General features: G+C 53.0%; 1 protein-coding gene across 1 annotated transcript; it reads left to right on the top strand.

Moving 5' to 3' along the window:
- The first annotated feature begins 12,106 nt into the window (after nt 1–12,106).
- Nucleotides 12,107–67,696, top strand: LOC144935606 (uncharacterized). The gene is made up of 8 exons (XM_078862431.1): nt 12,107–12,357; nt 18,538–18,639; nt 46,593–46,675; nt 47,441–47,581; nt 49,060–59,476; nt 60,204–60,280; nt 61,380–61,520; nt 61,733–67,696. Exons 1-8 carry the CDS (start codon nt 12,159–12,161, stop codon nt 61,886–61,888), a joined length of 11,316 nt encoding a protein of 3,771 aa, XP_078718557.1. The 5' UTR covers nt 12,107–12,158; the 3' UTR covers nt 61,889–67,696.
- The last annotated feature ends 4,306 nt before the right edge of the window (nt 67,697–72,002 follow it).

Raw genomic sequence — 72,002 nt, 5'->3', positions numbered from 1 at the left:
GTGGCAGTAGCAATAGCGTCATCGCCACCACCACCAGCTGTGTAGCAACACAAACGTCATTCGCAACATCGACATGAGCAGCAGCAGTAGAATCAGCTGTTGTGGCAATGTCAGCTGCCAGGTGAAGGTTGCCAAGGAGGACTCCGGCCAACGGGAAGATTGTCGGGTTGGCAAGGGCTCTTCTAAGGGGTTCGTAACACGAGGGGCATCGTCATGATCAGTATCATCTTGGTCATCATCTTCATCATCAACTTCATTATCATCCTCATCACCATCTTCATAATCAACTTCATTATCAACTTCATCATCATCATCATCATCTCCAACTAGTAAGGGTTCCGATCAACGAGTCAATTAAATTACTCGACACTCTGGTAACAAACAAAGGTTTAGCCAAAGATATCCCAAGACTTGCTGAACACTGCCTAAATAACACCTACTTCTCGTGGCAAGGTGACTTCTATAAACAAAAGGAAGGAGCAGCAATGGCCTCTCCTCTGTCTCATGTGAAAGCGAATTTGTACATGGAAGATTTAGAAACAAACGCAATAGCTTCAAGCACACTAAAACCATCTGCTTGGTTTAGATATGTGGATGACACATTGGTGTCTCACCTCGCAAAACCCATCAATTCAGTTCACCATGGAAGTGGAAGCTGACAGACCTCTACCATTTCTGGATATTCTGCTCGGACGGGGTAGAAATGGTAAAATGACACACAGTGTTTACCGAAAGAAAACGCATACTGACGCCGATTTGAATGCAGAGTCACACCATCACTCCGCACAGAAATCTGCTCTTATCAAGACGCTCATTCATCGAGCTAAGAAAGCGTCAGATGGTGACAGTCTGAGAAGTGAAATTCAACATGTTAAAGCGCTGCAAATGAACGGTTACAATGATGCATAAATCAACAGAGCATTGAATGCCAAAACCAAATCAAATAACACGAGCATTGAAACTGCCCAAGTAATTAAAACGATCAAAATACCGTACACATTCTGGGAGTAATTGATAAACTAACCAGACGTTTGGAAAAACAAAATATCCGAGTCAGATTTGGCACGGTACATAAAATACAGAAATTAATATCTGGTACGAAATATGTATTACCGAAGCTATCAACAGAAGGTGCGTACAGGATGAACTGCACGTGTGGTAAATGTTATGTTGGGCAAACAGGACGAATGATTAGCACGAGACTAAAAGAACATCAGAGAAATATAAAATTCCTCCAAATACAACTGTCAGCAGTAGCAGAACATGCGTGCCAACAAGGACACTCAATTGATTTTGATAATGTTAAAGTTCTGTGCAAAACTAGCTACTACTGGCCAAGGCTAATTAGATAATCTATTGAAATTGAAATAAATAAAAAATAACTTTAACCGTTTGGATAGCTAGCGCCTTAGTGCTGCGTGGAAGCGAATAATCAAATAAAACATTATTTAAATGCATGCCTATGAAGGGCAGTGTACTTCAATAGGGATTAACGTTGGTACGGTAATTTAATATACACAATAGACAGGAAGGACAAGTTGAAAGGGCTCGCATAATGCATCATGTACGTTGCCTCTGTAACCCCCCCCCCACGTGGCGCAAGAGCGCAGTAGCGTGGTCACCACACCTACCACTCTATATAAGGAACGAAACAGGTGGACTTCTCCACAAATCTGGCTGTCGCCTGATGAAGCTAGTGGTACTTACTGGCGAAACGTCGTACTCAGATTGTAAATGTTGTGGCTTGGCTCTCCAACACACCGGTGTGCTGTACTAGTGACGAATTGGCCACGTTCTGTTTACGTGACAACCCTTACTAGTTGGCTGTGTCGGGTGGTGGCGGGTTTTAACGACACATTTATATATTTGCACGATCTAACCCCAAAAAATCTCTATTAGGGATCATCATCTTCATGATCATCTTCAACATCATCTTCATCATCATCTTCATTATCATCTTCAACATTATCTTCATTACATCATGTGACCTCCTTTGCCAGTACCAAAATATGAGAATAGGTGTGGACCAATCAATTTCAAAGACAATGCATATATTATCAGAGTATGTTTTTTTGTTTGAATTCTGACCACAAACATTGTGGTTAATGCAGACATGATTCCTTGTAAAAGGTTTCAGTTTGGTGTTTTAATATCTTAACACAGCTGTTTTGTTGCCAGGAAACAGGGGAAAAACCTCTTCTCATTATCTTCATTATCGTCTTCATGATCATCAACTTCATCATCATCTTCATCATCATCAGCTAAACCAGAGCCCGGCAACCAAGATAACAAGTACATTGATTTTTGGTTCGAATTCGGTTAAACAAAAACTAACCCCCTCAATTGGCCGCTTGGGCACAAGCGCTTCCACGTCCATCGCCCACCCTTTTGGCCTCGCCCCCCCTCCCTCCCGATACGTTCCTTTCATTGGCTACCATAGTCTGATGAGCTCCCCCCTCCCTCTCCCTCCCCCCTCAACTCGCTTTTAAGGGATTACATCTTGAATCATTGCCTCACTTGATACAGCTAATCTGGCTGTGACGGTCCCACCTGATGACGGAGACTTGTGTTGCCTCCGAAACGTCGTGATTTTTGTTTTTATTTTATTTTACTTTCTACGTGACTTTACCGAAAAAAACCTAAGAAGATGACTTCAAGAGCCGCAATGCCACGTGAAGCCGAGACGGCGGCGTCCTTAATAAGCGACGTCGCGCAGTGGTCCGTCCGTCAAAGACCCGCCGCATGCGGCTCCGGATCGGCAGGTCGCCTGCCGACCTCTGCGCTCAAACTTTGAAGTCTCCACGCTCACAGTGGCGGCGCGCGAGTTGGCCGTGGATCCCCGTGTTTAGAACAAATCAAAACTTTCAGATTCTTTGGGTCTTTCGGTAAAAGTCACGTAGATCGAGAATAGGTTCCCCCCCCCGCCCATTTTTTCTGGCAACTAAACAGCTGTTTTAAGATGTTAAAACACCAAACTGAAACCTTTTACAAGGAATCATGTCTGCATTCACCACGATACTTGTGGTCAGAATGCAAACACAACGTACTCTGATAGTATATGCATTGTCCTTAAAACTGATTGGTCCACACCAGAGACAGCTTTCTTTTGAGCTTAGTCTCAAACGGTGTTAGACCAGAGGACACCAAAAGGCGTTCAGCACAAAGACAACGCACTATCAGAGTAATGAGAGCTCGGGGTGAGCAGCTACATATTGGGACCTCCTTTGCCAGTACCAAATATGAGAAGAGGTTTTACCCTTTTTTCTGGCAACAAAACAGCTGTCAAGATGTTCAAACACCAAACTGAAACCGTTTTCAACCTATCCACGTGACTTTTACTGAAAGACCCAAATAATATCAACTCCTGCAGTCACGAAAGCTTATAGTCAAGATTAAAATCACACTTTAGTGATGTCGCTGCCGCTGCTGCTGCTGCGTTGGCAGTGGTGCACAAACAACAACAACCACAACAACCAACAACAACAACCAACAGCAACTCCACGCAAACTCGTGAATTTCAACACCGTGCGTCTGTGTGTGTGGCCTTAAGATACAAAAATAAACACATCTCAGACTCTGCGTTCATCCTGGAGGAATCCGATGAGCTGTGAAGGTCACCACACGCCATGGCCGTTCAAGCCGCCACCCCAAACGGGCTTTGCCCCGCTGTTCTACCCGCCCCGGGACTCTCTGGGACCCATGACTCGGCGCAACCGGCTCCGTGACTCCGCCGTGGCTCACGCGGCTGATGGGGCCACCCCCGTGGCTTGGAGCGGGAGGGAAGCGAGGGGATGGGCGGGGTAGTAGGGGCAATTCATCCGTGGGGTATTCAGATCTCTCCGCCCCCACTCCAACCCCGCCCCCCTAGATTTTCCACTGCCCCACTCCACCCATCCACCCAGAGCCACACCACCCCCCACGTTTAACTCCTTTTCGTCCTCTGCGCGTGTCGCTGTCTCGGGAGTTCTGTTTACAGTGGAGGGAGCGGTGGCGCAGCGGTTAGCGGCGCTGCTCGACAGCGCGACGCCTTTGAGGACCCCGAGATTGAGTCCCCGCTCACGGCCAATAACATCGGTGGCAGCGGTCATCTGAGCCGGTATCATGGCCTCCCGCTAGGTCGACTCAGCCTCAAACAAGTACCCGGTGTGGTGTGAAAAAATATGAGCAGTGGGGATACAAAGGCGGTCGTGCGTCGTGTTGGCCATGCCACCTCTTTATGCGCCGTACCGGCCTTTATAGGTGTTACTCGCCAAGAGCACTTGCCCCAACAGTCTGTTGAAGACTATACGGGGGAGTTTTGTCTTTGTATTTAGTGATGCCATGGTCAATCCACCGCTGGATGAAGACCTCCCCAAGCCGTAAGCTGCCTCGCACGATGCTGCGATGATGTAAGAACCCGCCCGACGTGCACGATCTCGTGTCGGGGGGAGGGGGGAGCGGTGGCGCAATGGTTAGCGCACTGCACTACGAAACCAGCCAACCTGGGTTTAGTTTTGACTGAAAACTTTCGTGTCTGCAGGAATTCATATTCGTGGTTCTGTCGGTAAAGTCACGGAGATAGAAAATAAAATAAAAATTATAGGTAATATAATTTAATACAATTATCTCCGCCTGATGAAGACCGCTTGTGTTGCGACCGAAACGCCGTGGGTTTTTTTTAGTTTTAATTATTTACAAGTTATTATTTTTATTTAAATATTTTTTATTTAATTTTATTATCTGTCATTTTTATTTTAGTTTCTATCTACGTGACTTTACCGAAAGAACCAAGAATATGAAAACCTTGGCTAAGATTCCTAGCAGTGGCTACCCACCCCCACTCCGCGCGCTTCAGATACTCGCGATGACCAGCTTTGGTAAAGTATGGTCAAACAGCTCCCCTCCCGAACCGCCCCACGACCGGGGGAGACCATCCAGCAGTGGATTGACACCGCAAGTCCACGACCTCACGAGCTCGTAGCCAATTACCTGGTGGTGGTGCTGCTGCTGCTGCTGCTACCGCTGCATCGGCAGTGGCACGCAAGCAAAGCCAACAACAACCAAGCCAACAACAACCAAGCCAACAACAACCAAGCCAACAACAACCAAGCCAACAACAACCAAGACAACAACAACCAAGCCAACACATTCGGCAATAGCCCCGCGTGGCCTTAGAAGGAAAGACAAATACAAACATAGATCTATCAGAATGTTATTTATTTATACTGGAGGAATCCGATGAGCTATGAAGCTCTTTCTCACAGATGTCCAGTCGGGGCGCGTAAGAACGTTACACCAACAAGCACGATACAAAGTAAAACATGACAGTCGTGCACAGTACAAGAAATGTAAACAAATCACCCAAACGCATGCAAATGAAAACGAAACCATCCCCATCCTACCAGGATGGCGACGTTTCGGGCAATGGTCCGCCTTCAAGGGACCATCGCTAATCCTGGCCCGTGTCTGACCCTCCACGCACTCGCGTCCCCGTGGGGCAGTGCTGATCCCTCGCTGCTGTGGATGTGCCTCCGTTCGAGAGCGCTCAACGCGAGCCTTGCCAACCCCGTCGGTGGAGTAGAGAAGGTCGCAGCTTTCAGAGACTCTCTACTGCTGCTGATGATGATGATGCTGCTGATGATGCTGATGATGCTGCTGCTGATGATGATGAGACACGCGCTCCTCCCTTCCGTCGTTAGGACGCCACTGAAGGAGCCGTGCGCTTCAAAATCGTCCACATGGCCCAGACTCACTCTTCTTAAAGAACCGCCTTCTTAATGGTGTTGTGTTCAGTTTGATGTCCTTCCGCGAAACCCACGATTGTAGCGCGGCTGGCCGCTTACGCTGCGCGAGGAGTTCAGCCTCCATACAGATCGATCGCTAACAAGGGAGGCGATCCGCGTACTCCTTCACGCGTCCCACGCAACACGTTGACGACGACAAATATGGAAAGTCTTTTTGCTATGCCCATCCCATCAGATCAGCCGCCACGGTCCGGATTCTGTGAGTGCATCATTTCAGCAGCATTGATTTCAGGACAAGCGAAATGATTTCGACATTGAGCGTCTCGTCAGCAGAGTCAGATTCCCTTGAGTGAATGCAGAACTGCCGATCTTCCTGGCAAGGACTGGCTTCGACATTCAGGGTCTCATCAGCAAAGTCAGATTCGCTTGAGTCAATGCTGAACTGCCGATGTTACTGACAATGACTAGTTTCAACATTCAGTGTGTCATCAGCAAAGTCAGGCTCGCTTGAGTCAATGCGGAACTGCCGATGTTACTGGCAAGGTCCCTCAATGTCATTTGCCACTACGATCGCCAGTTCAACAGCATCGATTGATTCAACTAAGCTCGTCTCCCGTGATGAAACACTGAAAGTCGAAACCGGTTCAGGGCTTCCTGCTTAAACGAACGCCGTTTGCAATGGATCACAGAGACGGAGCGCCTTGTGTAATGTACGTCTGGTCACATAGATTAATGGACGTGAGCTGATGTGTTTGTTTAACGCGGGATATCGTCGCGTCTGCGTCTTCACGGTAAAGTAGACCTCTGCGATTTCCACCCCATCAGGCAAATAGGAATCACGAAACTCAATCACCCCCCCCTCCTCCTCCCACCCCCAGCCCCCACTTCCTGCCGCCCCCGCCCTGGTTACCCCCCACCACCACTGCCCCCCACTCCTCTCCCACCCCGCCACTGCCAACTCAGCTTTGCCAGTCGCTGCCAATTCGCCGGAGCTAAGGCCGGAATTACACAACAACAACAACAACTTAAAATCAACAACAACAACAACACAGGTGCTGGCCAAAAAACTCCACCCCCCCCCCCCAAAAAAAAGGTGGTGATGATGGTGGTGATGATGGTGGTGGTGATGATGATGGTGATTAGGATGATGGTGGTGATGATGATGGTGGTGATGATGGTGGTGATTATGATGATGGTGGTGATGATGGTGGTGATTATGATGATGGTGGTGATGATGGTGGTGATGATGGTGGTGGTGGTGATGATGGTGGGTGGTGATGATGGTGGGTGGTGATGATGGTGGTGATGATGGTGGTGATGATGGTGGTGGTGGTGATGGTGGTGATTATGATGATGGTGGTGATGATGATGGTGGTGATGATGATGGTGGTGATGATGGTGGTGATTATGGTGATGGTAGTGGTGATGATGGTGGTGATTTTGATGATGGTGGTGATGATAGTTGTGATTATGATGATGGTGGTGATTATGATGATGGTGGTGATGATGGTGGTGGTGATGATGATGGTGGTGATGATGGTGATGATTGTGATGATGATGGTGGTGATGATGGTGGTGATAGTGATTATGATGATGGTGGTGATTATGATGATGGTGGTGATTATGATGATGGTGGTCATGATGGTGGTGATGATAGTGGTGATTATGATGATGGTGGTAATGATGGTGGTGATGATGGTAGTGATTATGATGATGGTGGTGATGATGATGGTGGTGACGATGGTGGTGATTATGATGATGGTGGTGATTATGGTGGTGATTATGATGATGGTGGTGATGATGGTGGTGATTATGATGATAGTGGTGATGATGGTGGTGATGATGGTGGTGGTGGTGATGATGATGATGGTGGTGATGATGGTGATGATTATGATGATGGTGGTGATGATGGTGGTGATGGTGATTATGATGATGGTGGTGATGATGGTGGTGATTATTATGATGGTGGTGATGATGATGGTGGTGATGATGATGGTGGTGATGATGGTGGTGATGATGGTGGTGATTATGATGATGGTGATGATGATGGTGGTGGTGATTATGATGATGGTGGTGACGATGGTGGTGATTATGATGATGGTGGTGACGATAGTGGTGATAATGGTGATGGTGGTGATAATGGTGATGGTCGTGATTATGATGATGGTGGTGATTATGATGATGGTGGTGGTGATGATGATGATGGCGGTGATGATGGTGATGGGTGCATGGAATTCCAGAGTGGAGCCGTGCGAGGGAAGAGGTGAGGTGACCTGCAGTGTGGTGAGTAGGTGGGTGGGTGAGTGGGTGGGTGAGGAGTGAATATGTGAGTGGGTGAGTGGGTGAATGACTATTCAAAATAAAGGTCTTTGGGTTAGATCGCGTTCGTATAAATGTGTCGTAACCCTCCACCACCCGACACAGCCAGTAAGGCTTGTCACGTAAACAAAGCGCCAATTAGTTACTACTTCGACCCACCGGTTTGTTGGAGAGCAAATCCACAACATTTACAATTTGACTACGACGTTTTGCTGGTAATTACATCCAGCATCATCGGGTGATGGTGGAGGGTGACGACGCATTTATACCTTCGCGATCTAACCCGAAAACCCTTATAATTATGAATAATATTTGGTCGCGAAAGCCTTCGCGTGAAACTAAATGACGATGTTGTCGCAGTGGTAAGAAACGGTGGCGCAGTGATTAGCTCACTGCACGACGAAACGGCCACCCGAGTTCGATTCCCACTCACAGACAGGCCAATATATAAACCAGTCCTGGGCCTCCCCTAGGTCGACTTCGCCTCAAATGAGTACCCCTGGTGCGGTGTGTAAACATCAGCATTGGGAGAGACAAAGGCAGCAGGGCATGTTTACATCCACACCACCTCCTCGATTGCCGTCCCGGCTTTAATAGGCGATTGCTAACAGCACTTGCACCAATAGTCTGTTAAAGACTACAGGGGGGATGTTGTTGTTGTTGTTGTGACCTGGAGAGTGAGAGGGGGGGAGAGAGGACGACTCGGAGGCGCCAGGGGGAGGAACCGCAGAGGAGTGGAAAGTCTGCAGCAGACAGCCGGTGGTGAGGAGCCGGCACTACCGACACGTGAGCCTTATAGCGGCACCCCGCGGAGCCATAGTACCCCGGCTCACGCATAATGTCCGTGATGCAGTCATTTGGTGGTCGGCGATGCGGCAATCGACTCATCTCGACGAGCTGTACACAATGCACCACCACGGTGCGTACCGCGAGTGTTCAGGGTTTCGGCGCAATCGTCCTCGCTGAGTTTCGACATCGCGGAGTGGCACTGATAGCGGATTGATTGGTACCCCAGTCGCGGAGTTAAGTAACAACCCTGGGAAAAATAGTGTCCCAGAAAAGAATACTTAATTGCCGCGAACATTTAGTATTATTTGGTACTCTGGGGTACCGCCATAAGGATTAATTGCCCAAGCTCTGCGATCCTCTACATATGACGGTGTTATTTGCCAATGAATGCGTGTTTATACATGTGTAGTGACTGGCTCAGAGACACTAAGAGTAGGAGGCACTCTGTTTATTAACACGGCCTTAACAATTCACACTTCATAACTACGGATCCCAGTCAGGACAGCTGCTAGACTGCCTGACTGGCGACGCCGAGATGGTGAAGACGGAGACGACGGTGAAGACCTCAGCAGCAGCACGACGGAGATCCCCCCACTCCACACGACAGCCCCGAGCTCCCCTCCCGGGGCCCCTCTTATACTGTCAGCATGGCCTGGCTCCGCCCCCGACCATACCCCCCTTCTGGAACCTACTAGCGGGTTCTCGGTGTGCACCTTCCGTGACCCTTCCCCGACATCCCTCTCTGGTCTATCACGTGACCTGCTGTCAGCCAGGGCTGCTGTAGCTGCAGATCCCCTTCCCTGCCAGCAGCCAGCGCTATCCTGCTACGTGACCGATTCTATGTCACTACACATGTCTGAGGAAATCGGAGCACCGGGAGAAAACCCACGCGTGCGACTGGGCAACACTCGATCCCGTCATACAAATGGAAAAGCATTCGCCTGGCCAACCAGGATAAGGCTTCTCCTCGACTCTCACTTACGAGTAGTGAATAATGGAACAGATGGAGATTGGTCCACACATGTCTGCCGTGCCGCCTTCTCGCGGCCGAGACGCGGTGCGGCTCCTCATCAACGCCCACAGGAAGGGGGAGATTCACATCACTCGCGCGGTGATCCACCAACCCTCGCTGCTGCTTCCACAGCGCTGAATTACAGACAACCACGTACAGCAGCGCAGCCATCGCCACCACAACCACCGCCACCACCGCCACCACCACCGCCACCACTACCGCCACCACCACCGTCACCACCACCACCACCGCCACCACCACCGCCACCACTACTATCACCACCACCGCCACCACCACCGCCACCACCACCGCCACCACTACTATCACCACCACCGCCACCATCATTACTAACGCCACCACCACCGCCACCACTACCGCTACCACCACCGCCACCATCACCACCACCGCCACCACCACCGCCACCACTACCATCACCACCACCGCCACCATCATTCCTAACGCCACCACCACCGCCACCACTACCGCAACCACCACCGCCACCACTACCATCACCACCACCGCCACCACCACCGCCACCATCATTACTAACGCCACCACCACCGCCACCACTACCGCCACCACCACCGTCACCACTACTATCACCACCACCGCTACCACCACCGCCACCATCATTACTAACGCCACCACCACCGTCACCACCACCGCCACCACCACCGCCACCACCGTCACCACCAGCACCGTCCAGCTGTCGCATGGTCTGGCGGATTGGTTCACAGCAACGCATTCGCTGCACATGCAGCGCCTTGATTTAACACGAGGCGGTCAGTGACGACTCGACAGGAACGTCTGGCAGCTGTTGGGATACCCAAATCGCCTCGTCTCATTCGCGGTGCATGAGTGTGCGTCCTGTTGTAGCGGCGGTGAGTGACTGGGTGGGTACTAAATCAGTGGTGGGGAGCGGTGGTGTAGCGGTTAGTGCGCTTGCGCTACGAACCCGGCAGCGAAGATTATCCGGACCGGTATTGGGACTCGGCTAAGTCTACTCAGCCGCAAATGAGTTCCCGGTGCGGTGTGTAAATTTGACCACTGGGGAGACAAAGGCGGCCGGGCGTGGTGCTGGCCGCCCACCCGCTCGTGTGACCGTGTTGGAGTCCGCATGTGCTCGCTAACAGCACTTGCCCCAACGGCCTGTGTAGGCTATAGGGGAGATCTTTGTCTTTGTTCATGTGTCCACGCTTACAAAGACAAAGATCCCCCGTATAGCCTTCAAGAGACTCCTGGGGGCAAGTTCTGTTAGCGAGCAACACCGAGCCCGGCCGTCTTTGTCTCCCCAGTGCTGACGTTTACACACCACACCGGGGGGGGGGGGTACACATTTGAGGCTGAGTCGACCGAGGGGAGGCCCGGGACCGCTTCAACGTATAGCTCTCGCTCACAACCCAGGGCCTCATCGATGACATGGGCAGGTTTTGTGGCCGTGACTCGGCCGGCTGTTTGCATGGGCGCGTCCTGGCCTGGAGGAGAAATTCAGGCCGACTGTTTGTAGAACCAGATGTGAACTCAGCAGGCCAGGATAGAGTCTCATGTTGCAAGATATGTGGTGTTGCTGCTGCGTTGGCAGTAGTGGCGCAAAAGCACAATTAACAACAACTCAACACATTCGTCAATAACAACACCGTGGCCTTTGAAAGGAGTATATAATAGGTGACGTTTTGGACCATGCCAGAGAGCCAACGCTCTACTCACTTAACACACACTCACAAACAACCTACACTCAATCACGGCAGTCGCCGTTCGACAGTGACGTCACCACAACTCTTTGTGCCAGGCTAGGTGCACGTTTCGGCCACATGCAATGTGGAAGGCTTGCCGCTCGCAGGAGGTCACGAGACAGACCCCCAGGCGTTATGGTTTAAGTGCTGTGCCAAGCTAGGTGCACGTTGAGGCCACCGTCACGTGAAGTGTGGAAGACGTTTTGCTGCTGGAAGGAAGAGGTCACGTGACAGACCCCAGGTGTTCTGGGTTGACTCACTGTGGATGACTGACGGATACTCAATCACACTCAGGCACACACTCGCGTACACGCCTATTCACTGTTACACACAGACACATTACACAAATTCATATTTTATTTCAATAACCCAGGAAGAGCAATTCCAATATTTAAAAAAAAAATCCTCGTCTCTCTCTCAATCTCCCCCCCCCTCTCTCGCCCGTCTCGCGTCTCGCGCTCCGCCCCCCGCGCCCCGCGCGATTGGCCGCGGGAGTGCGGCAGCGCCGCGCATAAAGAGCGGCGCTCCCACCGCGCATCCCCCAAAAAACAACTCATCCCCGTCGCGCGGACACTCGCCGGCATGGACGTGGCAGGGAGCGCTCTGAAAGCGCCCTGGTGCCCTCCGGGCCCCGAGGCAGGCGCCCGTCCCTCACCGCTGGGCCTCTCACCCCGCGAGGCTTCGTCCCCGTCCGGCTCGCCGCGTCACGCCCTGCTCGTGGTGCTGGGCGAACTCGCCAGCGAGAGTCAAGTGCGGGCCGCGGTGGCGGACGTGGAGAGAGGTGAGAGAGGGCTGTTCGCGAGTGGTGACCGCTTCTACCGTGTCCCCCCCTCCCCGCACCGCTGCCCCCGGGGCTGCCAAGATACTCCTCTTCTCCCCCCTCGTCTTCTGCTGAGTTCTTTACTCTCTCTCTCTCTCCCTCTCTCTCTCTCGCTATCTCGCTCCCGTGTTCGCCGCGTTCCTTGGCCGCTGCTTTGTGTGGCGGCAAGTCTCTGCCTGCTGGTGTCTCGCAGTCTCACCTCTGCCTCTCTCTCTCTCCCTCTTCCCTGGTCAACTTTAATTCTCATCGTGACCTCTCTCTCTCTGTTCCCCTCCACGCTACCCCCACTTATCTCCCATATCCCATGCGCTCCATTCGCACCTCAAATCCGTTCCACTCTCTCCTCTCTTGTCTAGCCTCATCTCCCCTCTTCTATACCCCCCCCCCCACCCTTCCACCCGCACCTCTTCCACGTCTCTTCCCGTCCCCTCTCCCCACTCATCCCGTCGTTTCTCCTCTTTTCTCTCTCCTTTGCTGCTCTCTCCCATCGATTCCTCTTCCGTCATCACCTCGTCTCCCACTCTCACTCGCTTTAACACAGAACTGCATCTCCCACCTCTGATCTCCTCATCTCACCCTTCTACTCTCACCCCCCCCCCAACTCACCCCCTTCTCTCTCCTCTTTCTCCATCGCGTGATTCCACGGGGCATCGCCTTGAAACAAAAGCGTATCCCATGGCGCTGCGCGCGAACGCATCCTGTCCCGTGGAGCAAAGGGCGTAGCCGCTGTCCGTGGTGCTGAATCGATCGTTCGTCCGCCCTCCCAGCGGCAGAGAGGCTAACGCAGCGGTCGCCGACGCGGATTGGGGTCTCGACGACTCGTATCTTCAGCCACGCGATGGCTCAATCGTGAACTGAAACTCAGGCACACCGGACCGAGGGAACGTTGGGCAATGCCAGTGATGGTTGGCTACGTACCGTGCGAAAGAAGTTCAACATGCATACATTCATACTACATCGGCTGTGTTAACTGTCCCCAAAGGAGCAGATTGACTATACATTCATACTCTTAGTATGAATGTATACATTGGCTCAAATAGTAGCGAGAACAAAGGCAAAGATCCACCGTATAGCCCTAAACAGATTGTTGGGGCAAGTGTGATGTTAGCGAGCATCTCTGAAGGCCGTTTGCGGCACTCGAGGGGGACGGGTGGGTGACCAATCACCACGCCCTGACGCTTTTGTCTTTTGTCTCCCGAGTGTTGATGTTTTACACACCGCACCAGGTCGTCATTTGAGGCTGAGTCGACCAAGAGGAGGCTCAGAACCGATTCAGATAATCATTACTGCTGCTAGTGGCCGTGAACAGGAATCGAAGTCGGGTCGCCGGGTTCGTAGCGCAGTAGGTTAACCATTGCGCTACCGCTCCCCATACGCACATACAAAGACAAAGATCCGCGTATAACCTTAACAGACTGTTGGAGCAAGTGCTGTTAGCGAGCACCTATGAAAGCCAGCACGGAACAAGAGGAGGGGAGCGGGGGGGGTGGCAGGACCACGCCCGTCCGCCTTTGTCTCCCTAGTGGCGATATTTACACAACACACCAGGTACTCACTTAAGGCTGAGTCGACCTAGAGGAGGCCCAGGATCGGTTCAGATAATCGCCACCGGTGTTGGAAGTGAGCGTGAATCGACCTCGGGGTGGCCGGGTTCACACACACACACAGAGAGACGGACGTGCACACAGCGCTCGACCCACGTGTCTGTCTGCAGGTTATTTTCATCCCGCAAAATCCTCTTAGTGGCCGGATTACAAATGAGAAAGCTTCAGCACTGCGCGTCGCACCGCCCACCCCGCCTTGGTCTCGCCGCGCCATCGCCGTCATCATCTTGGCGATGGCCTTTACACAAGACAACAACGTTGCATAATTTAATTTTGAATGTAAATCAGTCTTTTTTTTCATGATAATTTTGTCGTATTTATCATTGACGGGGTTTTATCTGGCACGCGATAGCTGCTGTTAGTGGAACTATTCACGTGGCAATTTACACAACTGGTCATCAGAAAATATATATTTTTTAAGAATGCTATCCTCCCAGGTCCACTCTGTCTCTCTTCTGGCCTCTCTATATTATCTGCTATAACGACGTTTCGGCCATTGCCCGAAACGTCGCCTCTAATATGTATTGATTTCTCTTTTAACCCAACAGTGCTATTGACGAATGTGTTGAGTGTTTCATTTTTTGTCCACTGGGAGAGTCACCGAAGGAGCCGCGAAGCTCGTGCCGTGGCCCACGTGAAGCCAACGGCGCAGGGAACAACGTGGAGCCAGTCTGCGACTTTGGGGGACCCCTCGGCACAGCTCACGCGGTCGTGCCATCAGTTGGCATCGGCCGACGTTTCTCTGGGTTCCGCGCGCTTCAGTAACAATCAACGATTGAGCCCTCGCGTGGCTGAATAAATGAGACAATCGAGGTCGCAATCTGCACCGGAGACCGCTGCGTTAGCCTCGCCGCTGCTGGCGGGGCGGGCGGGACGATTCAGCACCACGGAGAGCGGCTACGCCCTTTGCTGCACGGGCAGGAGGCGCTCACGAGCAGCGCCATGCGGCTCGCGTGTTTTGTGTCAAGACGATGCCCCGCGGAACCACACGATGAGAGAGAGAGAGGAGAGAGAGAGAGGAGAGAGAGAGAGAGAGAAGGGGATGGAGGGGAGACGAGGGGGAGAGTAGAAGAGGAAGATGATGAGATTGGAGGTGATAAAACGCACTTCTATGTTAAAGCGAGTGAGAGACGAGGTGATGATGGAGGTGAGAGGTGGGGGGAGAAAAGAGGGAAGTGAGGGAAAGGGACGTGGAAGAGGTGCCAGTGGAAGGGAGGAGAGAAGATGGGAGACGAGGGGAGAGATGGGGTCTCGATAAGACACCGAGGCCCCAATCTCCATCAGCGACCGCTGCGTTAGCCTCGCTGCTGCTGGGGGGGGTGGACGAATGATCGATTCGGCACCACGAACAGCGGCTACGCCCTTTCCTGCACGGGCAGGATGCGCTTTCGCACAGCGCCATGGAGATTCCTGCGAGCGAACAATGACAGCGTTCGTGTCACGAGTCGCCGCATCGTCCAACGCGCTGCATTTTTCGTTTGGTCTTCGTCCAACGTTTCCGTGACGTCCGTTCATCATCGTCATCAGCCGGATCGAATCATCCATCAGTGCATCGATCTCTCTATGCGAGTCTCTGGGTCTCTGTGTGAGTATACGTAGCTCTGTGAGTCTCTATGTCAGCCTATGGGTCTCTACGTGAGCCGGCCAGGGTCTCTATGAGAGTCTTTGGATTTCTGCGTGAGTCTGCGGGTCTTTGGGTGAGTATGTTGATCTCTGTGTGAGTGTGTGTGTGGTCTCTATGGGTGTCGCGGTAGTGTAGCGGTGAGCGCGCTGTGCAACGAACCCGGCGACCCGAGTTCGATTTTCGCTCACGACCAACACCTGTCACGATGAACCGCTCCTGGGCCTCCCCTAGGTCGACTCAGCCTCAAATGAGAACCTGGTGCAGTGTGTAAACATTGCCACTGGGGAGACAAAGGCGGCCGGGCGTGGTGTTGGCCACCCACCCTCTCGTGTACAGTGCCGGCCTTCATAGGTGCTGCTCGCTAACAGCATTTGCCATAACAGTCTGTTAAGGCTACACGGGGATCTTTATCGTTGGCCTCTATGAGAGTCTATGGACCTCTCCGTGACGCTGCGGGTGTCTGTGTGAGTCCGTAGGTTACGTCGCCGATTAGTGCCCGACACTTGCTCTCTGCAGGATGTTGCCACGCGTCCTGCCTGTGAAGGCCCCAGTTGAATCGCAATGGCTTTGCTGACTCTTCGCTCGTGGCTGCCAACTCAACACACGGGAGACGCTCCTCCCTCCACCCATCTGTCTCCTTCCATGTACATGCACAAAAATAAATAAAAGTGTTGTATCTTAGGCATCCCATCAGCCTCCACGGACCTTCTGGGAATGACATCGTAGCGGCGGTATTGGTGTAACAACATTCACCGGTTTAACGTCTGGCAGTTGATCAGGATCGGTTCGAGCTAACGTCTGACTCTGCTGCTGATCGAGGCGGGAGAGAATGAGAGAGAGAGAGAGAGGACAGAGATGGGAGGAGAGGGGACTGCATGTGAAGTGAGGGAGTTGCCTCTCGCCGGCGTGTGACGCATTGAGGATAATCACTGCACGATATTCACTTTTCCTCTCTTTCTCTTTCCCTCTCTCTCTCTTTCTCTGCTCTATTTCGGTTGCTCTATTGCTCTGCCGTCTCTTGTTCTCTGGCGCGTTGTATATCTCGTCATCTCTTTCTTTCCTTTTCTCTCTCTCTCCCCTCTCTGTTTACTCTCTGGTCACTCTCATGTTTACATTTTGTTCTCTCTCGTTTCTTTGTGTGTTCGCTATCTTCATCTTCTCTTTCTCTCTCTCTCTCCGCTCTCCGATTCACTCCTCGTAGTTCCTTCCTCGTCCTCTCACATCTCGTCTCTCTCTCACATCTCATCTCGTCTCTTCTCCATCTCCCTTGCTTCTCCTTTGTCTGATCCCTCTCGCGTATCTCTCCCCGCTCTCTCCGACTCTCTCATCTCTATTCCCTCGCCTTTATCTCTCCCCTTCCTCCCTCCCTCTCTGCTCGCTCATTTCTATTCACCTCCTCCCTCTCCTTTCTCTCTCCGTTTCTCTCTCTCCCCTCCTGCTCCCCACCCCCTCTGCTCGGTCTCCGCAGTGAGGGGGTGTCGCTGCCTCGCGTTGTGGGGGGCGGGGGGGCGGGGGGGCGTGAGGGGGGAATGGGAAATGAAGCGGTGCTTGGCATGGCACGGGGTGGGGGGCATGGGGCAGATGGGGGGCATGGCACGGGGTGGGCGGCATGGGACAGATGGGGGGCATGGCACGGGGTGGGGGCATGACACGGGTTGGGAGGCATGGGACAGATGGGGGGCATGGCACGGGGTGGGGGGCATGACACGGGTTGGGGGGCATAGGACAGATAGGGGGCATGGCACGGGGTGGGGGGCATGACACGGGTTGGAAGGCATGGGACAGATGGGGGGCATGGCACGGGGTGGGGGGCATGACACGGGTTGGGAGGCATGGGACAGATGGGGGGCAGGGCACGGGGTGGGGGGCATGACACGGGTTGGGAGGCATGGGAAAGATGGGGAGCATGGCACGAGGTGGGGGGCATGATACGGGTTGGGGGGCATGACACGGGTTGGGGGGCATAGGACAGATGGGGGGCATGGCACGGGGTGGGGGGCATGACACGGGTTCGGGGGCATGGGAAAGATGGGGGGCATGGCACGGGTTAGGGAGCATGGGACACATGGGGGGCATGGCACGGGGTGGGGGGCATGGGACAGATGGGGGATGGTGGTGATGTTGATGCTGGCTATGATGATTTTGGTGATGATGGTGATGATAGTGATGCTATGATGCCAATAGTGGTAATGATGGTTGCAATGATGATGATCATGCCAAGAGTGATGATTGCAGTTTTGACGATGACTAGAAATCGATGATGATGATGATGATGATGTTTGTGATGATGTTGGTTATGGTGTTGGTGATGATGATGTTGTTAATGGTGATGGTATCGGTGTTGACCGTGTTGATGATGTTAAGGGTGATAATGTTGAGGATGATGTTGGGGGTGATGATGTCGAGGGTGATGTTGAGAGTGATAATGGTGATGGCGATAATCTTCATGGTGCTGGTGTGGTGGTGATGCTGATGGTGATGATGTTGAGGGTGTAGTGGTGATGTTGAGAGTGATGATGATGATGTTGAGGGTGTGGTGGTGATGTTGAGAGTGATGATGATGATGATGTTGAGGGTGTAGTGGTGATGTTGAGAGTGATGATGATGATGTTGAGGGTGTAGTGGTGATGTTGAGAGTGATGATGATGTTGAGGGTGTAGTGGTGATGTTGAGAGTGATGATGATGATGTTGAGGGTGTAGTGGTGATGTTGAGAGTGATGATGATGATGTTGAGGGTGTAGTGGTGATGTTGAGAGTGATGATGATGTTGACGGTGTAGTGGTGATGTTGAGAGTGATGATCATGATGATGTTGAGGGTGTAGTGGTGATATTGAGAGTGATGATGATGTTGAGGGTGTCGTGGTGATGTTGAGAGTGATGATGATGTTGATGATCACGGTGTGGTGTCCAGGTGTGCGAGCCTGGGACGTGGACTCCACGTCGTGCCATCTCGACCAGCAGCTGCAGCTATTCGTGTCGCGACACTCGGCCCGGTTCTCCTCCGATGTCAAAGGTCAGTGACCCCCTACCCCGCCCCCCCCCCCTGGACCCCCAAAAACAAGAGCGCCCAGTCACCATCATGAATCGACAACTTCAAGAGCGCTTACACGTGGGGACGAAACGGAGCACCCGCAGAAGACCCGTGAGTGCGTGCGTGCGTGCGAGGGGAAAACACTCGATCCCATACAGACGGAACAGGTGGAGTTCACATTTTTGCCGTGTGTATACTGGCCTTCTTTCGCACCGTACCTTGCCAACCGTGCCAATCGGAGGTGCTGCACCGCCTTCTCCTGGCAGAGCCGCGGGCTCCTCTTGGATGCCCACCCCCGGGACGGGAGTGTGGAACAGATGGAGATGTGTCCACACACTCTGCTGTACCACCTCCTAGGACAGCCAGGGGCTACGGCTCCTCCTCGACGCCCACCATAGTGGGAAAGAAGTTTCACGGCCCATCTCTGTGTGATCCACCAACTCTCGCTGCTGCCTCCACAGCAGTGCCGGATCAGAGGGGCCACCGCCACCACCACCATCACGGCGCCGTGATATTGACGGCACTGCTGATCCACATTCTCGCTGCCACCGGAATCACCACTCACGTGCCCGCCCTCCCCCCAATACCCCCGATTCGCCACGAAGTGGCGGTGACGTCACCACGGCGCTCGTGCCAGGCCATGTGCACTTTAGGGCCACGTGAAGTGTCGAACGCCCGCTGGCAGGAGGTCACGGGACAGACCCAGGTGCCATGGGTCGACTGACTGAGATGACTGGCAGATGCACGACCTGTGCCCCCAACTGTGCAATCTTGCCGCATTTTAATCGCCCGGTGCCTCCGCTCGTTGTTGTGAGCGTCGCTCCTTTGCCCTCCGTTGTTGTTGGAGGGCGACTGTCTTCAACTGCCCAGTAGCAGCGTCCTTCACGAGCCGCCTCCACCCCCAGCCCACCCACCCTCTTCCCCCCAGCCGCCTGCCCTCCACCGGGACGAACATCATCATCACCATCAACTATTTACAGCCGACGCGCAGCAAAAGTATCGACGCTCTCTGGCCGAATAAACCACCCGGGGTCACCCCCCAACCTCAACCCAAGCAGGGCCTGAGCCTCCATAGCCCTGGGATGGGTGACTCAGACAAAGATCCCCCGTATAGCCTCAACACCATCTTGGGTCAAGTGCTGTGAGCAATCGGCGCCTACCAAGGCCGCCATGGCGCACTGCCATGCATCCACCAATTGTGGTGAGCGGTGGCGCAGTGGTTAGCGCGCTGCGCTCATAAACCGGCCACCCGAGTTCGATTCCCGCTCACGGCCACCAACACCGGTGATGATTATCTGAACCGGTCCCGGGCCTCGCATCGGCTGACTCGGCCTCAATTGAGTACCTGGTTCAGCGTGTAAACATCGCCCTTGGGGAGACAAAGGCGGCCGGGCGTAGTGTTGCCCCCCCCCCCCCCATCTCCCCCTCGTGCACCGTGCAGGCCTTCATTGGTGCTCGGTAACAGCACTTTCCCCCAAATTCTGTTGAGGCTAAACGGGGGATCTTTGCCCAGGGTGAGTGCGGGGAGCGCTGGCCCAGTGGTTAGCGCACTGCGCTACGAACCCCGACGCCCCATCGGTTCGATTCCCGCTCCCGGCCAACCCACGGTGGCGAGTGACGCGGCGAGTGACGCGGACTCGGGTGTCAAAGAGCCGCGCTCAGCTCGACGGGAGCGCATCGGCAGCTGAGCTCGCAAAGTCTGCGATCCGATGCAGCGAGTCGATGGATCGTCGCCAATTCTCCAACTCGACTCTCTCTCTCTCTCTCACACACCGCCTCTCCCCCCACCCCTCTCCCACTTGGTGTTGTATATCGCGTATCTGTACCGAACAACGTGTTCGTTTTTCCGACAAATTGAGCTTCACGAATGCGCTCTCAGCCACCCCCCTCCAGCACCCCTCCCCCCAACCACTTTTTTTTACGCAGAAGCGACTCCGCGTGGGCCCTGAGCCGCATGCCATCTCAATTATTCACGCGGGCAAATGTTCCGCGGCGTTTCGCTGGCATTGCCCCCTCGCTCCGCATCAAACATTGATTTCATCTGAGTGCATCCCCCGGCGGAATCATGCCTAACGAACGCCGGTGCCAGCGGACGGGCAGTCGACCGACTCGCCCGTGTTTCCCGTGGGTATTGGACGAACCAACATCGCACTGCACCGTAGCGTCCAACAACAGTGAGCTCGTCTGAGCACGCTGTAGAGAAACAATGGAAGGGGTTGGTTTTTTTTGTTTCTTCGTTAAGTGGCGGCGGTGGCTACTCTGCACGTGGGCTACGATCTTGCGCCGTGTGTGGAGTCAGCAGCGAGGGTTGGCGGGTCACCGCAACAGATATTGCGAAACTCCCCTTTCGCTTTGGCTGGGCGCGTCGGGGAGGAGCCCGCACCCGGGCTGCGGTACAGCAAAGTGTGGACGAATCTCAACCCGTCGCTTCTGTACGATGGGATCGAGCGTTGCCCCCTCGCTCGCGTGCGCGGGTTTTATGCGCTTCCTGCGGTTTGCTCCCACAAGCAGTGTTGCGAGATGCAGCTGCAACGCCGCGCGCGATTACTCGCAAACTCAATATTACGATCGTCCGTACTTTATCGGTTACGTACAGACGTGATTATCGCCGGCATCAGATGAATTAAAGACGAATTTCTTCAGAACTGCTTTTTGTGTGTTTAGTTTGTTGTCTTTCCTCCGCACCTCCGATTAGTGCGGTTGGCTACGTACGGTGTGAAAGAAGATCAACATACCTAAGCATCATCATTATCAGTTCAACATACACACGTACACTGGGCCCAACGGTGTTGATGTGACGACCCCACGTGGCACACGCTTCATATGGCTCCCAGAGGCAGACAGCGCAGCAGTGACGACACTGTGACTACCACCGCACTGATGAGTCCTGGTCGTAACGAAACCACGGTCCACAGTTCATCTGTAGCTGCATCACCGCTGCTGCCGGCAGTCACATTTATTCGCATCGATGTTCATGGCGACCTCAGACAAGATGAACCACATTGCAGTTCCTCGGGAACTGCTGATGGTTTGATTATTATTTACACGCTTTTTATTAACTCACTCTGTCTGTTGCTGTTGTATCCTCAAATCTTGTAACTCAATTTTAACCCACTTCCTAATGTGGTATCGACTGCAAACTTGGTATACTTATGTCATACTGATGACAATACTATATTATATCATTAAACATTTTTGTAAACATTTTTTATATGTTATGTTTCGGCTTGGATCTAATTGTCCACGCTCAACTGACGTTGGCTGTAAATCAACACGGTCCCTTACGTTATGGCAAGCTTCGGGGCCACTTCCTGGAGTCGAGGAGTTCTTACATTACTAGTACGGTACATTTCATTAAAGCGTGTTTAAAAAAACTGTTTTTTTAATGCTATTTATTTTGCATAATGTACAGAGGCTGCGTGATTTGTATGCACATCTGTGTTGTTATTGTTGCTGTTGTTTGAAACTATGTGGTTTTCCAGCTTTGGCTATTCTGTTATTTCACAAAATATTGGGTATCATTTTTTTTATCAACGCAGTCAAATATCCATACAAAGCTATGTCAGACTATGGATTTCTGTGTGAATTTGCTGGTCACTGTATAAGTCTATGGCTCTCTGTGTGAGTCTGTTGGAATCAACGTGAGTCCATGGATCTCTGTGTGAGTCTGCTGGTCTCTCTGTGAGTCTGCTGGTCTCTGTGTGAGTCTATAGGTCTGTGTGAGTCTATGGATCTCTGTGTGAGTCTATGGATCTCTGTGTGAGTCTGCTGGTCTCTTTGTGAGTCTATGGATCTCTATGTGAGTCTATGGATCTCTGTGTGAGTCTGCTGGTCTCTTTGTGAGTCTATGGATCTCTGTGTGAGTCTGCTGGTCTCTATGTGAGTCTATGGATCTCTGTGTGAGTCTGCTGATCTCTGTGTGAGTCTGCTGGTCTCTGTGTGAGTCTATGAATCTCTGTGTGAGTCTGTGGGTCTCTATGTGAGTCTATGAATCTCTTTGTGAGTCTATGGGTCTCTTTGCGAGTCTATGGATCTTTGTGTGAGTCTATGGCTCTCTGTGTGAGTCTGCGGGTCTCTTTGTGAGTCTATGGATCTTTGTGTGTGGCTGCTGGTCTCTGTGTGAGTCTATGGATCTCTGTGTGTGGCTGCTGGTCTCTTTGCGAGTCTATGGGTCTCTGTGTGAGTCTATAGGTCTGTGTGAGTCTATGGCTCTCTGTGTGAGTCTATGGATCTCTGTGTGAGTCTGCTGGTCTCTTTGTGAGACTATGGGTCTCTGTGTGAGTCTATGTATCTCTGTGTGAGTCTATGGATCTCTGTGTGAGTCTGCTGGTCTCTGTGTGAGTTTATGGATCTCTGTGTGAGTCTGCTGGTCTCTATGCGAGTCTATGGATCTCTGTGTGTGTCTATGGATCTCTGTGTGAGTGTGCTGGTCTCTTTGTGAGTCTGCTGGTCTCTGTGTGAGTCTATGGGCCTCTGTGTGAGTCTATGGATCTCTGTGTGAGTCTATGGGTCTCTTTGTGAGTCGATGGATCTCTTTGTGAGTCTGCTGATCTCTTTGTGAGTCTATGGATCTCTGTGTGAGTCTGCTGGTATCTATGTGAGTCTATGGATCTCTGTGTGAGTCTGCAGATCTCTGTGTGAGTCTGCTGGTCTCTGTGTGAGTCTATGGATCTCTGTGTGAGTCTATGGGTCTCTATGTGAGTCTATGAATCTCTTTGTGAGTCTATGGGTCTCTTTGCGAGTCTATGGATCTTTGTGTGAGTCTATGGCTCTCTGTGTGAGTCTATGGATCTCTGTGTGAGTCTGCGGGTCTCTTTGTGAGTCTATGGATCTCTGTGTGAGTCTGCAGGTCTCTGTGTGAGTTTATGGATCTCTGTGTGTGGCTGCTGGTCTCTTTGCGAGTCTATGGGTCTCTGTGTGAGTCTATAGGTCTGTGTGAGTCTATGGCTCTCTGTGTGATTCTATGGATCTCTGTGTGAGTCTGCTGGTCTCTTTGTGAGTCTATGGGTCTCTGTGTGAGTCTATGTATCTCTGTGTGAGTCTATGGATCTCTGTCTGAGTCTGCTGGTCTCTGTGTGAGTTTATGGATCTCTGTGTGAGTCTGCTGGTCTCTATGTGAGTCTATGGATCTCTGTGTGAGTCTATGGATCTCTGTGTGAGTGTGCTGGTCTCTTTGTGAGTCTATGGATCTCTATGTGAGTCTATGGATCTCTGTGTGAGTCTGCTGGTCTCTTTGTGAGTCTATGGATCTCTGTGTGAGTCTGCTGGTCTCTATGTGAGTCTATGGATCTCTGTGTGAGTCTGCTGATCTCTGTGTGAGTCTGCTGGTCTCTGTGTGAGTCTATGAATCTCTGTGTGAGTCTGTGGGTCTCTATGTGAGTCTATGAATCTCTTTGTGAGTCTATGGGTCTCTTTGCGAGTCTATGGATCTTTGTGTGAGTCTATGGCTCTCTGTGTGAGTCTGCGGGTCTCTTTGTGAGTCTATGGATCTTTGTGTGTGGCTGCAGGTCTCTGTGTGAGTCTATGGATCTCTGTGTGTGGCTGCTGGTCTCTTTGCGAGTCTATGGGTCTCTGTGTGAGTCTATAGGTCTGTGTGAGTCTATGGCTCTCTGTGTGAGTCTATGGATCTCTGTGTGAGTCTGCTGGTCTCTTTGTGAGACTATGGGTCTCTGTGTGAGTCTATGTATCTCTGTGTGAGTCTATGGATCTCTGTGTGAGTCTGCTGGTCTCTGTGTGAGTTTATGGATCTCTGTGTGAGTCTGCTGGTCTCTATGCGAGTCTATGGATCTCTGTGTGTGTCTATGGATCTCTGTGTGAGTGTGCTGGTCTCTTTGTGAGTCTGCTGGTCTCTGTGTGAGTCTATGGGCCTCTGTGTGAGTCTATGGATCTCTGTGTGAGTCTATGGGTCTCTTTGTGAGTCGATGGATCTCTTTGTGAGTCTGCTGATCTCTTTGTGAGTCTATGGATCTCTGTGTGAGTCTGCTGGTATCTATGTGAGTCTATGGATCTCTGTGTGAGTCTGCTGATCTCTGTGTGAGTCTGCTGGTCTCTGTGTGAGTCTATGGATCTCTGTGTGAGTCTATGGGTCTCTATGTGAGTCTATGAATCTCTTTGTGAGTCTATGGGTCTCTTTGCGAGTCTATGGATCTTTGTGTGAGTCTATGGCTCTCTGTGTGAGTCTATGGATCTCTGTGTGAGTCTGCGGGTCTCTTTGTGAGTCTATGGATCTCTGTGTGAGTCTGCAGGTCTCTGTGTGAGTTTATGGATCTCTGTGTGTGGCTGCTGGTCTCTTTGCGAGTCTATGGGTCTCTGTGTGAGTCTATAGGTCTGTGTGAGTCTATGGCTCTCTGTGTGATTCTATGGATCTCTGTGTGAGTCTGCTGGTCTCTTTGTGAGTCTATGGGTCTCTGTGTGAGTCTATGTATCTCTGTGTGAGTCTATGGATCTCTGTGTGAGTCTGCTGGTCTCTGTGTGAGTTTATGGATCTCTGTGTGAGTCTGCTGGTCTCTATGTGAGTCTATGGATCTCTGTGTGAGTCTATGGATCTCTGTGTGAGTGTGCTGGTCTCTTTGTGAGTTTGCTGGTCTCTGTGTGAGTCTATGGGTCTCTGTGTGAGTCTATGGATCTCTGTGTGAGTCTATGGGTCTCTTTGTGAGTCGATGGATCTCTTTGTGAGTCTGCTGGTCTCTTTGTGAGTCTATGGATCTCTGTGTGAGTCTATGGGTCTCTTTGTGAGTTTATTGATCTCTGTGTGAGTCTATGGGTCTCTTTGTGAGTCTATGGGTGTATGTGTGAGTATATGTGTCTCTGTGTGAGTCTATGGGTCTCTGTGTGAGTCTATGGGTCTCTGTGTGAGTCTATGGGTCTCTGTGTGAGTCTGCTGGTCTCTACGTGAGTCTATGGCTCTCTGTGTGAGTCTATGGGTCTCTGTGTGAGTCTACGGGTCTCTTTGTGAGTCTATGGCTCTCTGTGTGAGTCTGCTGGTCTCTTTGGGAGTCTTTGGCTCTCTGTGTGAGTCTGCTGGTTTCTTTGTGAGTCTATAGATCTCTGTGTGAGTCTATGGATCTCTGTGTGAGTCGATGGATCTCTGTGTGAGTCTACTGGTCTTGTGTGATTCTATGGATCTCTGTGTGAGTCTATGGATCTCTGTGTGAGTCTGCTGGTCTCTTTGTGAGTCTATGGATCTTTGTGTAATTGTGCTGGTCTCTATGTGAGTCTATGGGTCTCTGTGTGAGTCTATGTGTCTCCTTGTGAGTCTATGGATCTCTGTGTGTCTGCTGGTCTCTTTGTGAGTCGATGGCTCTCTGTGTGAGTTTGCTGGTCTCTTTGTGAGTCTATGGATCTCTGTGTGTCTGCTGGTCTCTATGTGAGTCTATGGCTCTCTGTGTGAGTTTGCTGGTCTCCTTGTGAGTCTATGGATCACTGCGTGATTGTGCTGGTCTCTGTGTGAGTTTATGGATCTCTGTGTGAGTCTGCTGGTCTCTATGTAAGTTTATGGATCTCTGTGTGAGTCTATGGGTCTCCTTGTGAGTCTATGGATCTCTGTGTGAGTCTGCTGGTCTCTATGTGAGTCTATGGCTCTCTGTGTGAGTCTGCTGGTCTCTTTGTGAGTCTATTGCTCTCTGTGTGAGTCTGCTGGTCCCTACGTAAGTCGATGGATCTCTGTGTGAGTCTACTGGTCTTGTGTGATTCTATGGATCTCTGTGTGAGTCTATGAATCTCTGTGTGAGTCTGCTGGTCTCTTTGTGAGTCTATGGATCTTTGTGTGATTGTGCTGGTCTCTATGTGAGTCTATGGGTCTCTGTGTGAGTCTGCTGGTCTCTATGTGAGTTTATGGATCTCTGTGTGAGTCTATGGGTCTCCTTGTGAGTCTATGGATCTCTGTGTGAGTCTGCTGGTCTCTATGTGAGTCTATGGGTCTCTGTGTGAGTCTATGTGTCTCCTTGTGAGTCTATGGATCTCTGTGTGATTGTGCTGGTCTCTATGTGAGTTTATGGATCTCTGTGTGAGTCTGCTGGTCTCTATGTGAGTTTATGGATCTCTGTGTGAGTCTATGGGTCTCCTTGTGAGTCTATGGATCTCTGTGTGAGTCTGCTGGTCTCTATGTGAGTCTATGGATCTCTGTGTGAGTCTGCTGGTCTCTTTGTGAGTCTATTGCTCTCTGTGTGAGTCTATGGATCTCTGTGTGAGTCTGCTGGCCTCTATGTGAGTCTATGGATCTCTGTGTGAGTCTGCTCGTCTCTATGTGAGTATATGGCTCTCTGTGTGAGTCTGCTGGTCTCTTTGTGAGTCTATTGCTCTCTGTGTGAGTCTGCTGGTCCCTACGTGAGTCGATGGATCTCTGTGTGAGTCTACTGGTCTTGTGTGATTCTATGGATCTCTGTGTGAGTCTATGGATCTATGTGTGAGTCTGTTGGTCTCTTTGTGAGTCTATGGATCTTTGTGTGATTGTGCTGGTCTCTATGTGAGTCTATGGGTCTCTGTGTGAGTCTATGTGTCTCCTTGTGAGTCTATGGATCTCTGTGTGAGTCTGCTGGTCTCTATGTGAGTCTATGGCTCTCTGTGTGAGTCTGCTGGTCTCTTTGTGAGTCGATGGCTCTCTGTGTGAGTCTGCTGGTCTCTTTGTGAGTCTATGGATCTCTGTGTGATTGTGCTGGTCTCTATGTGAGTTTATGGATCTCTGTGTGAGTCTGCTGGTCTCTATGTGAGTTTATGGATCTCTGTGGGAGTCTATGGGTCTCCTTGTGAGTCTATGGATCTCTGTGTGAGTCTGCTGGTCTCTATGTGAGTCTATGGCTCTCTGTGTGAGTCTGCTGGTCTCTTTGTGAGTCGATGGCTCTCTGTGTGAGTCTGCTGGTCTCTTTGTGAGTCTATGGATCTCTGTGTGATTGTGCTGGTCTCTATGTGAGTTTATGGATCTCTGTGTGAGTCTGCTGGTCTCTATGTGAGTTTATGGATCTCTGTGGGAGTCTATGGGTCTCCTTGTGAGTCTATGGGTCTCTGTGTGAGTCTGCTGGTCTCTATGTGAGTCTATGGATCTCTGTGTGAGTCTGCTGGTCTCTATGCGAGTCTATGGCTCTCTGTGTGAGTCTGCTGGTCTCTTTGTGAGTCTATTGCTCTCTGTGTGAGTCTGCTGGTCCCTACGTGAGTCTATGCCCTCTGTGTGAGTCAACACAACACAATGTGGATTCATGTCTGTTGTGTCTAAATGCGATCACATATCTAACAAAGGAGGGGCCCTGCCTTTAAATATCTGACAGTTTCTGGTGCCGGTGGTAGTCGTGGGTGTGGAAGTGGTAGTGGTAATGGTCATCGTGGTGGTGGTGGTTACGTTGTTAACATTCGGTGGTGGTTGGTATGGTTATTATGGTGTGTGACAACCATTGCAGTAGCAGTGGTGGTCGTGATGATGGATGATGATGATCATGGGCGTTGTACGTATGTTGAACTTCTTTCGCACCGTACGTAGTCAACCGTGCTAATTGTATGTGCGGGAGAAGGGCAATAAACTGTAGAGAAAAAAGTTGTAAATAAATTCATTTTTTATCTCGATGATTTAAAAGTCCGTAGCTCCAGTGGCTTCCTAATATCGTAGAACAGAGTTCCAGACGGCCGCAGAAGCGCATCTAAGAGCGCGATGCAGTAACCATGATGGTGGATTCACGGAGGCCTTCATCCAGCAGTGGATTAACCACGGCTGATGATGATGATGATGAGTCGTAAACGGGCCCTTCACCATCGCCTCCTCCTCCTCGCCACACCCCCTGTCATGTCCATGATGACTCTGTGTTGTGTATCGCGCTTGTGTTTTTTTGCGTCAGTTGTGATGACGATGCTGGTGTAGTTGGTGATGCGAGTACCCATCGTGCTACGTGGCGCTTGGTGGTGGTGCTGCTGCTGCTTGCTGGGCTCGTGGTGGTTGGCGTTGGTGGTGGTGGCAGTGGTGGTTTGAGAGCCATCCGCATTTACAATATTTGCCCACGTGGGGGCGACTCAGCCCCACGCCACTGCAGCTGGAGTGACCCCCCCCTCCCCCACATCCCCCGCCACCCCCCCGTCTTCCCCACCTCCTCCTCCCACCTCCCCTCTACCCCCCACCTCCCCTCTACCCCCCCACCTCCCCTCTACCCCCCCACCTCCCCTCTACCCCCCACCTCCCTTCTACCCCCCACCTCCCCTCTACCCCCCACCTCCCCTCTACCCCCCCACCTCCCCTCTACCCCCCCACCTCGGTAACAACACCGTGCGTGGCCTTAAAATGGAAAATATATCAGAGGCGACGTTTCGGACAATGCCCCAACTTCAAAGCACGTAATTCGAGGCGCATTGGTCACGTAAACGTGGTCGACTCAGCCTATCACACTAGCTTGCCGATAAAACGACTACCACTTTGCGGACAGTCACCAGTAATTAATAATCCTATAGCTCTCTATTCTGACCCCCCCCCTCCCGTCATAAGAATATGGAATTTCCACCGCCACAAAATTCTGGTTAATTTCAACTTCCGTCTCGGATAGTTGTAGAGAGCATGCACAGGTCGACCGCATCGTTCAAGCTGCTCAGAAAAGTGAGCGGGGCTTGGAAGGGACGACGACGATGATGATGGGGCGCTGGTGAGATGTTAACTACCTCGCCTGGTATACAGGAGGTCGTGGCTTCGATCCCGACCCTGACGCCTGCTGCTGTATATTTGGAGTTTGCGTGTCTCTCTCTCATCATCATCATCACGGTGGCTAGGAGATGTTAACTACCTCGCCTGGTCTACAGGAGGTCGTGGCTTCGATCCCGACCCTGACCCCCTTCTGTATAATTGGAGTTTGCTTGTCTCTCTCTCATCATCACGGTGGATAGGAGATGTTAACTACCTCGCCTGGTCTACAGGAGGTCGTGGCTTCGATCCCGACCCTGACGCCTGCTGCTGTATATTTGGAGTTTGCGCGTCTCTCTCTCTCGCTCTCCCCCCCGTGGATTTTTCTCCGGGTCTCTCCGGGGTCTTCACTCTAAATGTAGAATCACCATCGCCACGCGTTTAGACTTCATAGTATTTGTCTGCTACAAATGTCCACGTGATAAGCCACTTCGTTGAGCTATCATTTGCAGCAAGGCCGCTTCTGAAAAAGAGCTACACACTTCAGCGGGCCTTACCTGGTAAAATAACAAAAACACATTTCTAGTTTATGGTTTCAGTTTGATGATGTCCGATGGTCGAGACTAAACACGAAGTGACAGCTCCGAGACGGAGCGATTGCATCGTTCGCGTGCAGGCGCTCGGTGGATCCCAACATGGCACGGTTCGTGAAGGCGTCGGCGGATGCGGAAGGTCTTCATCGAGCAGTGGATTAACCATGGCCGCTGCTGATGATGATGGAGTCGCGTTACTCGTAAACGTCGATCCACCATCGCAGTCCTCCTTCCTCCCCTCCCCTCTCGTCATGCCCCTGATGGATCTATGTCGTGTGTTGCTGGAGAGAGTGGACCTTGCCTGAGAACAACTGGCAGTTCACCAGGATCGGGGAGGAGGTTCGGTGATTCAAGCGAGACACTGAATGTCGAGACCGCTCCAGACTGTTGCTTGTGTTGAACCAGCGCCGCTGAAATCGTGCCCTCCCAGTAGGAAGGCCGTCAGGCTGATGGGATGTGCAAACGCTTGCTTATTATTTATTACGTGTAAGAGACAGATGTGGCATCGAAGTAAGTGGCAATGCCGCCTCGCTGAGCTATTTTATCGTCTGCTGATTTGTTTTATTCCATTATCGAATCACCCAACATTCGCATCGTCTCATCCGGGCCCCCTGCACCCTCCCCAAAATAAATCTCACTTGGCTTCGTCTAAACACCCACACAGCCACCACCAGCACCACCACCTCCCCTCCCCCCTTGGCGCTGCGGGGTGGTACGGTCCTTAGCTCATCCCTGCGTCCCTTTTTATAAAGATCGCGCTGCGCAAAGACCCGACTTGCCGCATCACCGCTCCCTGCCACCCGATCTCGCTCTCCGATACTCCTTCTCGATACTCCTCCCAGATCCTCTTCCCTGATTTTCCCAGATCCTTCCCAGATCATCCTTCCCAGATCTTCCTCCCAGATTCTCCCAGATTCTCTCCGATCCCATCCGCATCCTGTTCCTTTATTCTGACCCCAAACCAACAGGGACCGGAGCGACAGGCTCTATCTACTGCCAGGTAACCGGTACGCGAGGTCGGAGTGGAGCGGAGGTAGGAAGGGTTTTGGAGGGGAGGTGGGGGAGGTTTGTACGTCCGCGTGACAATAATGACACTCGCTATTAATCACGCGTGATATTGTGCCGCAGTGATACCATTAGTATTATTAATTGCAATCTTAACGTGTCTGCTGTTGTACTGATTGGCGTGCGCTCTTGATATTCATCCAATGATTGCATCCGCCGTCCGCGGGGGAAGAGCGGTGGCGCTGTGATTAGCACACTGCGCCTGTGCGACTGGCGCTCAGAGTTCCATCGCTGGTCACGGTTTTGACGCCAGTTGCTAAAACGTGGATGGTCTTGAATCGTTCCAGGGGGGGGGGATAAAAACACCTCTTCACCAACTAGCACTTTACCATGGTGGTGAAGTATGGTCAACCCAGTTCCCACCCCATCATGATCCCTCGCGGCGTGGTGTTGGAGCTGGACGTCCTCGTGATATTCGGACATTCGCGAATAAAGCCGCGTGCAGGGGCAGCTCTGTGATCACGTTTGCGTAGACGGACGTTTGTACACAACGCGATGTGTGTGTGTGTCGGTGGGTGTGAGTTCGATTCCCGCTCACGGCCAACGCCGGTCACGATTATCTGAAGCGGTCATGGGCCTGCCCCCTGCGTCGACTCAGCCTCAAACGAGTACCTGGTGCGGTGTTTAAACATCGCCGCTGGGGAGACAAAGGCGGCCGGGCGTGGTGTTGGCCACCCACCCCTTTCGTGTGCCTTGCCGGCCTTCATAGGTGCTCGCTAACAGCACTTGTCCCAACAGTCTGTTGCAGGCTATACGGGGGACCTTTGCCTTTGTGTCAGCGTCGAGGAGCGGTGGCGCAGTGGTTACCGCACTGCGCTACCAACCCGGCGACCCGAGATCGATTCTCCGCTCATAGCCAACACCGGTGACGATTATCAGCACCGGTACAGGATCTCTCCTGGTCCACTGAGCCTGAGAAGAGTACCTGGTGCGGTGTGTCAACATCAGCACCGGGGAGACAAAGGCGGGCGGGCGGGCCTGGTGCTGCCCCCCCCCCCCCTCGTGTGCCGTGCCGGCCTTCATAGGCGCTGCTCGCTTGCATCACTTGCCCCAGGCGACACGGGGAATCTCTGCCTCTGTTACTTTATACGATGTCACGGCACACACTGTGGGCAGCGCTGTGGGCAGCGGAGCAGGACAGCAACACGTCTGGTTCACTGTACATCTATGCTCCCCGCATTCTATGCAACTGACTTCACACTGACCAGCGAGGTGACGTATGGTCAAATAAGGATCCGCACGGCGTGGGGAGACCCTCATCCAGCGGTGGATTCACTTCCCAGAGCTGGACGTGGACATTTACAAATGCCCCTGAGTGGCGGCAATGTTACCACGGTGCTTGTGCCAGGCTAGGTGCAGGAGGTCACGGGACAGACCCAGGTGCCATGGGTAGACTGCTGTACCAGGCTAGGTGCAGGAGGTCACGGGACAGACCCAGGTGCCATGGGTAGACTGCTGTACCAGGCTAGGTGCAGGAGGTCACGGGACAGACCCAGGTGCCATGGGTAGACTGCTGTGCCAGGCTAGGTGCAGGAAGTCACGGGACAGACCCAGGTGACATGGGTTGAATGCTGTACCAGGCTAGGTGCAGGAGGTCACAGGACAGACCCAGGCGCCATGGGTTGACTGCTGTACCAGGCTAGGTGCAGGAGGTCACGGGACAGACCCAGGTGACATGGGTAGACTGGTGTGCCAGACTAGGTGCAGGAGGTCACGGAACAGACCCAGGTGCCATGGGTAGACTGGTGTGCCAGGCTAGGTGCAGGAGGTCACGGGACAGACCCAGGTGCCATGGATTGACTGCTGTGCCAGGCTAGGTGCAGGAGGTCACGTGACAGACCCAGGTGACATGGGTAGACTGGTGTGCCAGGCTAGGTGCAGGAGGTCACGTGACAGACCCAGGTGACATGGGTAGACTGGTGTGCCAGGCTAGGTGCAGGAGGTTACGTGACAGACCCAGGTGACATGGGTAGATGATGAGAGGCAGATTGTGATGGTTCTGGTGATGATAATTATGATTTTGACTGACGTTAATGGTGTTGATGATTATGGCGTCAATAATGATGTTGGTGGTGATGATGATGATGGCGATGATGGCTATACCATTGATGATGGTGATAAAGGGGATAGTAGTTGTGATTATCACGTGGGACACAGAGCCCACGTAAGTCATCCTCATCAGCTCATCCTGTCTGCCTCTGTCTTGCCGGCCTATCTGGCTGTCTGTCTGATTTCTCGTCTTTCTGTGTGCTTCTCTGTCTGTCTCTCTGTCTGTTAGTCTGCCGTTAGTCTGCCTCTCTGTCTGTCTGCCTCTCTGTGTGCCTCTCAATCTGTCGGCCTGCCTGCCTTCCCTCCTGTCTGGTCTATCTGGTCTGTCTGTCTGCCTCTCTGTCTGTTAACATGTCTCTTCGTCTCCCTGTCAGTCTGTCTGCCTCTCTGTCTGTCAGCCTCTCTGTCTGTCTGCCTGCCGCCCCCCCCCTGTTTTGTCTATGTGGTATGTCTGCCTGTCTGTCTCTCTGTCTAGTCTCAATGTCTGACAGCCGAGCTATCAGTCTGCCTGTCTTCCTGTCTGCAATGCCGGAATGTCGGTCTGACTGCCTGTTCATCAACCTGTCTGTCTCACTGCCCGTACTGCCTGTCCGCCCGTGCATCAGTCAGTCAAAGATCCAGAGAGTCTGTGAGTGAGTGAGTCAATCTGTGAGTGATTAAGTGAGTCAGTCTGTGAGTGAGTGATGGAATCAGTCTGTGAGTGAGTGAGTGAGTCAGTCTGTGAGTGAGTGAGTGAATCTGTCTATGAGTGAGTGAGTGAATCAGTCTGTGAGTGAGTGAGTCAGTCTGTGAATGAGTGAGTGAGGAGTCAGTATGTGAGTGAGTGAGTCAGTCTGTGAGTGAGTCAGTCTGGGAGTGAGTGAGTGAGGAGTCAGTCTGTGAGTGAGTGAGTGAGGAGTCAGTCTGTGAGTGAGTGCGTGAGTGAGTCAGTCTGTGATTGAGTGAGTCAGTCTGTGAGTGAGTGAGGAGTCAGTCTGTGAGTGAGTGAGTCAGTCTGTGAGTGAGTGAGGTGTCAGTCTGTGATGGAATGAGTGAGTGAGTCAGTCTGTGACTGAGTGAGTCAGTCAGTCTGTGAGTGAGTGAGGAGTCAGTCTGTGAGTGAGTGAGTGAGTCAGTGAGTGAGTGAGTCAGTCTGTGAGTGAGTGAGTCAAACTGTGAGTGAGTGAGTGAGTCAGTCTGTGAGTGAGTGAGTCAATCTGTGAGTGAGTGAGTGAGTCAATCTGTGAGTGAGTGAGTGAGTCAGTCTGTGAGTAAGTGAGTCAGTCTGTGAGTGACTGAGTGAGGAGTCAGTCTGTGAGTGAGTGAGTCTGTGAGTGAGTGAGTCAGTCTGTGAGTGAGTGAGTCAATCTGTGAGTGAGTGAGTGAGTCAGTCTGTGAGTGAGTGAGTCAGTCTGTGAGTGAGTCAGTCTGTCAGGCTGTGAGTGAGTGAGTCAGTCTGTGAGTGAGTGAGTCAGTCTGTGAGTGAGTGAGTCAGTCTGTGAGTGAGTGAGTCAGTCAGTCTGTGAGTGAGTGAGTCAGTCTCTGAGTGAGTCAGTCTGTGAGTGAGTGAGTCAGTCTGTGAGTGAGTGAGTCAGTCTGTGAGTGAGTGAGTGAGTCAGTCTGTGAGTGAGTGAGTCAGTCTGTGAGTTAGTGAGTGAGTCTGTCTGTGAGTGAGTCAGTCAGTCTGTGAGTGAGCGAGTGAGTCAGTCTGTGAGTGAGTCAGTCTGTGAGCGAGGGAGTGAGTCAGTCTGTGAGTCAGTGAGTGAGTCAGTCTGTGAGTGAGTGAGTCTGTGAGTGAGTGAGTGAGTGAGGAGTCAGTCTGTGAGTGAGTGAGTCAGTCTATGAGTGAGTAATTGAGTCTGTGTGTCAGTGAGCGAGGAGTCTGAGAATGAGTGAGTGAGTCAGTCTGTGAGTGAGTCAGTCTGTGAGTGAGTGAGTAAGTCTGTGAGTGAGTGAGTCAGTCTGTGTGTGAGTGAGCGAGGAGGCTGAGAATGAGTGGGTGAGTCAGTCTGTGAGTTAGTGAGTGAGTCAGTCTGTGAGTGAGTAAGTCTGTGAATGAGTGAGTGAGTCTGTGAGTGAGTGAGTCAGTCAGTCTGTGAGTGAGTGAGTGAGTCAGTCAGTCTGTGAGTGAGTGAGTGAGTCACTCTGTAAGTGAGTGAGTGAGTCACTCTGTAAGTGAGTGAGTGAGTCAGTCTGTGAGTGAGTGAGTCAGTCTGTGAGTGAGTCAGTCTGTGAGTGAGTAATTGAGTCTGTGTGTGAGTGAGCGAGGAGGCTGAGAATGAGTGGGTGAGTCAGTCTGTGAGTGAGTGAGTGAGTCTGTGAGTGAGTGAGTGAGTCAGTCAGTCTGTGAGTGAGTGAGTGAGTGAGTGAGTCAGTCTGTGAGTGAGTGAGTCAATCTGTAAGTGAGTGAGTGAGTCACTCTGTAAGTGAGTGAGTGAGTCAGTCTGTGAGTGAGTGAGTGAGTCAGTCTGTGAGTGAGTGAGTGAGTGAGTGAGTCACTCTGTAAGTGAGTGAATCAGTCTGTGAGTGAGTCAGTCTGTGAGTGAGTAATTGAGTCTGTGAGTGAGTGAGTCAGTCTGTGAGTGAGTGAGGAGTCAGTCTGTGAGTGAGTAATTGAGTCTGTGTGTGAGTGAGCGAGGAGTCTGTGAGTGAGTGAGTGAGGAGTATGAGAATGAGTGAGTGAGTGAGTGAGTCAGTCTGTGAGTGAGTGAGTCAGTCTGTGAGTTAGTGAGTCAGTCTGTGAGTGAGTGAGTTAGTCTGTGAGTGAGTGAGTCAGTCTGTGAGTGAGTGAGTCACTCTGTAAGTGAGTGAGTTAGTCTGTGAGTGAGTCAGTCTGTGAGTGAGTAATTGAGTCTGCAAGTGAGTGAGTCAGTCTGTGAGTGAGTGAGGAGTCAGTCTGTGAGTGAGTGAGGTGTCAATCTGTGAGTAAGTGAGTGAGTCTGTGTGTGAGTGAGTGAGCGAGGAGTCAGTCTGTGTGTGAGTAATTGAGTCAGTCTGTGAGTGACTGAGTCAGTCTGTGAGTGAGTGAGTCACTCTGTAAGTGAGTGAGTGAGTCAGTCTGTGAGTGAGTAATTGAGTCTGTGAGTGAGTCAGTCTGTGAGTGAGTCAGTCTGTGAGTGAGTGAGGAGTCAGTCTGTGAGTGAGTAATTGAGTCTGTGAGTGAGTCAGTCTGTGAGTGAGTGAGTCAGTCTGTGAGTGAGTGAGGAGTCAGTCTGTGAGTGAGTGAGGTGTCAGTCTGTGAGTGAGTGAGGTGTCAGTCTGTGAGTGAGTGAGTGAGTGAGCGAGCGAGCGAGGAGTCAGTCTGTGACTGAGTAATTGAGTCAGTCTGTGAGTGAGTGAGTCAGTCTGTGAGTGAGTGAGTCACTCTGTAAGTGAGTGAGTGAGGAGTCAGTCTGTGAGTGAGTAATTGAGTCTGTGTGTGAGTGAGTCAGTCAGTCTGTGAGTGAGTAATTGAGTCTGTGAGTGAGTGAGTCAGTCTGTGAGTGAGTGAGTCAGTCTGTGAGTGAGTGAGGAGTCAGTCTGTGATTGAGTGAGGTGTCAGTCTGTGAGTGAGTGAGGTGTCAGTCTGTGACTGAGTGAGTGAGTGAGCGAGGAGTCAGTCTGTGAGTGAGTAATTGAGTCAGTCTGTGAGTGAGTGAGTCAGTCTGTGAGTGAGTGAGTCAGTCTGTGAGTGAATGAGTCAGTCTGTGAGTGAGTGAGTCAGTCTGTGAGTGAGTGAGTCAGTCTGTGAGCGAGTGAGTGAGTCAGTCTGTGAGCGAGTGAGTCAGTCAGTCTGTGAGTGAGTCAGTCAGTCTGTGAGTGAGTGAGTCTGTGAGTGAGTGAGTTAGGAGTCAGTCTGTGAGTGAGTGAGTCAGTCTATGAGTGAGTAATTGAGTCTGTGTGTGAGTGAGCGAGGAGTCTGACAATGAGTGAGTGAGTCAGTCTGTGAGTGAGTCAGTCTGTGAGTGAGTGAGTAAGTCTGTGAGTGAGTGAGTCTGTGAGTGAGTGAGTCAGTCAGTCTGTGAGTGAGTGAGTCAGTCCGTCTGTGAGTGAGTGAGTCACTCTGTAAGTGAGTGAGTGAGTGAGTCAGTGAGTGTGTGAGTGAATCAGTCTGTGAGTGAGTGAGTCAGTCTGTAATTGAGTGAGTGAGTCACTCTGTAAGTGAGTGAATCAGTCTGTGAGTGAGTCAGTCTGTGAGTAAGTAATTGAGTATGTGAGTGAGTGAGTCAGTCTGTGAGTGAGTGAGGAGTCAGTCTGTGAGTGAGTAATTGAGTCTGTGTGTGAGTGAGTGAGCGAGGAGTATGAGAATGAGTGAGTGAATCAGTCTGTGAGTGAGTGAGTCAGTCTGTGAGTGAGTGAGTGAGTCAGTCAGTCTGTGAGTGAGTGAGTCACTCTGTAAGTGAGTGAGTGAGTCAGTCTGTGAGTGAGTCAGTCTGTGAGTGAGTAATTGAGTCTGCGAGTGAGTCAGTCTGTGAGTGAGTAATTGAATCAGTCCGTGAGTGAGTGAGTGAGTCAGTCTGTGAGTGAGTGAGCGAGTCACTCTGTAAGTGAGTGAGTGAGTCAGTATGTGAGTGAGTAATTGAGTCTGTGAGTGCGTGAGTCAGTCTGTGAGTGAGTGAGTCAGTCTGTGAGTGAGTGAGGAGTCAGTCTGTGAGTGAGTAATTGAGTCTGTGTGTGAGTGAGTCAGTCAGTCTGTGAGTGAGAAATTGAGTCTGTGAGTGAGTGAGTCAGTCTGTGAGTGAGTGAGTCAGTCTGTGAGTGAGTGAGGAGTCAGTCTGTGAGTGAGGTGTCAGTCTGTGAGTGAGTGAGTGAGTGAGGTGTCAGTCTGTGAGTGAGTGAGTGAGCGAGGAGTCAGTCTGTGAGTGAGTAATTGAGTCAGTCTGTGAGCGAGTGAGTCAGTCTGTGAGTGAGTGAGTCACTCTGTAAGTGAGTGAGGAGTCAGTCTGTGAGTGAGTGAGTGAGTCAGTCTGTGAGTGAGTGAGGAGTCAGTCTGTGAGTGAGGTGTCAGTCTGTGAGTGAGTGAGTGAGTGAGGTGTCAGTCTGTGAGCGAGTGAGTCAGTCTGTGAGTGAGTGAGTCACTCTGTAAGTGAGTAAGGAGTCAGTCTGTGAGTGAGTGAGTCAGTCTGTGAGTGAGTGAGGAGTCAGTCTGTGAGTGAGGTGTCAGTCTGTGAGTGAGTGAGTGAGGTGTCAGTCTGTGAGTGAGTGAGTGAGCGAGGAGTCAGTCTGTGAGTGAGTAATTGAGTCAGTCTGTGAGCGAGTGAGTCAGTCTGTGAGTGAGTGAGTGAGTCACTCTGTAAGTGAGTGAGGAGTCAGTCTGTGAGTGAGTGAGTCAGTCTGTGAGTGAGTGAGTGAGCGAGGATTCGGTGTGCCGGGCTGTCAGCGGTGACAGAGCTCGGGTTGGCGATGCCCTCTCCGTAGACGGCGCTACGCAGAGGTCGCGGTGACCTCTGCGGGGCGCCGCTGCGCCAGCTTCCTCGCGCGGGGAGAGCCGCGTGGGGGAGTGGTGGTGATGGTGGTGATGGTGGTGGTGGTGATGGTGGTGATGGTGATGGTGGTGGTAATGGTGGTGATGGTGGTGATGGTGGTGGTGATGGTGATGGCGGTGGTGATGGTGGTGATGGTGGTGGTGGTGGTGATGGTGGTGGTGGTGATGGTGGTGATGGTGGTGATGGTGGTGATGGTGGTGGTGATGGTGGTGGCGGTGGTGATGGTGGTGGTGATGGTGGTGATGGTGGTGGTGGTGGTGATGGTGATGGTGGTGGTGGTGATGGTGGTGATGGTAGTGGTGATGGTGGTGGTGATCGTGGTGATGGTGGTGATGGTGGTGGTGGTGATGGTGATGGTGGTGATGGTGGTAATGGTGGTGATGATGGTGGTGATGGTGGTAATGGTGGTGATGATGGTGATGGTGGTGATGGAGGTGGTGGTGATGATGACGATGGTGGATTGCTGATGGATTGGTGATGGTGGTGGATTTGTAGTGATATAATGGTGATGGTGGTGATGGTAGATTGGCGGTGATGATAGCGATGATGTTGGTGATGGTGGATTATTTGTGGTGATGGTGATGATCGTAATGGTGGTGGATTGGTAGTCATAATATTGTGATTAGTGTTGATATGATAGTGATCATGGTGGTGATGGTGGTGGATAGTGGTGATGATAGTGCTGATGGTGGTGGATTTGTGGTGACGATAGTGGTGATGATCGTGGTGATGGTGGATTGGTGGTTATGGTGGTGGTGAACATAGTGGTGATAATGATGATGGTGGTGGTGATGATGGTGGATTGGTGGTGATGATAGTGGTGATGATAGTGGTGATGATAATGATGGTGGATTGGTGGTGATGATAGTGGTGATGGTGATGGTGGTGGTGATAATGATGGTGGATTGGTGGTGATGGTGGTGGTGGTGATGATGATGGTGAATTGGTGGTTATGATAGTTGTTACGCGCATCCGCTACTCAAAAGGGTCAATACCACCATCATCACAATCACCACCATCATCATAATCACCACCATCATCATAATCACCACCATCATCATAATCACCACCATCATCATAATCACCACCATCATCATAATCACCACCATCATCATAATCACCACCATCATCATAATCACCACCATCATCATAATCACCACCATCATCATAATCACCACCATCATCATAATCACCACCATCATCATAATCACCACCATCATCATAATCACCACCATCATCATAATCACCACCATCATCATAATCACCACCATCATCATAATCACCACCATCATCATAATCACCACCATCATCATAATCACCACCATCATCATAATCACCACCATCATCATAATCACCACCATCATCATAATCACCACCATCATCGTAATCACCACCATCATCGTAATCACCACCATCATCGTAATCACCACCATCATCGTAATCACCACCATCATCGTAATCACCACAATCATCGTAATCACCACCATCATCATAATCACCACCATCATCATAATCACCACCATCATCATAATCACCACCATCATCATAATCACCACCATCATCATAATCACCACCATCATCATAATCACCACCATCATCATAATCACCACCATCATCATAATCACCACCATCATCATAATCACCACCATCATCATAATCACCACCATCATCATAATCACCACCATCATCATAATCACCACCATCATCGTAATCACCACCATCATCGTAATCACCACCATCATCGTAATCACCACCATCATCGTAATCACCACCATCATCATAATCACCACCATCATCATAATCACCACCATCATCATAATCACCACCATCATCATAATCACCACCATCATCATAATCACCACCATCATCATAATCACCACCATCATCATAATCACCACCATCATCATAATCACCACCATCATCATAATCACCACCATCATCATAATCACCACCATCATCATAATCACCACCATCATCATAATCACCACCATCATCATAATCACCACCATCATCATAATCACCACCATCATCATAATCACCACCATCATCATAATCACCACCATCATCATAATCACCACCATCATCATAATCACCACCATCATCATAATCACCACCATCATCATAATCACCACCATCATCATAATCACCACCATCATCATAATCACCACCATCATCATAATCACCACCATCATCATAGTCACCACCATCATCATAGTCACCACCATCATCATAATCACCACCATCATCGTAATCACCACCATCATCGTAATCACCACCATCATCATAATCACCACCATCATCATAATCACCACCATCATCATAATCACCACCATCATCATAATCACCACCATCATCATAATCACCACCATCATCATAATCACCACCATCATCATAATCACCACCATCATCATAATCACCACCATCATCATAATCACCACCATCATCATAATCACCACCATCATCATAATCACCACCATCATCATAATCACCACCATCATCATAGTCACCACCATCATCATAGTCACCACCATCATCATAATCACCACCATCATCATAATCACCACCATCATCATAATCACCACCATCATCATAGTCACCACCATCATCATAGTCACCACCATCATCATAATCACCACCATCATCATAATCACCACCATCATCGTAATCACCACCATCATCGTAATCACCACCATCATCATAATCACCACCATCATCATAATCACCACCATCATCATAATCACCACCATCATCATAATCACCACCATCATCATAATCACCACCATCATCATAATCACCACCATCATCATAATCACCACCATCATCATAATCACCACCATCATCATAATCACCACCATCATCATAATCACCACCATCATCATAATCACCACCATCATCATAATCACCACCATCATCATAATCACCACCATCATCATAATCACCACCATCATCATAGTCACCACCATCATCATAGTCACCACCATCATCATAATCACCACCATCATCATAATCACCACCATCATCATAATCACCACCATCATCATAATCACCACCATCATCATAATCACCACCATCATCATAATCACCACCATCATCATAATCACCACCATCATCATAATCACCACCATCATCATAATCACCACCATCATCGTAATCACCACCATCATCATAATCACCACCATCATCATAATCACCACCATCACCACAATTCTTGGTACATGACTATGCTATCAGTGTCAGCATCATCAGCAATAGCCATTATCAATCCACTGCTGGATGAAGGCGTCAGCAATTGCATGTCTGTGTATCCGTGTAACCGTGTGTCTGTATTTTTCTTATCCACGTGTTTGTGTATCCGTGAGAGTTGGACAAGTTCGATTGAATACTTCAACGATATATATCCTCAATGGGATATTTCATTGGGAAACTGCATATTTATGGACTATTTTATTGGGATGTGATCGGATGCTTCAATAGGATATTTCATTGGTATATATCTAATAGGATATTTAATGGGATATTTCGATGGGATAATGTTTTTGGATGTTTCAATTGAATCTAGTAATATTATATTTCTACGGGATCTTTCTAAGAGCATATCAGTGTGATGTTTGTGTGGAATATGAAAAAAACAGATGGGGTATTCAAATTGGTTGAATAAGGGATATTTAATTAGAAAGTTCAATGGGATATTTTTGTTTTTATTATATATGTCTATGGGATATTTCATGGGATAAGTATTGGCATATTTAATGGGATATTAGAATGGAATACATCTACGTAATATTTCATGGATATTGCAATTGGATATTTAAATAGATATTTACGAGGGTGTTAATGGAATATGTCAATGGGATTTTTATTTTCTTGGTATATTCAATGGGATATTTCAATGGGCTATATCGATCGGCTATTTCAATGTGATATTTAACACGACATTTAATGGGATATCCGAATGGCATATATGACTGCTGTATGGGACATATTTGACTAGGAATCAATGGCGTAAATGGAATCTCACCTCGTCCGGCTCGGGTCCTAGGGGAGGGAGCATTGCCGACATCAGGGAGGAGTGTTGATCAGAGGTGTGGAGGAGGACGAGGTAGAGGAGGGAGAGTCATCTTCTTCCAGCTGATGCAGACGACATCAGGGAGGAGTGTTGATCAGAGGTGTGGAGGAGGACGAGGTAGAGGAGGGAGAGTCATCTTCTTCCGTCGTACGGCTGATGCAGATGCAGAGCAACAACTGCAGGTTCACGTGCAGGTGGTTATCAAGGCACACAACCGCGTCAGAAGCAGCTGTGAAGTCCCCTTCGTATTTGTGGATCTGCCATTGCGTCGTTAAGCGTCGCACTACGGTCTGTTCTGGATGAAACACAGTCGCACGCTGGAGCGTTTTAATTTTCAATTTGTGCATCAGATACCGACATCTACCGCCCTGGTTTGTGCAGTGGGTGTGGTTTATGGTGGACCATGAGCTTCGTGGAAGATCGAACCCAGTGATCTTCTGCGTTGGGTCTTCACAAGGTGGTGTTTGTTTGTGAGTTCTTTTGAACTCCATTCAGCTCCCCACGCTTCATCGGGTTGAACTCACATTGATGAAGGTTCAGCGCGTGGGTCTAAAGCGCTTGGCGTGACTTCAAGCGATGCCGAGGGACGTTATTGAGGTCCCGGTGAATGGGAAGGCGACTGCTTCCCTCGATGTTCAGGACTTCCCGGAGGATCGCAGCGTTGTGGCGGATGGGTGGGACAGAGATTTGGTGACAGCACGGGCAGCCAGGGTGTTGGGGTCGACTCAATGGTTCCAGTATGACAAAAACAAGAACAGGTTGAACCCTTTCTGGCAATAGCACAGGAGGTGTTAAGACGTTCCAACACCAAATAAAAAAACCTTTTGCAAGGAATCGTGTCTGCATTCATCACACACGGTGCTTGTGGTCATCAATGCAGTCACTTGGTTCCTTGCAAAAGGTTTCTATTCGGTGTTTGAACATCTTGACACCTCCTGTTCTATTTGCCAGAACGGGTAACACATGTTCTTGTTTTTGTCATACTTTGATACTGGCAAAAGGTCCTATTTCGAGGGCTCTGGTGACACACCACATTGCAGTGTTCAGTTGGACATCAACAAGTGGAGTGGTGACTGCTTCTCGTCCAGTACTCGGCTACAGAGTCCACGAGAGCCAGCGTTGATGTCCGCAGCACTGAGGGTGCTGATGCCTCCCCAGCTTGTGGTTGGAGGAGGTGAGAAGGAGACAGTGCCAGGTTGAGGAGGAATGTGGAGAAAAGAGGTGAATATGACGAGGTGAGGAAAAGATGGAGGTGGGGCCGACGTGATGATGAGGTGAGGAGAAGGAATATTCGAGGAGGTGGAGGAGAGGCTAAGAAAGGGTGAGGACAAGGGGGTTCTGGAGGTGAAGCGTTGGGGATGTGAGGAGGTGGTGGTGAGGATGAGGTGAGGAGGTGGTGGTGAGGATGAGGTGTTTTTGGGTCGAGTGCTCTGGAGGAGACGTTCTGAGTAACGCAGCTCGCGTCTTTGCACATCGCACGATGCAGATGGTCATCATCAACATCATCACCATCACCACCACCCTCATCATCATCAACATCATCGCCATCACTACCACCCTCATCATTATCAACATTATCACCATCACTACCACCCTCATCATCATCAAAATCATCACCACTCACATTATCATCACTACCACTCTCATCAACACTACCACCCTCTTCAATACTCATCATCACTACCACCCTCATCATTACCACCACCTTCATCATTACCACCACCCTCATCATCACTACCACCCTCATCATCATCAACATTATCACCATCAATACCACCCTCATCAATATCTTCATCACCACCACCCTCATCAACACTCTCCTCATCACTACACCACCATTGTCATCATCACCACCACCTTCATTATCACCACCATCATCACCACCACCATCATGCTGGTGCATGACTATACTGAGAGTGAGCATCATCATCAGTAGCAGCCATCATCAATCCACTGTTGGATGAAAACTATCCCAATGTGTGTCCGTGTGTTTATATATATATGTGTGTCCTCACGTCCGTGTGTAAGTGTGTCTGTGTCCGTATGTCCATGTGACCGTATGTCTGTGTATCCGTGTATCCGTATGTCTGTGTATCCGTGTATCCGTGTATCCGTATGTCTGTGTATCCGTGTATCCGTGTGTCTGTGTGTCGGTTTATCAGTGGGGAGCGGTGGCGTAGCGGTTAGCGCGCTGCGCTATGAACCCGGCGAACCGAGTTCGATTCCCGCTCACGGCCAACACCAATGACGATTATCTGAACCGGTCCTGGGTCTCCCCCAGGTCGACTCAGCCTCAAATGAGTACCTGGTGCGGTGCGGTAAAACATCACCACTCGGGAGATAAAGGCGGCCGGGCGTGGTTTTGGCAACCCACCCCCTCGTGTGCCGTGCTGGTCTTCATAGGTACTCGCTAGCAGCACTTGGCCCAACAGTCTGTTCAGGCTATACGGGGGTTCTTTGTCTTTGTGTCCGTGTGGACGGAGGTGGCCAGCAAGTGGTTTACTCGGCGGGACACCGCAATGAAGCTCCGCTCATCATCATAGGAATTAGTATCATCATCATTATTGTCAGCATCATCATCATTACAACCTCCACCACCCTGGTCATCACCAAAAACAGCGTCGTCGTCATCATCGTCGTCGTGGTCTGTCACATCATCATGAGCAGCACCATCTGAAGATGCGGTATTCATGTTTTTATTGTACTCTGTCGACTGTGGCAGAGTCCCATAGCACCTGACTGCAGGAATTCATATTTTATGGTTCTTTCGGTAAAGTCACGTAGATAGAAAAAAAGAATAACAATAAAAGAATAAAAATAAGTGAATAAATTGTTTTTATTGTTTATATAGAAATATTGATAACAACAAAATTATAAAAATAAAGTGAATACAAATAATATTTGTTATTCTTTTTTCATTCACTTTAATAGTACATTTTTGTATTCAATTTATTTACATTTTCATTATTTTATTATAATTGTTTCTATCTACGTGACTTTACCGAAAGAACCATAGAATATAAGTTATATTGAGTGATTTGGGCGGTCGAGAGGATGTGGGAAGGAGGAGGAGGACTGCTGAGGGATGCTGTTAACAGTTAACCCGACTGATTCAGAGCAAGACCCTTGCTGTTGTGGTTCTTATTGTTGTGTTTGTGGTTGCTGTTGTTGTTGTTGTGATGCTGCTACGGCGTGACAACTAAATATATTCTTGCATGCAATTGATGACGTTACGGGAAATGGCGCTTTGTACTACGTGATCTGAAGGAGGGCCATTGCTCGAAACGTCACCGATTATATGGGCCGATAATGCCGTAATACATAAGGGACCGCGGAGCTTGGGCAGTTGGTAGTGCTGGCTACTCACCGCGTGGCTGCTGCCTTCCCCGCTCATCTGTGGTTCCTCTTCTCCTGACATGCGTGTGTGCACGTGTGTGGGTGTGCGCGCGTGTGTGCGCGCGTGTGTGCGTGTGTGTGTGCGTGCGTGTGTGCGTGTGTGTATGTGTGTGCACGTGTGTATGTAGCTGTTTTTGTATGTGTGAGTGCTTGTGTGCGCGTGTGTATGTATGTGTATATGTATGTATGTGTGCGCGTGTGTATGTGTTTGTGCGCGTGTGTATGTATGTGTATATGTGCGTGCGTGTGTATTTATGTGTGTGTATGTATGTGTGCGTGTGTGCGCGTGTACACGTGTGTATGTGTGTATGTATGTATGTGTGCTTGTGTACGCGTGTGTATGTATGTGTGTGTGTATGTATGTGTGCTTGTGTACGCGTGTGTATGTATGTGTGTATGTATGTGTGTATGTGTGCGCGTGAGTGTGGTAGTGGGGGCCGTAGTGTAGTGGTAAGCGCGCTGCGCTACGGCCACCAACACCCAGTGACGATTATCTGAATCGGTTCTGGGCCTCCCCTAGGTCGACTCAGCCTCAAATTAGTATCTGATGCGGTGTATAGACATCGTCACTGGGGAGACAAAGGTGGCCGGGCGTGGTGCTGGCCACCCAACCCCTCACACGTTGTCCGTGCCGGCCTTCGTAGGTGCCGCTCGCTAACAGCACTTGTCCCCAACGGTCTGTTACAGGCGATGCTGCTTTGTCTTTGTGTGCGTGGTTGCGTCGGGTGGCGCAGGGCAGAAGACCCTGCAGCACAGCAGCGATGAGTTGGACACCGTGGTGCTGATCAACCCCTCGGAAGAGGCGGTCGGAACCGAGGTGAGCAGGAGAGTGGAGAGAGACGAGCCGTGGTGTTGACTCACGTGGCTGTCAGTAACCCAGCACTGCTGTGGAGGCAGCGCCCAGGGGTTGCTGGATCACCACACACCACCTGTGCGGTGATCTACCAACCCTCCTGGCGGTGCCATACCCTGGCACGGGGATAGAGCGTTGCCCCCTCGCGCAATGCGTGGGTTTTCTGCGGGTGCTCCAGTTTCCTAAAGATACAAATCTCAACGTGGCAGCAGCAGCAGAACCCTCCTGAAAAAGTGTCACAAGGCTCAGAGTGGCTCTCCTGGATAAACTGTTCACGGGTCTCCATCATCAAGGAGCATTGGTGAGTATTCTGGGGGGGGTTGTGAGTTTTGTGTGGGGAGCGGTCGCACAGCGGTTAGTGTACCCGAGTTCGATGTCCCGCTTCAAGGCCTCCACCAGTGACGATTCTCTGAACCGGTACTGGATCTGCCCTAGGTCGTCTTAGCCTCAATTGAATACCTGGTACAATGCGTTAAAACATTGCCAACTGGGGAGACAAAGGCAGCCGGGCGTGGTGCTGGCCGCCCACCCCACTCAGTGCCGGGTCGGTCTTCATAGGTGATGCGACTCCCTAGCAGCTATATGGGTGATCTTTGTCTTTGTAAGGTGCATGTGCAGTGAGTGTGGGCATTGAACACGCTGGTGTTGGTGTGTGTCCTCCTGCCCCGCTGCCTTCCATGCACCCCCTTCATCCCCCTCCTCAACACTGCACCCCGCCCCCCCCCCCAGGTGCGCACTCTCCTCCGGGGTCCGGCGCACCACAAGCTGCTCGTGGTGTCCGGCCAGAGCCTGGAGCCCACGGGCGACATCGCCCTGCAGCAGGGCTACGTGTCGTGCCAGGGCCTCGCCAGCATCCTCACCGAGCCCGAGGTGAGCTCACCGCTCCGTACCGGATGGGGGGCACAACCGGTAGCGTAACGAGCGTGGGGCAGGCAGGAGGTGCCTTTCCTCTACACCCCCCCCCCCCACCAAAGCTACGAGTTTGGGCCCCCTTAACAACCACAATGATAGATGTTTTCTAAAGTTTAGTATTAGAAGTAATACCGTTTTTTTACCGTAAAGAAACGTAATTGACTTTAGTGAAAGAACATTGGACGTGGAACTCCGTTTCTGGGATTTTTGTTTAATTGGATACGTGTCAATTGTTTTTCAAAAAGGTACTAGGGAGCTGTAAGTGGCCGCATGTTGCGAAGACGCAGCGCCCCTACAGCGTTAAATGTTCGATACCGTGAGCGTAATGACGATGTGATTAGGCACGAGGAGGCCGCGATTTTTTATAAAAGCCTGGGTGCGACCGTGCTGTGAGACAAATCAAATATTGGGGCCCCACCTGACCGATCGCTGCACCCCCTGAGCTGATGATGTCGCTACTACGCCACTGGGCACCACCCTCCAGCTACCTCCAGCCACCTTCAGCCACCTCCTCCACCACCACCACCACCCACCGCCTCCTCCTCTTCTGCTGACACCGCCGGTCTTTATTTGCGCCCGTAACCAGAGACGCCGGATTGAGTTGGGGGATCTCAACGATCGCGCCGCGCGCCGCAGTGGCAGAGCAACCTTGTCCTTATCGATTAAACGTTGCTGCACCCCCCCACCCCCACCATACCCCCCCACACACCCCCACCATACTCCCCGACACACCCCCACCATACTCCCCCACACACCCCCACCATACTCCCCCACACACCCCCATCACCACCGCGCCACTTCCTCAAATGTGCCACCCTTGCGTGGCCAAATTGCTGAGCAGGGCAGAACAGAACGCGGTGGTAACGATCGGCACCCTCATGAATCATTCATCGGCCCACGTCGTCCCTCGGAGATGACTTCCGAGAATGGGGGGAGGGAGGGTGCGGGGTTGGTTCGCCAGGGGGGGGGGGGCAGGGCGGCAGGGGTGGGGTTCACAATGGCCTTGTCACTGAGAAACTGAGCCAACGGGCCGGTGCTGACGTCACGAGTGTTCAACTTGAATCTGAGCGAATTCATCGAGACCCATAGACTCGCACAAAGATCTATAGATTCACACTGAGATCAATAGACTCACATAGAGAACAATAGACTCACATGGTGTGTGTGGGTGGATTTTTCTCCAGGTCCTCCGGTTTTTCCCTCCACATTTGGCTGCTATGCATTTCCACGTGATGAGCCACTTCATTGAGCTATCATTTGTGGCCAGGTCGCTTCTGAAAAAAGAGCTACGCAGCTCAGTGGGCCTTACCTCGTAAAATAAAAAAAATAGTTTAGTTTAGTTGGAGCAATATCAGCATCAGCAGACTCATCCATCTGAACTGGTCTCATAACTGACGTCTCTCCTCCCTCTCTCCCCACCATCTCCCCACCCACAGCTCAGCGCGCAGCTCTGCTCCGCACCCTCAGACGCGCGCGCCCACCTCACCGTCGCGTGCCCCGACGACGGCGACTGGCGCGGCGGCGCCCTGGAGGCGCTCGCCCTCACGCCGGGCGACGCATTCGTCCGAGTGAGCATCAACCCCCCCGCCCCCGCCAGCACCCCCGCCGGCGCCCCCGCCGGCGCCAACAACAACGGCAGCGCCGCCGGCGGAGACGCGGTGATGGACGGCCTTTCCGAGTTCACCGAGTACCTGGCAGAGTCCGTGGAGCTACCCTCGCCCTTCGAGCTCCTGGAGCCGCCGACGTCGGGCGGCTTCCTCAAGCTGTCACGCCCATGCTGCTACATCTTCCCCGGCGGGCGCGGCGACTCGGCGCTCTTCGCCGTCAATGGCTTCAACATGCTGGTGGACGGCGGCTCCGAGCGCCGCTCGTGCTTCTGGAAGCTGGTGCGGCACGTGGACCGCGTCGACTCTGTGCTCGTGACGCACATCGGCGCTGACAACCTGCCCGGCGTCAACGGCCTGCTGCGCCGCAAGCTGGCCGAGGTGGAGGACGAGGAGTCGCAGGGCTCGGCGGCCTACGGAGAGTGGATGCGCAACCTCATCTCGCCCGAGATCGGTGTCGTCTTCTTCAACGTGCCCGACAAGCTGCGTGCCGCCGCGACCGAGCCCGCGGGGCGCAAGGTGAGGAAGAGCTTCGAAGAGGCGCGCCAGACCCTGCAATTGCTCGACGGGCTGGGCATCGTGCCCGAGCCCTTGTCGCGGGCGGCTGGCGCCGCCGCCATCGAGCCCATCGTGCTCTTCCAGAAGCTGGGCGTGGGGCGGCTCGACATGTACGTGCTCAACCCGGTGCGGGACAGCAAGGAGATGCAGTTCCTCATGCAGAAGTGGGCGGGCAACAGCAAGGCCAAGACGGGCGTCATGCTGGCCGGCGGCAAGGAGGGCGAGATCGCCGTGCCCTACCTCACGTCCATCACGGCGCTCGTCGTGTGGCACCCGGCCAACCCGGCCGACAAAATCGTACGCGTGCTGTTTCCTGGCAACGCACCGCAGGGTAAGATCCTGGAAGGGCTCGACAAGCTGAAGCACCTGGATTTCCTCAAGCACCCCGTGGCCATGCAAAAGGATATGGGTGCCGGGCTCTTGCCAAAGCAGTCCAAGCTGAAGCAGAAGACGGACAGCAAGGAGAGCCTCAGGTCATCGCAAAAAATCCAGGCAGTCAAGTCGCCGCCTCCGCCACCGAAGGAAGGCAAAGAATCGGTTGTCGTGGCGATGGTGAGAGCCGTGGAAATGACGCCTGGTGATGAAAAGTGCCGGCCGCCGGCGAGTGCCAGCGAGAAGGAGGCTGAATGGGTGGGTGACATAAAGGCGGAGAGAACCGAAGCCAAGCTGGAAAAGCCAGAAGTGAAAAAAGCGTCGGGGATCAAAAGGGAGAAGGGCAAACTGGATGCTTCGAAACCGAAAACAATGAAGAGGAGCTCAAAGGACAAGTCGGTGGTCTTGAACGAAAATAAGGCCAAGGAGCAGGAGAAGAAAGTGGACGCTGCGAAAGACGCAGCCCATGATGCGGAGAAAGAGCTCAAAAGGACCGACCACAAGAAGGATGTCAAAAAGACAGAGAGGAAGAATGGGGGCAAAGATGACAAGGAAGTGAAGAAACCGCCCAGACATGAAGTGAGGCCTCTCACCTCTCCCACGCCGACAAAGAAAGTGGCAGAGAAAGCCAAGGTTCTGAAGAAAGACGCTGAGCCGAAGCTCTTGCGCAAGGAGAGGACACCATCGCCGAAGCTCAAGCCTCGCGGCAAGGCGGAGAAGAAGAAGAAGGAAGCAAAGCCTGTGAAGAAAGCCGAAGATGCCTCGCAGGCCGCGGTCGCCATCGCTGCTGCCGCCACCACCACCACTGAGCCCGAGGCAGAGAGATCCCGGATGACAACGCCAGAGGACCTGTCTCGGGACTTCAAGGACTTGGTGGAAGACGAGAAGCTCGTCGAGGTGGAGGTGGCAGAAGAAGCATTGGAAGCAGGCGGGTCGCCAAGTCCGGTTGCCGATGCTGCTGACGCTGCGCCAAGTCGCCTAGAGAAGGAGGAGGTGGTGGAAGAGGAGGAAGTGGTGACAGTGGTGATGCAGCAGCAGCAGCAGGAAGATCTGCAGGAAGTCGAACAAGCTCACGAGGAGGAGGTGAAGACGCTGACGCAAATTGAAGCTGACGAAGAGGAGAGGGGCGAGCGGTCTCCCCATCGCTCATTTTCAGACGACACGCAACTCACAGCTATCGAGGAGGAACCCGAGCCAGCAGAGCAGGCCGAGGGAGAGCCCAGCAGTGTCACGGAGCCCTGCAAAAAAGGAATCGATGGCGAAGAGAAGGAAGATAAGGAGAAGATGCACAACAACAGGCTTGAAGAGGAGGAGGAAGACGAACATGACGAAGAGAAGGAGAAAGAAAGTGAGAGTGAAAAACAGGTGGAATTTGAACTGGAGAAAGAGAAGAAGAAAGAGGAGAAGGAGGAGTGTGACGCCGCTGATAAATTCACGAGCGACCGACACCTGGAAGATAGCAACAAGAACACAACACAGGAGGATGACGCGGAGGTCCGCGGCTGTGCTGAGCGCGATGTTCAGCCAGACACCAATCCGAACCAAAACAATAAACCCGAGATGCTGAGTGTTGACTCCTCGGAGGAAGAGGAGGAGCTGAGCGACATCAGGGAGAAGCACGAGGAGGAGGAGCAGAAGGAGTGGGCCGGAGAGACTGGCAAGCAGCTCCCGACGAGCGCCTGCATCACGCCGGAGTCCCCGCCAGTGGAGGCCTCTCCGGGGCAGCACGACGCGGTGGCGGAAGCAACGGTGGGGGCATCAGTGGCGTCGCCGGGCCCATCGGACACCGAGCAGATGGCATCAGACGAAGACCTCCGTGAGGAGGCCACCCCCACATCCGGCTTCACTTTCGCATCACTGGAGATCTCAGGCGAACCAACGCCCATGTCCGAGATGCCGACCCCGAAGGAGAGCATGAGTGACAAAGATGACGATGAGTCATCGGGCGGCGAGGCCACGACGGCCGTGATCCAGCACGCTGAGACAGAGCCCGCGGAGGCAGACAGGACGACCGTCGCCACCTTCTCCCCCCTGGCTCTCGACAGCTCCAGCAGCCTGGTGTACTCGAAGACTGAGGCCACGCCCGGGAAGGACTACATCGCCAGCGCCTCGACGATATCACCCACTTCCTCACTGGAGGATGACCGTTTCTTCAAATATCCCAGCGACGAAGGCAAAGCCACGGAGTCACCAAAGAGGGAAGCTCAAAAGCTGCAGGTGAAGCTCGAAGAGCACGGAAGCCAGGCGGCGATTGACACGTCGCCCTCCCCCATGGTCGACAAGACCCCAGACCTTGCATCAGATCTGACGCCGACCAACATCGAGAAGACCCCTGCTTTGGAGAAGATGCTGCCAGTGGCAGCAGCTGCTGACACGCCGGAGAAATGCGCCAGCAGCCCTGAGGAGAAAACTCTGCAGATGGACTCGCTGCCTGGCTCGCCGCAACTTGGCGTGGCGTTCACTCCCTCCTCCTACTCCCCAGCCGACGAGAAAATCCACTTCCCCATGGACGAACTCAGCCCTGACGTGAATGAACGTGGAGCAGAGACCACCACATCCCAACGGGATGATTCCGAGCCTGGGCGAGGAGCCACCCTGGGCAATGAGGCCACAACGTTCTTGCCCACGGAGAAGACTGCATCGTCGCCCATGGTATCGCCCGTGGCGTCACCCGTGGTGTTGCTTGCGTTTCCGCCATCGCCCGCAGTGCCGGAGCAGCAGCGATGCGAGTCTCCATTAACAGAAGCCCCCAGTGTCCCACCTTTTGACAAAGATGTGCATGGCGATGATGACAGCGATGGCAACGAAGTTTCCAAAAAGCCCCCTTCCGTGCACGACGCCGACACTGACAAACCGGTTGCCGCTTCTCACGACGAAACTCTGCAGTACAAGAAGGTCAAATTCGAAGACTCACCGGCACTTCCCGAGCAGGTGCCGGATTCGTTGGACGCCAGCACGACCACGGCACCCTCCATCAGCCCCTTTGATGACTCTAAGCCATTGCCCCCATCTGAGGCTAGCGGCAGGGGCTCCGGCAAGGAGGAGGGGAAGACCTTGTCAGAGCTGACGTTCTCCGACAAGTCCATCACTCCACTGGAAGATCCGCACATGGGCCTTGAGTGCGAGCCGTCCGAAGAGTCGATGTCCGAGCCGTGCAACCTCGAGTATGACAGCGTGTCGAAGAGTTCTGCAGCGAGAGACCAGGGCAACTTTGACGAGGAGTACAGTGCGTTCCTCCTGCATGGCCATCCCACCTTGGAAGAATTCACCCTTCCTCCATCGCCCTCCTCTGCAGCCACCACTCACTCGCCAAAATCCCTCAAGCTGGATGACAAAGCAAGCCACGGTGATCTACCCGAGTTTCCGATCTCCGCCTTTCAGAAATCCTCCTCCTTGAGACAGGACGGCGAGTTCACCCCATGCCTCTCGTCCGAGTCGGAGTCCACGAGCACTGCCAGGTCAGTCAGAGAGCACGCGCTCGCCACCGGGGGAGGCGACTACGCTGCCGCAGCCCGGGCAGCCCCCTCCGTCACGCTGGCTGTCTGTCTCAAGAGGGCCCCGACGGCGCAGAAAGAGTCGTCTGCCGAGTCACCTCTCAGCGAGACGTCCTACAGCCTCAGCATCGCCTCTGAGTCTGGCAGGATGGAGAGCGAGCAGGGGCAGGCTCCACCGGTCAACGTTGGGCCGAGCACCGACTCCGTTGAGGGCCTGGCTTTGTCGCTCAAAAGGCCAGAGCCTAAGAGGGACTCTTTCGGGACATTGCAGGACTCCTCTGTCTCCGAGGCCTCTCACACTCTAGTTCCGTCTGAGATGCTGGGCGACATGGCTGTGCGGGGCGACCTCAATGAGGGATGGTCGTCAGCATGTGGAGAGTCATTAGCGGCAGTGTCCAGCAGGCCGGGAGATATGCCAGATATGGGAGACGCAGGCGCCACAGACGTCAAGCCGTCACTTGGCGAGGACGCGGTTTCTCCCGCGACAATTTTGCCGGAAAAAACAATGGTGGCTCACGCAGCCGAGAAGCGCCCTAGCCTGGCCGAGGAGATCCACGCCGCTGGAACGGCGAATGAGCGTCTACAAGAAGCCGAGGATTTAATGCCGGCAGATATACCGATGGAGCAACAGCAACAAAGGCCTCCCTCCGACTTGTTTGGCGCTGAGCCATGGCCCCTGTCCATCGCGGAGGAGACTCGCGGGTCATCTCTTGTGGCTGCGGCGGAGCCCCTGTGGCCATGTGCTGCCCCTAAGGAGCGTTCGCTTGAGAGGTCTCCGCTTAGCGGCTCCAGCTCGTCCCTGGGCTCCGTGACCGATGGCCCTTGCACCGGCGGCTCGTTTGCGTCCAGCCCAGCGGCCGAAGCCGACCCCAGCGGAGCACCAGGCATGGGACAAGAAGCGGTGAGTGAGGTCGGAGGCGAGGGCCAAGAAGAAACGCACACGCGGGCAGACAGAGCGACAGAGCAAGAGGTGTTGGCGCCGACCACCCCTGCCTCGCCCCACACGTTTGTGGGGACACGCGCTTTCGACGATCGGGATTCCGAGGAACTGCAGAGGTCTCCCCGAATTGAAGCGACGGCTCAAAGCACAGAAGCATTACCACTGCGCAGTCCCACTCTTATGTCGGCTGCACTGGAATCCCCAGGCAACGTGAGCTTCCTCAATGAGGCATCATCCGCAGACAAAACAGCCACTGCGGTTGCAAGTCTTCCTCACTTCGGCGGAGATGATGACAGTCAAGTGAAAGGGGCATCTGACCAGTTGCCAACCAAGGTTCCTGAAAAGCCAACTTCTAATGCTGAAGCAAAAGATGACCTGCCCGTGGTGGCAGATCATGGGCACGATGCTTCTCCTACCAAGAAATCCTCTTGTGGGAAAAATGCGGATGAAAAAATACTCAACCTGATGCAGGAGATAAGAGCTGAGATCACCACACTGGCCGATGATGCCGGCAAAGAGGCGGCGGCGGCAGCCATGTTGGTTGAAACCTCCCTACTGGCTGGCGGAGAAGCCTTCCTCGCCTTGACCCAAATCCCATCTTCTCATCAACCTTCGGCCTCACCCTCGCCGCTCTCCCCGCTCTCCTCACCCGCGTCCCCCAAGGAGGCTCCTCCGCCCAGCGGAAAACACCCGAGCAAGGACACCGCTCGTTCTCCTGTCTCCCCGCAGGAGTCACCTGTCACCAAGAAGCTCTGCTCTTCCAAGTCTCCCGTGGCCGCCACCGCCCCCGCAATGGCACCGTCGCTTGACAGCTTAATCGCAGCCTCCAAGGCGGCGGCGGAGGCCCTGGTGTCGTCCGCGAGCAAGGCACAGGTGGACGAAGGCAGCCTCACAGATTATCCAAAGTCATCAGCCGAGATGCCGTCGCGGGGCCCAGGGGAGCACCGTGGGAGCATCGACGCCACCCGAACGAGGTCCCCAGTGTCACCTGGACGAGCGGCGTTTGGGGGGCAGCCCGAGTTTTTCAAGGCGGAGTCGAAGATGACGCTGTATCCCATCGAGGCCGTGTGCGACGCGGCCGGTAAAGGGGCGAATAGACCAGACGAGCTCAACATTTCCAAGCGCGGGCCACTGCTCGCCGGGCCTCCCTCACAAACGACCGCCGTCAACGAGGCCAGCAGGCCGGGTGAAGTTGGGAGAAGCCCGCCAAAGTCCCCGGCAAGTGCCAGGCCAGCCGAGTCATCCAAAAATTCCTCGCCAACGTCCAAAGACTCGCTATCACCCGACGACAGCGACACCAAAACTCCAGACACGTTTGACCTGAAACTCTCGGCCGGCGATGATGTCACAGCTCGAGATGATGACGAGGGAGAGGAGGAGGGGATGCACGGGAACGGTGCCGGGCGTCCTGGCAAAGCGGCCCCTGAGGTAGCACCACCCGGCAAGACGGCTAGCGAGAGTCCGACCTCCAAGTCGCCCATCTCGGAAGATTCGCTTAAAACCCCGGAAAACGCGGACGTTCCCAGGAAGCCGGCCGGATCGCCAACAGACACCGTGGCCCCTGCACGGCCCGCGGCGGACACTGAGAAGAAGTTGGCGGAACAGAAGGACAAGGAGGGCAAAGATCCCAGCGGGAAGTACAGGAGTCCATTTGAGTCGACAGACGATGACGAATCGCCCCTGTCCCCACCGCCCGAGTACAGCCTCATCCAGCCCCTGGCATCCAGGCTTTCCCCACTGCACGATTTCTACGCCGACATCTATGGCAAAGGGAAATCCCCCTCGCCGCCGAGCCTCCCGAAAACACCGCCGCTTGCTGGCACTGAGCCTACGGAGGAGTTCCCGTCAGCGGGGCTCGAACGGCGAGAGCAGGATGGGGAGAAGGACATTGCTCCACCTGAGAAACCACAGCTCGACTCAGGAATGCCGGAGGGTGCAGAGTGGAACAACAACCTCCCGCCATACGTGCAGATCGATCGCATGGCAAGTGCCTCCTACTCCATGATGGGGACGTTCCCGGGACAGGATTACAAGTACTTCTACTCAGCGTTCACCACAGGAGAGATCCCCCATGTGGTCGCAAGTGAGGCAGAGGGCAAAGGGACGCCACCAAGGAAGGCCGATAAGGAGCGCGGTGTGGAGGAGGAAGAGCGGCTCCGCCACACTCTGCGGCTACGGTCCACCGACGTCGACCCAGCGTTCTCCCCTCTGTCGCCGTCACCGCTCAGCGACTCGTCGGCGTCGCCTGGTGGCGTGTCCCGGGGCTCCGATGGCTTTGAGGCGGACCACGCCCCACCGACTCCACCACGGCGTGGCGAGTCAGGCTCGCACGCCGCCGAGAGCCGGCGGGATGCGCCAGACAAATGGGAACCTCGCGAGGCAAGAGCGGCCGAAGCTGCACCACCCTCGAAGGACGAGACGCCGGGAGATGCGCAACGCCCTGCCAGGGAAGACAAGGGGTCGGCCGGGTCACCTGTCAAGCTCTCCGATGCGCATGGGACTGAGATCTTAGAGACGATGCTGATGTTCGAAGAGGCGTATTCGCCGGACTCGTTGCTCGAATCGCCGCATCCCGATGGCGAAACTGACCATTCAGAGCACGGGGAGGTGAATCCCCAACCGCCGTCACGATCGGGTGAGATGGCCCCTGCGATGAGCGAAGCTCCCGAGAGAAAGCGTGATGTAGAGCTGGATAGGGGCTCTCCACCTTGCGAGAAGCAAACGATGCCGCACGCATCCCTGCCCGCACCCGCAGCAGCGTCGATGAAGGATTCACCCAACTCTGAAGAGTCCGATTTGGTCTCCAAGAGTGGAGCCGTGCTGCCTGAGAAGTCACCGACGGGCGCTTCTTCATTCGCCCTCGATGAGCAGGCAGCGGATGCAGAAGAGGCGACACGTGTGATTGTCCAACCCGATCCGATGCTCATGCTGGCTGAGGTGTCTCCCCAGGCATCTCCTTCGTGCAGCCCACAGAAACCGCCCACGCCTCCACCACGCCCCGCAATGGAGCTCGCGCCACTTCCCGGCGGATGGAGCCAGAAGGCAAGACCATCGAGCGTGACAGAGAACGCGACGCATGACGAGGTGGAGCGGGGAGGAGCGGCATCACCATCGTCACCGCCATCGCCATCATCGTCATCGACACCGGCGACCGAATCTGCGTCAGTCAAAGAGAGGTCCGCGCTGCCGCCTCCCGCTGAGGTAAAACACTACGAGCCGGGGTCACCCGCTTTGACTGCGTCGCCCACGTCGCCCATCCAAACGATGGAAAAACAAGTCCTGAAGGACCAAAACTTCTCCATGCCGGCGACAGAGAAAGAGGGAAGCAAGCCGCAGGAACCCTGGGAGATGAATGTCTCCCACGTCTCCCACACCGCAGGAGCATGCCGTGGTGTGCCAGAGACGGTCTATGCCGAGGCCTCCCGGTGTGGGCCCCACGAGAAGGCGCTGGCTCAGGGGGCCACCTACTCGCCTGTGTCCCCCGATACGTCGTCCGTCACGGAGCCATCGCGGTCCTCTGGCTCCCCGCTGCACTCGCCGGCGCTCGAGTCATCGCGCGCCGACAAGGAGCCTGGTTCTTCCAGCCGACAGGACGAGTCAGCGAGCACGCTCTCCTCCACCTCCCCCGGCTCGCCCAGCGCCGAGTACAGTGAGGGCCCGCGCTTTGGCGGCTCCTTGAGCGCATGCTCGCTGGAGGCACACCTCCCCCGAGCACCATTCGACAAGGAGGGGCCGAAGACAAACTTCTGCTCGGGTCTGGACACAAAGCCCGAAGGTCAGACCGTGACTACCTTGGACGTGAAGCCCGCGGGAAAGCCGCCAGCGAGGGATGGTGACGATGAACCACAAGGCGACAGGCGCTCTCCGGAAGCGGCAACATCGTCCACGAAGCTATCACCCATCTCGAAGTCGCCAGTCTCTCCTGACATGCTGGCTGGCGATAAATCTCCGGCGGGGGGGATTTCTCCACCCAAAGATCGATCTCCACAGTTCGGTGGACAGCCTTCGACCCGCGGGGAGCAGACACCGACCAGGCCTCCTGCGACTCCGGTGTGGGCCAGCGACAATCCACCGTCTCCTCGCGACAGCCCACCATCTCCTCACGGCAGCATGACCGTCTTCGCGTCCTCCGTCGTGACGCACAGGTTCCTGAGTGAGGGCACCTCACCTGCGGTGGTGGCCCTGACGGAGCAGACATCCGCCACTGCCACCGGCAGCAGCAGCAGCACCGAGAAGCGACATAACCGCGAGTGCAGCCGAGTGCCGCTCACGCTGGAAGGCATCTCGCTCGCGTCGCCGTGCAAAGGTGGCGCCCGGGTGCACGTAAGCCCCGCCGAGGAGAGCCCCCCTTCGTCGGTCAGCGACTCGCTGCCCACACCCACCGACTCCGACCTTCCACTGGAGACCGAGGAATTCCACTCGATCGCCGGGGACGCCACGCTCGACGACTCAGAGGACGAGTCCGAGACGATCCAAGCGGACGTTGCCATCGCTCGACCGGTGCGGGCATTGCCCCTCGCCTCTGCCTCCTCCTTGTCGTCATCCTCTGTGCGGGATCGGCCCCTGCAGCCGTTCGCGACCAAGGACTTGCCAGACCCACGGCCTCCGCCACCCGACCCCGACGTCAACATGATGGACTCGGCAGCCTGGCCGGCCGAGAAGGACGGCGGGAGGCTCGCCACGAAGAAGGAGCTCAAGGAAAAGACGAAGAGCAGAAAGTCGACCAAGTCCCCGGCGAGGAAGAAGGCGGCGGGGGCAGTGAAGACGTCGGTGTCGAAGAGCAAGGAGAAGGAGGCGGAGAAGCTCACCAGGGCCGAAGGGAAGGACAAGGAGATGAAGAATGCCACCAACTCGGCCAAGCTCGGCGCCAACCGCGCCAAGTCCCGTGAGTCACCAGCTCGCGATGCTCAGTCAGCACTCTGGTCTGGCAGCGCAACTGTGCAGTTGTACTGCGATAGCAGTTGGGCACGATATCCGGAAGCTCTCGGTTACGAATCGATCCCTGCCGCCACCCGGATACCGATACCCGGATCGTTCCGTTGGCGAGCGGATCGTTCGCTACCAGCTCTCCCACAATCCTGCCGTGCAGCATTAATCTACCCAGCGCCTGCTACCCCCCCCCCCCCCCCAGCTAAATTTCCCCGGCACTCGTGTACAGTTGGAGCGATGGTGAAGTGAGCTCGCAGTGTCTGGGAGCAGGCGCTGGATAGAATAATGCCGCATGGCAGGATTGTGGGAGGGCTGGTAGCGAGGGCTTGGGAGAAACCTTTATCCAGCAGTGGATTGCCCACGGCTGATGATGATAATGATTTTTAGATCTCGTAAAATCGCGCTGGTAGCGGTGAGGGTCAGGGGACCGTGACCTGCGATCCAATGTCACAATCTAGATTTATTACTCGAGGAATCCGATGAGCTATGAAGCTATTTTTCAGAAATGTCCAGTAGGGGCACGGGGTCAGAACGTTTCAACAGCAAACAATACAAAAAACATGACGGGAGTGCAAAGTATAGGAAAGGTAAACAATTCACTTGAAAAAAATACACGGATAAAACATTTTCTTTTTTATAACCTCAACAACTGTACCCCCCACTTTCTCCCTCCCTCCCACCAGCCACAGCTGCGGTTCCACCAGGCCCGCCCATATACGTGGACCTGGCCTACATCCCCAACCACTGCAGCGCCAAGACCGTACGTGAGACGCACGGGCTGACACGGGGAGACAGGGGGAGACACGCGGGGACACACAGGGTGACACGGGGAGACACGCGGGGAGACAGGGGGGACCCACGGCGTGACACGGGGAGACAGGGGGGACACACGGGGAGACACGGGGAGACAGGCGGGGTTGACAGGGGGGACACACGGGGTGACACGGGGAGACAGCGAGCCACACGGGGACACGCGGGAGACACACAGGGTGACACGGGGAGACAGGCGGGGAGACACGCGGGGACACACGGGGAGACACACAGGGAGACACGGGGAGACAGGGGGAGACACGCGGGGACACACAGGGTGACACGGGGAGACACGCGGGGAGACAGGGGGGACACACGGGGTGACACGGGGAGACACGCGGGGAGACACGGGGTGACACGGGCAGACACGCGGGGAGACAGGGGGGACACACGGAGCCACACGGGGACACGCAGGGGACACGCGGGGGACACACGCCCTTCCTTCTGCCCGCACGGCCTCGGAACGTCGGACAGGCACTCTCTCGTGCAGACACCGAGCGGCTGCTTCTGGCGACTGCTGCTGTGTCCTACTGCCGTTGCTCTTCCTGCTGCAGTTGGCTACTGCTGCTACTGTTGCTGTTACTGCTGTTGCTGTACCCGCGAGAAGAAGCCACCAAGGGCCCCTCTGAGCAAAACATTCCACTCCTGCTCCCATGAGCATGCAGGGACCAAGTCGTGCATACAGCCCCTGCGCAGCCAGTGATGGGAAATTCCACATTCCTCTTGCAGAGGCAACTGAGATGTACACCGGCCGAGTCTCCAGCCCCGATAAAACGAGTGTCCCATGTGTCTATGTCCGGTGTCTCATTGTCCCCGTGTCTTCTTGCGTCTCTCCGTGTGTCCCCACGTGTCCCTGGGTGTTCCCGCCCCGGGTGTCCCTGAATGTCGCTGCATGTCCCCGTGTTTCCCCGTGAGTCCCCGTATCTCCCCGTGTCTCCCCGTATCTCCCTGTGTCTCCCCATATCTCCCCGTGTCTCCCCGTGTCTCCCCGTGTCCCCGTGCTTCCCCGTGTCTCCCCGCGTCTCGCCGTCTCTCCCCGCGCGCCCCAGGTGGACGCAGAGTTCTTCCGCCGCGTGCGCTCCTCGTACTACGTGGTGAGCGGCAACGACGCGGCGAGTGGCGAGCCCAGCCGCGCCGTGCTCGACGCCATGCTCGACGCCAAGGCGCAGTGGGGCGGCAACAACATGCAGGTGAGCTCGCACGCTCACCCTCGCCCGGTGAGCTGGCCAGATGATGCTAACTTGGTGAGCTCACCCGGTCACAACATCACTCCACCGCTGAGAACACCACTCACCATCCACATCGCTCGATAGCGCCATCATCACTCAATCCGTCAAAGCGGTCCCCCATCGGTACCCCTCACCCCCTCCCCCCCTCACCCCCCCCCCTCCCCCACGCGCAGGTGACGGTGATCCCGACGCACGACACGGAGGTGGTGCGCGAGTGGTACCACGACTCGCACCAGCGCCAGCAGGAGCTCAACGTGCTCGTGCTGGCGAGCAGCAGCACGGTGGTGATGCAGAACGAGTCGTTCCCCGCGTGCAAGATCGAGTTCTGAGCTCGCGCGGCCTACGCCGCTCCACGCCTCACGACCACGACGACGACGACACCGCAACCGCCACAGTCACATCCACCGCCGTCACCACAACAACCACCAACACTGCAACCACCACCACCGCCGCCACCATCGCCACCACCGTGACCGCAGCCAATGGATACCGCCACGGCCATGCGCCATCACCACGACAACCACCAACACTGCAACCACCACCACCATGGCCACCTCCACTTCCGCGACCAACGGATACTGCTCCCGCGAACACCACCGCCACCACCGAGCCGTGTACTCCCTGCTTCACAACAGCACGTCGTACCAACACCGGATATCCTTGCTGATGAGAAGCTCCGTCCATCGCACAGGGGATTGACCATTGTTTAACATTTTAAATCGGAATACGACCAGGGCAATGAATCTCGCCGAGTATTTCGCGCAGCAAGTTAGCGACTAGTCAGTTCTGCCGCTGTCCACAGCGAGACCGGGTGCCGGGTGACCCAAATGTGTCTTCACCAGGCCTACCGGCCCCGGTCAAGCCAAGTCGCTACGAGTTTCACGCGCCTGATGATGAGTAAACAAAGTCAGTGTCACGGCGTAGAGACTGCAGATTCACAACTGAATATCGAAACAGGACGTGTGTGTGTGTACGTGTGTGGTTCGCGCACTGCACTACGAATCCGGCGACCCGAGTTTGATTCCCGCTCACAGCCGATCCGAGTGACGATTATCTGAACCGGTGCTGGGTCTCACCTAGGTCGACTCAGCCTCAAATGAGTACCTGGTACGATCAATAAACATGGCCACTAGTGAGACGAAAGCTGCCGGGCGTGGCACTGGCCACACACCCCCCCCCCCCTCGAATGGCGTTTCTGGCCCATTAAATAGGTGCTCGCTAACAGCACTTGCCCCAACAGTCCGTCCAAGGCCAAACGGGGGATCTTTGTCTTCGTTGTAGTATGCCCAGCATCAGGCGCGTGCGGCGTGAAACGACCTCGCGTGCGTTTGAACGCGTTAGATTGGTGAACGTGAGATTGGTGAACGCGTTAGATTGGTGAACGTGAGATTGGTGAACGTGAGATTGGTGAACGCGTTACATTGGTGAACGTGAGATTGGTGAACGCGTTACATTGGTGAACGTGAGATTGGTGAACGTGAGATTGGTGAACGCGTTAGATTGGTGAACGTGAGATTGGTGAACGTGAGATTGGTGAACGTGAGATTGGTGAACGTGAGATTGGTGAACGTGAGATTGGTGAACGTGAGATTGGTGAACGCGTTACATTGGTGAACGTGAGGGGGGTGAGAGACGGGAAGAGGGTCGCTGAGCATGGACTGGAGTCTGACCCAACCTGGACCCATAGCCGATTTGACCTGTCCTGACTTGACCCCACCCGACCTGACCCCACCCGACCTAACATGACCCCACCCGACCTGACCTGACCCCACCCGACCTAACATGACCCCACCCGACTTGACCCCACCCCACCTGACCCCACCTGACCTGACATAATTCTTACATGACCGACCTAACGTGAACTGATATGACCCCACCTGACCTAACATGACCTGACCCAATCTGACCTGTCCCGACCTAACCCCTAGCGCTATGAATGCCCTGCGTGCGTGCGTTCAACCTACCTCCTCCTACAGCGAGAGTCGGGCCCATTGTGAGCCCATCGCTGCAGTCCCAATCCGCTTCAGCGGTTTCACTGATTTGTGACGACGTCGACGACGATGCCGTCGATTATGACGACGACGATGGTGATGACGGCGACGATGGTGATGATGGCGACGATGGTTACGGTGATTGCCTTATAGTCTTCGACCGTGTGGAGGCGAGGCGTGAATGTACGATTTGCTGTCCATGCACTTGGTCTTCTGGATGAGCCAATGAAGCTGCTCGGGGGGGAGGGGGGTGTCGCGCGTGGGAATCCACGGCTCATCTATTCGTGTTTACCTGTCGCTTACGATCCACACGCGAACGCCTGCGCAACGTACACCTTGCCTGCCTGCCTGCTAGAGAGCGCGCGCGTGTGTCAGTGTGTGCACGCAAGTGTACGGGGGGGGAGGCGTAGCGGTTAGCGAGTTGAGCTACGAATCCCGGCCACGCGAGTTCTCTTCCCGCTCACGGCCAACGCCCACTGACGGTAATGTGAACTGGTCCTGGGCCTGCTCTAGGTCGACTCAGCCATGATTGAGTACCTGTTGTGGTGTGTCGTCAACATCGCCACTACGGAGACGAAGGTCGCCATCGTGTGCCGTGCCGGCCTTCATAGGTGCTCGCTAACAGCACTTGCCACCAAAGTATGTTCAGGCTATACGGGAGATCTTTGTCAGTGTTGCGGGGAGCGGTGACACAGTTGTTAGCGCACTTGCGTTGCGAACCCAGCGCACCCCCCGAGTTGGATTCCCGCTCACGGTCAATAATCACAGCGGTGGCGGATATGTGAAACTGCCCTGCTGGGCCTCCCCTTCTCGGTCGATGCAGCCGTAACACTGAGTGCCCGGTGCTGTTGTGGAGTAAACATCAGCACTGGGGAGACAAAGGCGGCCAGGCAGGCGTGTGGAGCTTATTTGTCCACCAAAAGCCCACCCCTCCCCGCCTGGAGTGGCGTTCCGGGGCAAGTGGGTGAAAAAAAAAAACACACTTGTCTCAACAGTTTGTGAAGGCCATCCGGGGGATCTTTGTCTTTGTGTCTCTCTCATTGTTAGCACGCTGCACAGGCTGGAATGCAAAGCAATGACGACTCGCGTCGGTGACTCTGCGATGACTTGTTTCACGTACCGACTCAATCGGAGGGTATGGCAAGCGGCAGGCTTCTCGCGACGGGTAGGAAAGGAGATTGCACTTTATGTACGTGGAGCGTGTCGGGCTTCTTTCGCACCGTACGTAGCCAACCCGTGGTGAATTGGAGGTGCGGGGGAAGGACCAACACGACGCTAAAACTCGGAGCACCTCGTGCGGAGCGACGCGTGTATGATTTGGCGTCAGGTACAGACCGAGAGAGGTTCGTGTGCGCCTCGGGTTCATTGTTACACGCTTATGGGAACTGCGCATTCGCCCAATCGGTTACGTGTGTTGGAATGCATTGATTCATTGCGATCCTGCTTGCTGATGATGCGCTGGGTGATGATGCTGCTGCTGCTGATAATAATGACTTGATGATGACGAGTATGGTACAAGCACGGATGATGATGATGATGATGGTGATTAAGTAGATGATTGTGAGAATGATACAAATGATGATTGTGGAGACGCTGCAGATGATGATGGTGACGGTGATGATGTAAATGATAGCTATTATACCGCAGGTGATAACGCAGCAGCAGATGATGATGGTGATTTTGATGATGATAATAATGGTATAGCACAGATGATGGTTATGCTATAGATGAAGGTGAGAATGATGCATACGATGATGATGCTGATGAGGCTTCTGATTATGTAGTAGCTGATGCTGATGATAGTGATGCGATGTCCTGGGTGAAGTTAATGACGCAACAGCAGTAGATTAGGATGATGATGATGATCAATTAAGCGATGATGATATAGCACAGCCAACCTTGATGTTGCTGCTCCTGTTGCTGATAATCATGACGCCACTGTAGGTGAGTCTGTTCATGCTTCCGTTGCTTTGAGCGCTGTTGAAACGTCATGACTCGAACGTTGAGGAGCCTTGCAAAGCTCCACCCCGGGTTTTGCCAGTCTCAGGTCACGCATGGCCCGTGCAGGTGGACTCGTGAATGGATAATTGGAACAAACACAAAGACAACGTGCGTTGGACGTGATGGCGATGATGCTGAACCAGTTGCTGGTATTCACCAGACCGGTTCTCTGCTGGAGACAGCTCTGATGACAAAGCCACTGTCACAGCAGCCCAGTTAGAAGTTGTTGTCGTATCGCTCCGTGTGCCCCGCGTCCTTACCCAAAGACGTTGGCGGTCGTGGCCTTCCCCTCCATTCAGCCCTGGCCGTGATATCCACTCAATAACTTTGCAATGGGATACGACTCCCAGCTGCACTCCACTCTTCACACTGCCCGTGCAATTTAATTCGCTGTCTTCTCGGACTTCCTGTGGCACCTCTAATATCCCCGGTCAAATTTAAATCTTGACTTAAAGCTTTTGTGACTGCAGGAATTCATATTCTTTATGTTCTTTGTTGTTCTACGTGACTTTACCGAAAGACCCAAAGAATATGAATTTAGTCTCTTGTTCTCTCGCCACAAGTCAAAGAAATTAAACTTTTCCTTTCTCTAATTAGACGTGTTAATTGCCAATATTTGTACCTGCTATCCGTAACCCATTAATGTTATGGCTCTTTATGTGAGATTATGGGTCTCTGTGTTAGCCAATTGGTCTCTAGAACTTGCTGATCAGGATGGCGAAGCCGCTTGCCATCACAATGGTTACATCCACCTGCTCGCGTTGTCACCCGAGACTGGAACAAAAAACCCCCGAGATGGGGATCTAGTTCTCCTCAACGTGGAGCAAATCAGGAGCCGCGACTTAAAGGGTCGTGGGGAGACGTCGAGATGAGTGGGCCGACTTTGTCGATGGGCCGAGCACTGGAGTTGTTCTATTGATTCAGTCATTGAGGTTCGTGCGTCGACATGTGTCAGGACTCTTGATGATCATGATGTTCCGTGTCGTCGAGGGTCCAATTGCCTGAGATATTATTAGCACAAACGCGTGTCTCTGCGTCTCTCTTGCCTTGTGCTCTGCAAAAATAGAGACTGTGAGGTTGTGGCCCCCGCTTAACCAAATGCCGCTGCTCTGTCCCGTTAATTACGCTCCGGGTGGCGGTCAAACGGAAGTGGCCCACCTGGTGGGGTTCAGTTGAACGGGTGTGGGGTGAGTGCAGTGGAGTTGGCGATTGGGATGCGTGAGCTTCTCGCCTTATTTACAGCCTCGCCGATTCGTCTTGAACTCTCAGGACGAATTCGATGATTAGCCGCGTCGGGTGCGGAAAATCGAGATGGAGTCTCTCCCCCCCCCCTCCTGGTTCTCCCGTTTAACCCGCCGCTGGACAGACACCCACACTGTGTCATCCTTTGTGCGGCAAAAGAACCCTCGCCCCCATACCTCCATAGGCTGAGATTTAAACTTCGATTGTCAATGTTATTTCGTTTTACGTTCAAGTAACTGCAGTTAATTAAGGGCTTTCAGTGAATTTTGTGTCTTTACTAGGCGAACGCTTAATGACCGAGAGGGGAAGGGGCGTCACCCCCTCAACCCCCCAGGGGGGTGTGGTGGGGGGAGGCTACATGAGGGGAACTGGTGTCACGTGACTCACGCGCTGTGCCGTCATTTTGTTGGTCAGTGCTTTACGTGGACGCCCAAGATGGCGGCGCCTCTGCCTTTAATCCGCGTGCTTCACGTGGTCTCGCGAGGCATTGTGAGTGCCCGTCATCCACGAATGCCGCACCAACATCGATACATCGACCGATCAATGTCGATCCTCGTGATCACGCTACAAGCATCGAGTCGTGTGCGTGAGAATTGAGTACGACCTGCACAAACAAATAGGCCATGAACCCAGTAAACATGGCAACGTTTGGGGCCAACGTTGTCACGTGTTGGGCCAACGCTGGCACGACGTTGGCCCAACGTTCCGTGTTTACCGGGCTGTTCGAGTTCTGCTATCGGTGAGAACGACAACAGTGGCTCTGCGCATGAAACAACAAAACGAGGAATGGAACAATGCGATGAACAGATCAAAACTAAGCAAACACATCGCCTGCCCCGATGAGTAACGATTAAAACGAATCGTGAGTGCAGTGGATGGTTACATGTGTGTAAGAATAGAATATACACAATATTAACAGTAACAAGTATGCGGATAGTTGAGGCATGACGCGCCAGTAGCTGTTACGTGTGCTCACGTGGAACTCCGCCTCGTGCCTCGGTTCTCCGCCAGAAACATTTCGCCTGACCGAACTGCTCGCATGGCCCTTGTGTCTTCTGTGATGATGATGAAGCGCTTGCCCATGCTGATGCTGCTACTACTGATGATGATGATGATAAATCTACCAAATGTCCTGATAGGGGCGGGAGTGGGCCCCGGAGGTGTCAGCAAGTCGAGCCATGTTACCCGTGAAGGTTTCGTGAAAATCGGGGATTTTGTCCCCCGGTTCAAAATGTTTCTGGCCTCGTGCTCAACTCCTCATGTGAGTGTGGGCTGGGCTGCCCGAGTAGCGGGCGAAGATACCTGAGCAGTGTGCGGGCCTATCTCATAAAGAGCGAGGGGGATGCTGCTTCCTGCGTGGGTTGTGATAGTGAGCTCGTAGGCATGGTTATGTAAGAGTGGTTGTGGCTGATGAAGGTAGGGACTGCCAGATGTCCATGTGACCTGATTGAGCCTCCCAAAAATATATATAGTAGCTTTACTGATGATGATAAAGATGATGCCGATGACTTGCAATGAATTGCACGATGCAATCGGGTGTGTTTAGGATGCAAGGAATCACAGGAAGTAATAGTTGAACCACTGTTCATAAAAAGGCTAAAAGCATGGAACATGGCTACTATGCACCGGCTTCGGGCTGATTATGATTCATCATCAATCCAGTATAGCATTGCTACCTTGTGAAATGACCACGCGTTAAAACGCCGATGTCAAAAACTCGGTTTCGCCTTGAATAGGAATCGTCAGTGGGGTGTAGCACTGCGAGCCTATATACGACAATTGCATCAATACCGGTTTCACCTTATTTGGGAGTGATCGGTCCAGCGTAGCCCTGCTACTCTGTAAACAACTGAGCTACCACCGATTTCGCCTTGACTTGGGGCTCACCAGCGCTCCATAGTTCCGCTACCGATGCACGCGACACGTTCATTAACACAGAATTATTCGCCTTCTCTGGAGATCATCAGCATAAAGATGACGCCGCCGCCACCAGACAATGCTGCCGCGTACCCCCCCCCCTCCCCGAGTGATGACGTCACCACTCGACTAATTAACCAATCAATTGCCTTGTGAAGTGAATCATTGATAGTAGGTTTTTACCCTTTTAACTGGTACAAAACTGACTACCAGTTAAAAGGGTAAAAACCTACTATCATATTTTGCCACTGGTAAAAGAGATCTCATAGTGTAAGTGAATCATTATTAACATGTCCTGTAGCCAGTTGTGGCGGAATGATGGGATATCAGAGAGGAGGTGGGGGTGTTTATTCGGTTTTTTTTTGGGGGGGGTGCAATAAACTTGGCCACTTTAAAATCCGACGGGAGTGCCATGTAGCCATGAAGGCTATGAATGCGTGCAACCCCGACCCTCCAATGTAACGGCAGGGGGGGGGGGGGCCTTACCCCGCCCCCTGTATCCTCGATGACCCCCCACCCCCCGTTGATCTCCTCTCATTCTGCCTCTACATGCCTGCAGCATAATCGTGACTTAAGCGCTCTACTTGCATGCGTTCGCAGGCTGATGCAACTGTTGCTGCTGCTGCTGCTACTGCTGCTACTGGTAGCGGCGTCTCTGTCAAGTGCTGTTAGGGGTTGTTAGGGTTCGGGCAGATATATCCAAACTTCCAGTCCACCCACCCCACTTGTTCGAGTTTACAGATTTGTCTCCAGTAAAAACTTAAAAAATCCAATGAAGCCGTTACACACTGCACGAGCCCGATGATTGCTAAACAGGCCACGTGATTTGATGGTGATGCTGCAGCAGCCCGATTGGAAGTAGTGTACAAGCACAATTGACAATAACAACTCAACACATTCGTCAATAACTGAGGCCTTAAAGTAAAATATAGATACGTGAAGTTTCGTGCGGTGGCCCTTCTTCATAGCTCATAAAATTCGCTGATGAGAAGACGATGTCTCCTTCGGGTATCTGTATGGAAGGAGACATGCATGCTGTCTGCCTATCTGCGTTACTTATATCCTCCACTACGACGGTCGATTACATCAATTCAAATTTAAGATAAACTCCACACATCTTTCAGGAACAACAATCCTGAAGAACAAAACAATATATGATACCTGTCAACCCATACGGTTTACCCGTATTTTTGTACAGGGAAATTGAGTAAAAGAAATGGGTCTATTCGTTTGTGTTTCTCCCGTGTGGTGGGACTTTGTAAGATGAACGTTGCTATTTATAAGGGCACGGGATGACCAATAATGTCTGAATTGGTCTGTAATGAGGTAAGTACTGAAAGGAGGGTGGCAGGTATGACATATACATGTATAATATGTGTAATAAACGACGTTTCAAGCAACAGCCCTTCACAGCAGAGAGTTAGAACATTCGGCTACGTACGGTGCGAAATAAGGTCAACATACATACGAGCGATAACATCTGCAGACTGCACTATACAGTACACCACAGACAACATGATGGGACCGCTGCATTATATCATTGCAAGCGTGTGTCACGTGGGAGGCGTTTCACGAGCATCGGGCTCGTACTGTGCGCGTTGACCTAATTTGCATTTTTCAACGGCCACCAATCGGGGAGTCGTGGTGTAGCGGGACACCAATAGGACTCGAGTTTGGGGAGAAATCCTGGGCTGGGCGGTGGTGGGAGGGTTCGGGTGTGGGAAGAGCTCCCGACTGAGCGGTTGCCGGTCTGGTGGTGGTGGTTGTGGATGACGGATGGCGCACTGCAGCAGCCGCTCTGATTTAACCCCAACTGCGTGTGTGTGTGCCGCATTCTTAACGAAACGCGTGATTTGTGTGGTTCAAAGCGTTAACTCCGTCCGTGTTTCCGCCGCGCTTTACGGGAACTTGTAGGTGCAGTACAATGCCATAACAAGCGAACAAATACGTAGGTAAAGAATAAATGTACATGCATTGAGACGAGAGAGGCTCGTTTTTTGTTGCTGTTGTCGTTGTTGTTCCCGTTATCCCCCCTGTCGTTGTGGAAACACGGAAGGTGAAAGGCAGACAAGAGGAGATGTCGCTGCATTTCGGCCATTTTTGGGGAAGAGCACACGGGTCAACCAGAGCCTTACTCTAACCACACTAGACCAAGCCAAGCCTAACCCTAACCACACTAGACCAAGCCGAGCCTAACCCTAACCACATTTACCAACCAGAGTCTAACCCCAACCACAAAAGACAATCAGACCCTACCCTAACCACACGAGCCAACCATAACCTAGCACTCACCACACTAGCCACCCAGACTTTCATCATATGCACACTAGCCAGACACATACGAAACCGAACCACACTAGCCACTTTAATTATAACCACACTAATAGCTTCAATCACACGAGCCAATGAGACGCTAACCACACGATTCAACCAGAGTCAAACCTTAATTACACGAGCCAACCCGACCATAGCCCTAAACACACTATCCAACCAAAACCGAGCCTAACCACACTAGCCAACCAGACCCTAGCTCGAACCACAGTAGACCAACCAGAGCCTAACCATAAACACAGTAGCTAACCAGAGCCTAACTCTAACCACCCTAGGCAATTAGACACGAACCATAACCACACCAGCCATCCAGAGCCTAGCCATAATCACATTAACCAACCAGAGACTAACCCCTACCACACAAGACAATCAAACCCTACACTATCCACACTAGCCATTCAGAGCCTCACCCTAACCACACTAGCCAACCAGACCGTAACAACACTAGCTAACTAGACCCTAACCACACTAGCCAACCAGACCCTCGCCCTAACCACACAAGCCAACCAAACCCTCACCCTAACCACACAAGCCAACCAAACCCTCACCCTAACCACACAAGCCAACCAGACCCTCGCCCTAACCACACAAGCCAACCAAACCCTCGCCCTAACCACACAAGCCAACCAAACCCTCACCCTAACCACACAAGCCAACCAAACCCTCACCCTAACCACACAAGCCAACCAGACCCTCGCCCTAACCACACAGCCAACCAAACCCTCGCCCTAACCACACAAGCCAACCAAACCCTCGCCCTAACCACACAAGCCAACCAAACCCTCGCCCTAACCACACAAGCCAACCAAACCCTCACCCTAACCACACAAGCCAACCAGACCCTCGCCCTAACCACACAAGCCAACCAAACCCTCACCCTAACCACACAAGCCAACCAAACCCTCACCCTAATCACACAAGCCAACCAAACCCTCGCCCTAACCACACAAGCCAACCAAAC

This window comes from Lampetra fluviatilis, chromosome 13 (genome assembly GCF_964198595.1).
Source record: "Lampetra fluviatilis chromosome 13, kcLamFluv1.1, whole genome shotgun sequence".
In the NCBI taxonomy this organism is placed as follows: Eukaryota; Metazoa; Chordata; class Hyperoartia; order Petromyzontiformes; family Petromyzontidae; genus Lampetra; species Lampetra fluviatilis.
Note: the sequence above shows the minus strand (reverse complement) of the source record. Positions and strands in the feature narration are given on the sequence as shown.

Excerpts from the sequence above, each read along its gene's own strand:
- LOC144935606 (XM_078862431.1), top strand. The coding sequence starts at position 12,159 with ATGGACGTGGCAGGGAGCGCTCTGAAAGCGCCCTGGTGCCCTCCGGGC. Across the intron at positions 12,358-18,537 it reads GGTGGCGGACGTGGAGAGAG|GTGTGCGAGCCTGGGACGTG; the intron begins GTGAGAGAGGGC and ends TGTGGTGTCCAG. Across the intron at positions 46,676-47,440 it reads AAGAGGCGGTCGGAACCGAG|GTGCGCACTCTCCTCCGGGG; the intron begins GTGAGCAGGAGA and ends CCCCCCCCCCAG.